Below are 72,089 nucleotides of genomic sequence, written 5' to 3'. Positions count from 1 at the left end.
TTATAATAAAGTAATAGATAACTTTGCTAGAATGAACCTTAGACGAAAGAGGCTGTTGTAGTTGCTTCATAGATTATCATATTGTTTTGATCTTATCTTTGAAGTGTAAAATAAGTAAATAACACGAGTTTTATTATGTTTTGATTTTATATACAGTATAAATAATGTCATACTGTTAAACTTTTTTTATATTTTAAATGCAAAATAACACACGTACTTGTAAAACAATATCATTCTTGTGTTTTTATTTTAAGTACAAAATAAAAATGTATAACGAATTTAAAAGCATGTAATTAGTAATTTGATATGTCAGGTGGCGCCTTTTTTTATGTGTTCGCTCCCCCTGATGTTAGAACCTGGATAGGCCACTGGGAGAAGGGGGTGGGCGGCATGGATGGGAAGAGGGAGTGGCCTGGGGGGGAAAAAATGGCAGGGGTTGTATCAATGTGGAGACGTGGCTCTTGTATATGTTCTACTTTTGCCTTTGGAAAAGGTGGTCACCCTACACTGAATGGGCTGGCTGGGAGAGGAGCTAGCCATGCCTGTGATGGGGAGCGGATTCCCTTTTCCAAACCTTTGCATTGCTAGGGCAGCACAAACAGAGGGAGGAGGAGGGAATCTGGGCCTGAGTCTCTTGACAGGACACTTGTGTGTCAGACCCTCACTCACACACACAGCTCTGCTCTGCCTCAGTGAGGAGGGGGCTCAGCAGGTGTTCGGTGTACAGAGCCATCAGCAGGGGGGTGAGGACATACTGCCTAGATGGCTTCCCCTGGGGCTCCTACATTAATCATGTCTCTGACACGGCTCAGTCACAAGCACCTGGCTGAGGGCGTAGGGGAAGGGTGGGTGTCCATGCCCCTTGAACAGCCCCTGAACACAGTTACTGCAGCACCCATGGATCACACAGCACCCAGAGCGCTCAGGAAGAAGCAGGACTGTGAGTGCAGAACACCTCTGCAGCTTTCCTCATGGCCTGTGGATGTTTAAGCAGTCAGGACGGTGTGACAGGCCAGGTGCAATGGGAAACAACATCCACCTCCATTCTCTTTATTGACTGTATAGCCAGGAATTCTGAGGTTGGAGCAGCTACCAATACAGCTGTTTATACACCAATATCCCACCAGTCCCCTGGCTCTCCACGAACACAGTCACTTTGTAAATGCTGCTACCTGCCTTGGTCTCCTTCCCCCAGTGGCCTGTCCTCTCTCACCAGCCCCTCTCCCATTGCTCCAGGCCTTAGACCCCGTCTCAAACTCTCTCTATAGAGTGGAGATGAGTAGCTCATCTTGTCTAAGATATAAAGGTCCAGGATGGAATAAGTGTCCATGTCCCATGTTTTTCATCTCCTGTGTCACCAGCGCTGGAGCCTGGTGATGAACTGAACCTTCATTTGATGAACACCCTGATTATCCTCGCACGAAGGTGTTTGCTTTTCACGCTGTACACAATTGGGTTCAACAGGGGCGGGACCAGCAGGTAGATGTAGCCCAGGAGAATCGGAAGCAAGTGAGAAGAGCTATTCCCGAATCTGTGTATCACAGTCAAGCTTATCTCTGGTGTATAGAAGATCAGGACAACACAGAGGTGGGAGACACAGGTGTTCAGGGCCCTGAGGCACTCTGCGGGAGATGCGACGCTCAGCACTGTTTTGATGATCATCACATAAGAGAGGAAGATGAGCAGCGAGTCCAACCCATTAATTAAGAGTGAACCAGACAAGCCGTAGATGCTGTTGACTGTGATGTCTGAACAAGCCAGCTTCATGATGTCCTGGTGCAGGCAGTAGGAATAGGACAGCACATTGGCTCGACAATATCGGAACCGTTTCAGGAGAAGGGGGAGTGGGATTATTACGGCTACTCCTCTTAGCACACACACCAGTCCCATCTTGGCTATTCTCAGCAGGGTTAAGATGGAAGCATATCAGTGGGTTACAGATTGCGACAAAGCGGTCAAAGGCCATCAACAAGAGCACGGAGGATTCAATACATTGAAGCAAGTGGATAAAGAACAACTGGGCTAAACAGGCATCAAAGCTGATCTCCCTAGAGTTAAACAAGAATATGCCCAGTATCGTCGGTATGGTGGCTATTGATATGCCAATATCTGTGACTGCCAACATGGAAAGAAAAATGTACATGGGCTCATGGAGGCTTGGATCTGTTTTTATAATGAACAGAATGACTGAATTTCCTACTATTGAAATAACATACATTAGGCAGATGGGGATAGAGATCCAGAGATGGACGTCTTCCTGCCCAGGTATCCCGGTGAGAAGGAACACTGCAGAGTTGAATTTGGTGTCATTGACAGCTGACATAATGTCCTGGGCAGGTCAGAGGAGTTTTGAACTTTTCTTCCTGAAAGGAGAAATAACAGGAGAGTGGATGACATTTAATGAGACATCTTTCTGCTCTGAGTGCAAGTCTAGAGACTCCCAGGAGCTCAAGGAAGATCATCAAAAACATAGTCTTGAATTTACACCGTTGATAGGAAGATAGGCACTGCCAGACTGGATCAGACCTGCAGTCCATCTAGCTCAGTATCCAGTGGCCAGGTCCAGCTGCTGCAGAGGAAGGTGGAAGAAACCCTGCACTAGACAGCTGTTCCCTGTGAGATAACCTACTCCCAGGGAAAGTTTCCCCCTGACACCCACTTAGGGCCCTTCCAAGACTTTTTTTAAAGAAACCCTTACAACTATAATTGGATTTACCTGTTACCTATATAAACATTTTGTAGCCTTCTCAGCTCTCGCCTCATAGATAACTTTTGGCAGGGAGTACCACAGCCTATTGTGCACTGTGTGATTTTACAGTTGTGACCTTCCCAGAGACACCCTTTCTGGCCCTCCACTTCTGATTGTGGCCCATTCTATCATAACATGTGTGCAAACTCATGGCAAGTGCATGATGAAAGTGGTCATTGTATTTATCTGTCGTGGATTGAAGCTATTTATAAATGTGTCCGCCTCTTTCCAGCACATGGGATAAATTCTTAGGGCCAGGTTCTGAATTCAATATCATTGACTTTAGTGGTATTACTCCAGATTTACATGTGTAAATTTGATCAGAACCGGGCTCTATTAACTTTCCCTTACCAAATGTTCCCGGTGATACACTTTGACCCCCAAGAATTTCTCCAGGAGGAGCTGAACTGCTTTGACTGGCCAAAGTTGACTGAATTCAGAGAGTTCGATCTGACTGGCCAAAGTTGACTGAATTCAGAGAGTTCGATCTGACTGGCCAAAGTTGACTGAATTCAGAGAGTTTGATCATCCTACAGCCTTCTCTTCATCCTCACAGGACCTCCATCCTCTCCCAATGCAGTGGTCTGTAGATACTTGCATGATTACAAGCTAACGCAGACAGTTACTTCAGCTGGGTGGGGGAGGGGTTGGCATCACACATGGGTGAATAGTGCAAACACTAGGTTTACATTAATATCCACTTGAGTGTGCAAGTTACTTTAGCCATGCATGTGTAAGAGGTGATGGGCAAAAATTACATAGAATAACTATTACACTCCCCTTTCCTGCACCTCATCACAACTCTCTCCTGAAACACGGACCAGTGGTGGTCTCTCATGACTTTTTGGAAAGATTTGCAGAGGGAAAATGTTCATGACCCCTAATGCAAGTGTTAGAGACAGCTTCAGGTCATTTCCCAGGAAACAGTATCATTCAACTATTCACTGAACAAAGAGTTAATAGCTGAAATCCATTGCAAACACTATTTGGAGTACTACTGAAATACCTTCTAAAGCAAAAGCCATTAAGCAGTACAGGTACCACTTCTCCTTCCTGTAGAGATTCCAACAACTCTACTTCTGGCTTTTTATATACATGCATGTCATGAAAGTTTGGTTTGTAATATCTGTATTACAATGAAACGTTTTGGCATAACATTTACACTTCTGTACTTTAGTACAAACGTATCAATCCAGTCTTTTCCCTCTGATCTGCTTTCAGAGATGATTTCTCAGGTTACAGGGGGACTTAAAATGTAGCGTCTGTCATCTGGATTTCCTCAGAACCTGAAAAGATCACAGGGTCTCAGCCCTCAGTCTGTTACTTTTCAGCAAACAAAAGTCTAGTAGCTCCCCTGTCCCTGGGTTAATAGCTGACTGGATCTCCTCAGATTCTGTTCTGTGAGTCTGTAGCTTGTAGCTGGAGTGGTAACAGGCATTGGGATCAGTATAGAAAATATTCATTCCCTGAGCTCTCACTCTCTAGTACATAGTAACCCCAGCACCTGTTATTCAGCCACGCTGAGGGTTTGCAGGAAGTGGATTTCAAAGTCAAATGCATGAGTATTCATGGAAATGGAACTTCATTTCACACATGAAAGTTGTCTATTGTTCTCTCTCTCCGTCTCTCTCTCTCTCTGACTGTCTCTGTCCTACTCTTCAGATTAAACAGTATTTTGGGTCTAGAAGGCTGGCTGGTCACTTGTACTAGACAGAGGCTCCCGAAGGGAAGAACCACATGAGCTGAACCCTCTCAGATCTGTTCGGCAAGCAAGGTCATCAAGCAGTGTGCAGTAGCCCAGGGCCCCGTCTCAGGGTGGGAAGATTCCTGGATTGCACCTCATGACAGGGAAGGCTACAACATGGTCATCTGGCACTCAGAGACCAGAGGGGGGCAGGGATGCTGGTTGCCCTATTACTCTGAGGGGTCTAAACAGGGCAGAGAGTCTAGAGCCTTCAGCCAGTCAGGAAACAGAAATATGCCTTATTGGACCTGTTACCATAGAGCAACAGAGCTCTGAATTCCTGCCTTCACAATCGAGCCAGAGAACAAATCATTGAAAATGCATTTGCTGATTAAATTTCCAGGAGCAAATAAATCTGAGGTAATTTGGGAACTAGTCACTGATATTCTGTGGGGTCTCCTCTCCCTCAGCCCCTGGCAGGATCAGGGCCAGAGCACACGGCAGTTCTAGAAACAGGACCCCTTGTGAAATCCTGACTCGGGGAATAGGGGTTTTAACACTCCGCACTCACTTTCAACATCACATTTCTGTACAGATTGAATAACACACCATAGACCATGGGCAGATGTAGGGGAGGGGTTGCCAAGCGACCTAGCACTGTCTGCCCTGCAGGCCTGTCGCTGAGTCACCCCAACAGCCCAGTTGAGTTTGCTGTCGCAGCACAGAACATCTGTAAATGGAAACAGTTCACAGCCTTTCCCCTTCACTTCACATTTTAAAGACAGTGAAACCTGACAACGTACCCAATTCCTGCTAGATGAGGAGCTGCTGACATCAGACGGCTTCACCCTAAAGGACAATCAGTCATCAGAGAGGCTGACTGGGCAGCAGGCAGTATCTGTTCAAATAGGGAGGCAGGTGTCTTTATGAAGCATGTCTGCACTTTCCCTTGGGGGCCACTTGGCCATCAGGGAACCTCAGCTGCTTGGCTCAGTGCGCACCAGCTTTACCCCACGTCACGGCCAATGATAAACTGCCGGAGGCCAGTTCACAGGGGATGTGTGGTGATGCTGCCCAACTGGACTGCAGTCCCAAGTCCTGCTGCAGACTGTATTCCTGGAATCTGGGCTTGTCATTGCTGTTCGTATGGTTCTGATTAGTCACATGGCTACATCGGGAATGGATGAGGGATAACGATGATACTGTCACAGCTGTGATCTTGCTGAAATTAAATAAATCATAATAATGATAATAGGAATAGGAATAATAATAATAGTAATAATAATTATATAGGACCATATTTCTCCCCAGCAGCTCCTTTCCTGCAAGGCTGCAGGGCAGGGAAGGGAGATTCCACAAGGCTCCGTACATGTAAATTTCCCTCAGATCATTCCAGGAGGGGAAGTCCCTTCCCTTCTCTCTGAGAAATGAAAATGGGGACCCAGGATCCAGGGATCCCCAAAGTTAGGCACAGATCTCAGTGATCCCCTGGTAGCTAGGCCCACCCACCAACAATCTCTGGGCCTCCACAACTGCTCTTGGAACCTCTCCACCTCCCAGCTAGCACAGGTTCATCAGAGATGTGCTACCAGGGTCTGTCACCATAGCTGCTTACCGCAGGATCTGACGAAGGGGCGTTGTACAGGGTGGAGGGGGCTGCACAGAGAAGGGACGGCTGGTTAGAGTAGCTGATGTTCAACCTTCATTTACTTTATAAGGAAGAGACAGATGAAAAGCCTCCAATTTCTCTTGGGGATCCAGGCAGTTTCAGTTTGGCAGAATCACTGGGTCAAAAGTGTGTGTGTGTAGCACAGCCCTGGCTCAAACCATGCGCCTCTGTCCCTTGTGCTACAGGATCACACCCCTAGGTGGCAGCACTACTCTCCCCATTAACCTCCCACACTGAGCAGTCCATTGGGGTGACCATATTTCCCAAAGAGAAAACAGGAGGCTCCCAGATTCTCGCCCAAGGCTCCCTGCCCCTGTGCGAGGCTGTTGCCCATTACTGGAATGTTGTAGGGCCCCCCTCAGGTTTCAGGAGTCCGTCACCTGTGGTTACAACACTGCCTGCCCCCTCCCAGCTCTGCCTCACCCCCGTCTTGGGGCTCGTATCTCCACTTGCCTGCCCCAAACGTTCCTCCGCTCTCCACTGCCCCACTTTTATGATAGAAGTGGGCATTTGTCCTGTTTTCTGTTGCCAACTGATCAAGCCTGCAAGAGCAAATGGGAGAAATGCCTCCTTTTGAAAAAAAAAATCGGTTCAGCTGGGACAGGGTTTAAAAAGGGACTGTCCCGGCCAAAATGGGATATATGATCAACCTACCACAGACATCTGCTAGGGTGGCTACAACAGCCCTATAATAGAGGGAAACCCTGGAAAGACCTTCTCTGGAGCAGCCCATCCATCAGAGGAACAATTTAAGAACATAAGAATGGCCATACTGGGTCAGACCAATGGTACATCTAGCTCAATGCCCTGTCTTCTGACCGTGGCCACTTCAGATACTTCAGAGGGAAAGAAAAGAAGGGGGCAATTATCGTGTGATCCATCCTCCCTTGTCTACTTCCATCTTCTGACAGTCAGAGGTTTACAGACATCCAGAGTATGGGGTTGCGTCCCTGACGAACAGGGGCTGCTAACAGGGAGTTTCGCAAGGGAGTTCTCCAGGTGAAGGAGGAGCAATACAGCACCCTTTTGGGGTAAGTGACTGTCTGTAGTGTGTGTTTGTTTGTGTTTGAGGGTTACTTGCTGTGTGCTGAGCTTGTGTTTGTCAGTCTGTTTGTTTGTTTTGGTTGTTTGAAGGACCGTGTGCTGTGGCTGGCAGTTGGAAGCTGTGAGCTTCAAAGGAAGGTTTGAAAGCTAGAAGCCTCTGGTAAGTGGCTGAGCCTTAATCAGTGGGCGGGGCATTCATACAGGCCAGGGCTTTATAAAGCAGCGCACAAGCGACCAGGGAGCTTTGCGACCAGGGGCTGCTAACAGGGAGTTTCGCAAGGGAGTTTGGAAGGGGAGCAGGAAGGGGGCGAGGGTCCCTTGCCGGTTCCATCTGTTTTCTCTTGATTTCCCCTTAATACCTATAAAGCAACTACATTCTAACTGTTTGCTTAAACAACCCTTTCAGCTGACAGGGGGCTGCAGACAGGAGTTTGACAGAGGGAGGCTTACGATGGTTAGGAAGACCCGCAACACCTGTGCCAGCACTGCTGCTGTCTCCTCCACCTGTGCCTGTAGCCAGACAGAGTGCCTAAGCATGGATGCCTCTACCCAGATCCTGGTGTGGTTTTGCAAAGACTGTAACTTGCAATTTCCACTTACTGATATCCAGGCTGGGGGGACCATCCAATGTGAAAGGTGCCTGCTGGTGGAATCTCTCAGGCAGCAGGTGGGAGAGCTACAGGAGGAGGTGGCTAGGTTGAGGAGCATCCGTATCCACGAGCAATTCCTCGACAGTGTCCATGTGGAGACAGCTGAGGTAGCTGTCCCAGTACACAGGACTGCTGATACACCACTGGTGGAGGAGGAGATGGCTCAGGGTGGACGCTGGCAGCTGGTTACTTCTGGCAGCGGGCAGTGCTCCACCCTTGCTCCGAACCCTCCTGCCGTGGTTATAGGTAACCGTTATGCTCTTCTTGATACAGGAAAGAAGGCATCACTCCCTACAGTAAAGGAGGAGAAGCCTCGTACCCCTAAGGCTGGAGAGTCTGCTGCCACCACTGCGAATAGGAAACGTAGGGTAGTGGTGGTCGGAGACTCTCTGCTGAGGGGGACGGAGGCGCCCATCTGTCGCCCTGACATTTCATCTCGGGAGGTATGCTGCCTGCCGGGGGCCCGTATCCGAGACGTTACGGAGGCATTGTCGAGGATTATCCGGCCCTCTGACTACTACCCCATGCTACTCATCCATGTGGGCACAAATGATACTGCGCGGTGTGACACTGAGCGGATCAAGAGTGACTACAGGGCTCTGGGAGCACGGGTGAAGGAGTTTGGAGCGCAGGTGGTATTCTCTTCAATTCTTCCTGTCAAAGGTAGGGGCCCGGGCAGAGACAGATGCATCATGGAGGTGAATGCCTGGCTGCGAAGATGGTGTCGCCAGGAGGGCTTTGGCTTCCTAGACCACGGGATGCTATTCGAGGAAGGACTGCTAGGCAGAGATGGCGTTCACCTTTCGAGGAGAGGGAAGACCCTATTCGGACACAGACTGGCTAACCTAGTGAGGAGGGCTTTAAACTAGGTTCGACGGGGACAGGTGAGCAAAGCCCACAGGTAAGTGGGGAACATGGAGACCGGGGAAATGAGTCGGAAACTAGAGGGAGTGTGGGCTATATTGGCAGAGAGAAAGGAGAGTCAGGAAAAAACTGGGAGGAAAGATCAAACCAGTATCTTAGATGCCTATATACAAATGCGAGAAGTATGGGGAATAAGCAGGAAGAACTGGAAGTGCTAATAAATAAATACAACTATGACATTGTTGGCATCACTGAAACTTGGTGGGATAATACACATGATTGGAATGTTGGTGTGGATGGGTACAGCTTGCTCAGGAAGGATAGACAGGGGAAAAAGGGAGGGGGTGTTGCCTTATATATTAAAAATGTACACACTTGGACTGAGGTAGAGATGGACATAGGAGACGGAAGTGTTGAGAGTCTCTGGGTTAGGCTTAAAGGGGCAAAAAACAAGGGAGATGTCATGCTAGGCGTCTACTACAGGCCACCTAACCAGGTGGAAGAGGTGGATGAGGCTTTTTTCAAGCAACTAACAAAATCATCCAAAGCCCAAGATTTGGTGGTGATGGGGGACTTCAACTATCCGGATATATGTTGGGAAAATAACACAGCGGGGAACAGACTAGCCAACAAATTCTTGGACTGCATTGGAGACAACTTTTTATTTCAGAAGGTTGAAAAAGCTACTAGGGGGGAAGCTGTTCTAGACTTGATTTTAACAAATAGGGAGGAACTCGTTGAGAATGTGAAAGTAGAAGGCAGCCTGGGTGAAAGTGATCATGAAATCATAGACTTTGCAATTCTAAGGAAGGGTAGAAGGGAGAACAGCAAAATAGAGACAATGGATTTCAGGAAGGCGGATTTTGGGAAGCTCAGAGAGCTGATAGGTAAGGTCCCATGGGAATCAAGACTGAGGGGAAAAACAACTGAGGAGAGTTGGCAGTTTTTCAAAGGGACACTATTAAGGGCCCAAAAGCAAGCTATTCCGCTGGTTAGGAAAGATAGAAAATGTGGCAAAAGACCACCTTGGCTTAACCACGAGATCTTGCACGATCTAAAAAATAAAAAGGAGTCATATAAAAAATGGAAACTAGGACAGATTACAAAGGATGAATATAGGCAAACAACACAGGAATGCAGGGGCAAGATTAGAAAGGCAAAGGCACAAAATGAGCTCAAACTAGCTACGGGAATAAAAGGAAACAAGAAGACTTTTTATCAATACATTAGAAGCAAGAGGAAGACCAAAGACAGGGTAGGCCCACTGCTTAGTGAAGAGGGAGAAACAGTAACAGGAAACTTGGAAATGGCAGAGATGCTTAATGACTTCTTTGTTTCGGTCTTCACCGAGAAGTCTGAAGGAATGCCTACCATAGTGAATACTAATGGGAAGGGGGTAGGTTTAGCAGATAAAATAAAAAAAGAACAAGTTAAACATCACTTAGAAAAGTTAGATGCCTGCAAGTCACCCGGGCCTGATGAAATGCATCCTAGAATACTCAAGGAGCTAATAGAGGAGGTATCTGAGCCTCTAGCTATTATCTTTGGAAAATCATGGGAGACGGGAGAGATTCCAGAAGACTGGAAAAGGGCAAATATAGTGCCCATCTATAAAAAGGGAAATAAAAACAACCCAGGTAACTACAGACCAGTTAGTTTAACTTCTGTGCCAGGGAAGATAATGGAGCAAGTAATTAAGGAAATCATCTGCAAACACTTGGAAAGTGGTAAGGTGATAGGGAATAGCCAGCATGGATTTGTGAAGAACAAATCATGTCAAACCAATCTGATAGCTTTCTTTGATAGGATAACGAGCCTTGTGGATAAGGGTGAAGCGGTGGATGTGGTATACCTAGACTTTAGTAAGGCATTTGATACGGTCTCGCATGATATTCTTATCGATAAACTAGGCAAATACAAATTAGATGGGGCTACTATAAGGTGGGTGCATAACTGGCTGGATAACCGTACTCAGAGAGTTGTTATTAATGGTTCCCAATCCTGCTGGAAAGGCGTAACGAGTGGGGTACCGCAGGGGTCTGTTTTGGGACCGGCTCTGTTCAATATCTTCATCAACGACTTAGATATTGGCATAGAAAGTACGCTTATTAAGTTTGCGGATGATACCAAACTGGGAGGGATTGCAACTACTTTGGAGGACAGGGTCATAATTCAAAATGATCTGGACAAATTGGAGAAATGGTCTGAGTTAAACAGGATGAAGTTTAACAAAGACAAATGCAAAGTGCTCCACTTAGGAAGGAAAAATCAATTTCACACATACAGAATGGGAAAAGACTGTCTAGGAAGGAGTACGGCAGAAAGGGATCTAGGGGTTATAGTGGACCACAAGCTAAATATGAGTCAACAGTGTGATGCTGTTGCAAAAAAAGCAAACATGATTCTGGGATGCATTAACAGGTGTGTTGTGAGCAAGACACGAGAAGTCATTCTTCCGCTCTACTCTGCTCTGGTTAGGCCTCAGCTGGAGTATTGTGTCCAGTTCTGGGCGCCGCATTTTAAAAAAGATGTGGAGAAATTGGAAAGGGTCCAAAGAAGAGCAACAAGAATGATTAAAGGTCTTGAGAACATGACCTATGAAGGAAGGCTGAAAGAATTGGGTTTGTTTAGTTTGGAAAAGAGAAGACTGAGAGGGGACATGATAGCAGTTTTCAGGTATATAAAAGGGTGTCATAAGGAGGAGGGAGAGAACTTGTTCACCTTAGCCTCTAAGGATAGAACCAGAAACAATGGGTTTAAACTGCAGCAAGGGAGGTCTAGATTGGACATTAGGAAAAAGTTCCTAACTGTCAGGGTGGTTAAACACTGGAACAAATTGCCTAGGGAGGTTGTGGAATCTCCGTCTCTGGAGATATTTAAGAGTAGGTTAGATAAATGTCTATTAGGGATGGTCTAGGCAGTATTTGGTCCTGCCATGCGGGCAGGGGACTGGACTCGATGACCTCTCGAGGTCCCTTCCAGTCCTATAATCTATGAATCTATGAATCTATGACCATCTTGGCTTATAGGTACTGATGAGCCTCTCCTCCATGAACTTAATTATTTCTTTTTTTGGACCCAATTTTACTTTTGGCCTTCACAACATCCACTGGCAATGAGTTCCACAGGCTGACTGTGTATTGTGTGAAGAAATATTTCCTTTGGTTTGTTTTAAACCTGATGCATATTAACTTCACGGGTGACCCCTGGTTGTTGTGTTATGTGAAGGGGTAAATAACACTTCCTGATTCCCTTTCTCGACACCACTCATGATTTTAGGGACCTCTATCAAATCCCCATTTACTCATCTCTTTTCCAAGATAAAAAGTCCCAGTATTCTTAATCTCTCATCATATGGAAGCTGTTCCATACACCTAAATGTTTTTGTCACCCTTCTCTGTATTTTTCCAACTCTAACATATCTTTCTTGAGATGGGGTGACCATAACTGCACAAACTATTCAAGGTGTGAGTATACCATGGATTTATATGGAGACATATATTTCTGTCTCATTATCTATCCATTTCCAAATGGTTTCCAAATGGGTGGCGGGTGGAGCCCCTTTTTGGGGAGGCTACCCTTCTGGCCCCATGCTTTCTGCCTGACCCCCCCTAACAGCCAGAGTGGTGACCCCCAACCCCTCCTGGAGAAGCCCAGAGTCTCTACACCCCCCGTGGCTGGAGCCCTGAGCCCCACCCACTCTTCTGTGGTTGGAATCCCCCCAGCCATGCCACGCCGCGCCGCGCCGCGCCTCCTGCCATGCTGGCAGGGGACTGGACTCGATGACCTCTCGAGATCCCTTCCAGTCCTATAATCTATGAATCTATGAAAAAATCCTCTCCTGAGACCCTGAGCCACCCGGGGAAAAGCCTGTCTCTTCCCAAAGAACCTGAGCTTTTTATATTGGCCATGCAGGTTCCAGGGCAGGTGAAGAGGTAGTTGTGACATTGTCCCCCATACTCATCATAGTGGTATCATTATGATACGATTATGACATAGTTATACTAGATCTTGTACAAAAAAAATCTTGTGAGATGTCTATGGAAAAGTTATGATTTCCAGAATATGATTATCCTATTTTGTGCACGTATGATTTTTATATCTGACGTTATGAATATTAACTATGTATCTGTATTTCAAATGTAGAGGGTCTCCTCCTCATGTTCAGGCATGAGACATGCACACACCGGCTAAGCAAGGCCATGCACATTCTTAAAAGAAAGGGGTGTGACTCAAGCCCAGCTCCAAAAGCCTGCTGCTAGCTTCCTATTGGACCCAAACAACCCGTCCCAATGATCCTGATATCCCCAAACTTGGTGACATTATTAATTTGGATGCAGGGTGTGAGATCTATCTCCAGCGTTAGAGTGACTCTCAGTGTTCATGGAGCGGGTGGGGTGAAGATCACACCATGAAGCAGCCCAACAGGGCTCTGTTCGGCCAGGCAATGGACTCCAGATCCTTCGCTCTCTGAAAGCACGTCCTGATTCCCTCTTGTATTGCCAAGCCGCAGGAGGGGCACAGAGCTCTCATGTTCAAGGGGGCTGTGCTAATGACAGGTCTCATTGCCAAGGAGTGTTGGGAAGAGTTCAGGTTCTCCACCCAGTGCCTCAAATTGTCCTTATAAGGCAAACAGAGCTGAAATCTCCCTAAGGCACTTAGCTCTGGCTCCAATTATTGTAGCATCCGAGCGCCTCGCAATCTGCAACATATTTATCAGTACAACACCCCATGCAGTAGGTCAGTGCTATTAACACCACTTAGCAAAGGAGAAAGGCAGGAATAACAGCATGATGGATAGAGATGTTTTGATCAAACCAACATGTACAATGTAACGGGCGGCCCTTGGATACATCAATGGGTGGCACCCTAAAAGGTTAGAGGGTGGTACGTCAGGGGCAATATGTAACTTGTTTGTATCTGTGTATAAAGATGTATCTCTGATGCCATGTCTTTGTCTGGCTGAGGGGAGAATGGAAAGTCCCACCATTCACTGAGCCAGTTCTCTGTCGTCGGCATATATGTCTTAGTGTTCCTGCAACCATGGAGCCGGGGCATTAGCACCGTGCTTCATTGGCAATAAACGTGACCAAGTGCCTTTGCTGAAAACCGAGTCTGTGGATTTATTGGGTGGTTCGCTCGAGGTCCGCTGTGCCATCTGTCTGCACAGAGCTGTGACAGCACACAGGGAGAACACACATTCATAGCGGAACAACACTGGCGATCCCCGACCGCTGATCTGGCAAGTAAGCTAGCTGTCCTCTGTAGGAATCGTGAGCTAACATGGCAGAAAACTATGTGTTAGTCAATCCCCTTCACCTCTCCCTACAATTCCCCAGAGAGTTTAATAAAGTATGGACGTGCCGAGTGGCTAGCAAAAGATGTCTATAGGAATTTAAAGAAATATAGTAGGGAAGAAACATGTAATTCAGTTTGTAAGGCTAGGGCAGAGACTGTAGTCTTGAAATATAGAATATTGCAAACTATAAACACGGCTATTAAATGGTTAAGACAACACATCACAAAATTGGCAGGGCAAGTAACACAAACAAAAAAAAGAGTTAAAACAAGCAGGAGAATCCACTGAGCCCTGGAGTGCTCCCGCTCCCCTTGCAGGGTGGCAAGCGGTACAGAGAGAGCAAGCACAGGAACAAAATTAAACATTGGAAAGAGCTGTAAGGAGCCTACAAAAAAACCCCAGAAATTAATCTGGCGGTACTCAGCACCTAACACAGCACCAATAAATGCACAGACTCGGTTTTCAGCAAGGGAACGTGTTCAGGTTTATTGTCACATCTGCCACAGACACCAAGATACTGGAGTCACGGGGCTTCCCAGAAGCCAGCTGTCACAGGAGGCTGTGGTAAGAAATGTCAGTGGCTTTGCTCGGTGGAACCCTGACATAGCCCCGATCTTAGGGTCTGAGCACCTTGAATGTATTTATCCTTCTGCTACAGCTGTGAGGCAGGGCAGGGCAGGGCTACTATCCACCTGTGCAGAGGCTCAGACACAAGCAATAGCTTGCCCATGGTCACACGGCACAGGAATCAAACCTAACTCGTTTGAGTCACAGAGCAGTGCCAAGGCCACAGGACCACACTTACAGCCATCTGAGCATTGACAGGTCCAGCTGGCATCTCTTGTGCACTGCAGAAAGCAGGAACTCTCTACAGTACTCCCGGGGTACGTCCTGGGTGAGGGACCCAAGCTGGGGGCTGATCTTAGGCCACCTGCCCAGGGCAGGAGGAGGGTCTTGGGCTCCGCACAGTGGCTCTGGCTCCCTGGGGAGCTCTTACCATGCTCTGGCGCTGGCTTCGGGCCTGGAGAGGGGGTGGAACCTCAGATAAAGAGGAGGAGCAGTGGGTGGGGCTTGGGGGAAGGGATAGGGCAGAGGGAGTGGCCTGGGGGGAAGAAGAGGGGCAGGGGCTGGGTCAATGTGGAGACGTTGCTCTTGTACATCTTCTGCTTTTGCGAGAGGAGCTAGCCGTGCCTGTGATGGGGAGCGGATTTCCTTTTCCACCCCTTTGCATTGCTAGGGCAGCACAAACAGAGGGAGGAGGAGGGAATCTGGGCCTGAGTCTCTTGCCAGGACACCTGTGGGTCAGACCCTCACTCACACACGCAGCTCTGTTCTGCCTCGGAGGGGAGAGGGCTGAGCAGGTGTGCGGTCTACAGAGCCATCAGCGGGGTGGGCAAGGATGTACTGCCTGCATGGCTTCCCCTGGGGCTCCTGCGTTAATTATGTCTCTGACACGGCTCAGTCACAAGCACCTGGCTGAGGGTGTGGGGGAAGGGTGGGTGTCCGTGTCCCTGGAATAGCCTCTATCCTCAGCTGGTGCAGCCCCCATGGGTCATGCTGCACCCAGAGCGCTCAGGAAGGTCCAGGACTGTGACTGCAGCTTTTTTCATGGCCTGTGGATGTTTTACCAGAAACGGGTCAGTGACAGTCCAGGTGTAATGGGAAACAAGATCCATGTCCCTTCTCTTTATTGACTGTATAGCCAGGAATTCTGAGGTCGGAGCAGCTACCGATACGGATCTTTATGGTCCAACATTCCACCGGTCCCCTGGCGATCCATGAACACAGTCACTTTGTAAATGCTGCTGCCTGCCTTGGTCTCCTTCCCCCAGTGAGCGCTGTCCTCCCTCACCAGCAGGTGGCGGCAGTCCCTATCCCATTGCTTCAAGCCTTAGACCCCATCTCAACTTCTCTCTATAGACAGGAGATGAGTACCTCATCTCGTCTCAGATGTAAGGGTCCAGGGTGGAATAAGTGTCCGTGTCTCATGTTTTTGGTCTCCCATGTCACCAGCGCTGGAGCCGGGTGATGAACTGACCCTTCACTTGATGAACACCCTGATTATTCTCGCACGAAGGTGTTTGCTTTTCACACTGTACACGACTGGGTTCATCAGAGGCGGGACGAGAAGGTAGACGTAGCTCAGGAGAATCTGAAGCAAGTGAGAAGTGTTTCCGAATCTGTGTATCACAGTCAAGCTTATCTCTGGTGTGTAGAAGAGCAGGACAACGCAGAGGTGGGAGACACAGGTGTTCAGGGCCCTGAGGCACTCCGCAGGGGACGCAACACTCAGCACAGTTTTGAGGATCATCACATAAGAGAGGAAGATGAGCAGCGAATCCAACCCCATAATTAAGAGTGAACCAGACAAGCCATAGATGCTGTTGACTGTGATGTCTGAACAAGCCAGCTTCATGATGTCCTGGTGCAGGCAGTAGGAATGGGACAGGATATTGGCTCGACAATATCGGAACCGTTTCAGGAGAAGGGGGAGTGGGATTATTACGGTTACTCCTCTTAGCACACACACCAGTCCCATCTTGGCTATTCTTTGCAGTGTTAAGATGGAAGCATATCTCAGTGGGTTACAGATCGCTACGTAGCGGTCAAAGGCCATCAACAAGAGCACGGAGGATTCAATGCATTGAAGCGAGTGGATAAAAAACAACTGGGCAAAACAGGCATCAAAGCTGATCTCCCTAGCATTAAACAAGAATATGCCCAGTATCGTCGGTATGGTGGCTATCGATAAGCCAAGGTCTGTGAGGGCCAACATGGAAAGGAAAATGTACATGGGCTCATGGAGGCTTGGATCTGTTTTTATAATGAACAGAATGACTGAATTTCCTACTATCAAAATAACATACATTAGGCAGAAGGGGATAGAGATCCAGAGATGCACCTCTTCATACCCAGGTATCCCGGTGAGAAGGAACACTGCAGAGTTGAATTTGGTGTCATTGACAGCTGACATAATGTACGGGGCAGGTCCAAGGAGTTTTGAACTTTTCTTCCTGAAAGGAGAAATAACAGGATACTGCATGACATTTAGTGAGACATCTTTCTGCTCTCACTGCAAGTCTAGAGACTCCCAGGAGCTCAAGGAAGATGAGTAAAAACATAGTCTTGGATTTACACCACCAATAGGAAGATAGGCACTGCCAGACTGGATCAGACCTGTAGTCCATATAGCCCAGTATCCAATGGCCAGGTCCAGATTCTTCAGAGAACACATGGGAAGAGCACGGTGAAAGTGGTCATTGTATTTATCTGTCCTGGACTGAAGCTATTTATAAATGTGTCTGCCTCTTTCCAGCACATGGGATAAATTCTTAAGGCCAGGTTCTGAATTCAATATCATTGACTTCAATGGTATTACTCAAGATTTCCATGTGTAAATTCGGTCAGAAACGGGCTCTATTAACTTTCCCTTACAAAATCCTCCTGGTGATACACTTTGACTCCCAAGAATCCCCCCCAAGAGGAGCTGAAGTGCCTTGCCTGGGCAATCTGACTGAATCCAGAGAGTTCGATCATCCTATAGGCTTCTCTTCATTGTCACATGACCTGCATCCTCTCCCCATGCAATGGTCTTGTCATAAAAATTCCTGTCCGTTCCAGCTGAGGAATTAGGAGAGGCTGACACAGCTAATCAAGCAAGGAGCCCCGGGAGGGGCGATCCGTTTATTTCAGTTGCAATTGGGTTCGAGCTCATAAGTCAGCAAGAACAAAGAAAACACTTACAGCAAAGCATTATATGCAGTTGACTATGATAATCTATCGCTCCATAATTGACCAAAATTTGCTATCATTACCATACATAATTAGCAAGCTACATGCATCCGCCCCTCTTATGACCCCTTATTGTTCATCTACTTATCCCCCCGCCCCTTACGTTAATTTGCAAACCAAGCAGTTAGTTATCTACAGGATGCAGGCAAAGAAAGTTCCATTGTCTGCAGGTTTGGAGTTTGGCTACATTTCCTCTCGAAGGAACTTCCTGAGTTAAGATTATCAATAGCTGATGTTTCCCATGTGTATGTGACAAATTTGCCCCCTGGCAGTTAAGTAGAATAATCATATTTCAGTCTGTAGATATCTGGGAAGTTACAAGCTAACACCGACAGTTACTTCAGCTGGGTGAGGAAGGGGTTTTTTTCACACATGGGTGTGCAAGTTATTTCAGCCATGCATGTATAAGAGGTGATGGGTAATTTTCACTCCCCTTTTCTGCACCTCAGCTCTACTCTTTCCTGAAACACTGACCAGCGGTTCTGGTCTCTCATGACTTTTGGAAAGATTGCACAGGTAATGCAGAGGAATTGTGTTCGTGACCCCAATTGTAAGTGTTAGAAACAGCTTCTGGTCAGTTACTAGGAGACAGTATCATACAACTGTTCACTGAACAAAGAGTTAATAACTCAAACCCATTGCAAACAGTATTTGGAGTACTACTGAAATACTTTCGAAAGCAAAAGCCATTAAGCAGTAAAGTTACCACTGCTCCTTCCTGTAGAGATTCCAACAACACTGTTTCTGGCTGTCAATATACATGAATGTCATGGAAGTTTGGTTTTTAATATTTGTATTACAGTGAAAAGTTTTGGCATAATATTTACACATCTGTACTGTAATACACACGTATCAATCCATTCTTTCCCCTCTGATCTGCTTTCAGAGATGAGTTCTCGGGTCAGAGTGGGATTTAGAATGTAATGTCTGTTATTGGAATTTCTTCAGAACTTGAAAAGATCGCAGCATCTCAGCCCTCATTCAGTCGCTTGTCAGGAAGCAAAAGTCTAGTAGCTCCTCTGCCCCTGGGCTAATAGCAGGTTCTGTTCTGTCTCTCTGTAGCCAGTACCCAGGGTGGTAACAGGCATTGGGATCAGTATATGAAATATTCATTCCCTGAGCTCTCACTCTCTAGTACATAGTAACCCCAGCACCTGTTATTCAGGCACGATGAGGGTTTGCAGGAAGTGGATTTCAAAGTCAAATGCATGAGTATTCATGGAGCTGCTATAATGTTCTTGGGATGTTTGCTGTAGAGCTATATTGGGATGTTTATGTTACGGCTGTATTAGGTTAAACCAGTACCGCTTCTCTTAGTTTAACAGAGGCTGGTGGAGAACAAGCAGGAAGGGAAGCAACAGCTGAAGAAAAGGCATCGCTCAGTAAGGACTTAAGGGAAGCTGAGAGACAACGCCAGAGCTGCTAGCTGGAAAATGCCTAATTCCCAGCTCCAGCCACGTTACACAGCTTGTTTTGCCAGTGCTATGAGTCTGTTCAGAGGTGGGGCAGCTGTTGCTGAGAAGCTCTTCAGACTGACACGCACAGACACTGGTGGGGAAGACTCAAGGCCCTCGGCCTGCCAGGGTCCCCGTAAGAGAGGGAGGGCTTGGAGTCAAGCCTGCTGTTTGAGAACCCAACTTATTCTCCCATCTTACACTTTATTCCTACTGTTCATATTAAACAGTAGTTTGGTTCGGGAAGGCTGGCTGGTCACTTGTCTCACCACTAGTCACAGACTCCCAGAGGGAAGAATCACAGGTGCTGAACCCAGTTGGACCAGCTGGGCAGGCACAGACGCTGTAGCCCAGGGCTTCTGAGGGTGGGAGGGTTGTAGGATTCCACCCCATGAGAGGGAAATCTATGAGGACTCAGATCTGGCACTTGGAGACCAGAGAGGGGGCAGAGATGCCGGTACCCCTGTAACTCTGAGGGGTATTTATAGAAACACTGGAGCCCTCAGCCAGTCAGGAAACAGAAATATGCTCTATTGGACTTGTTACCACATAGTACCATAGCTCTGAATTCCTGCATTCACGGTCGAGCCAGAGAACAAAATCATTATCAATTCATTTGCTTATTAAATTTCCAGCAGCAAATAAACCTGAGGCAATTTGGGAACTAGTCACTGATATTCCATGGGGTCTCCTCTCCCTCAGCCCCTGTCAGGATCGGGCCCAGAGCACACGGCACCTCTAGAAAAGGGACCCCTTATGAAATCCTGACTCGAGGCATCGGGGTTTTAATACTCTGAGCTCTCTTTGAACATTGCATTTCTTTATAGCTTGAACAACCCACCGTGGACTATGGGCAGATGTCGGGGAGGGGTTGACAAGCGCCCTAGCACTGCCTGCCCATCACTGAGTCGCCATAACACCCCAGCTGAGTTTGTTGCTGTAGCACAGAACATCTGCAAATGCAAACAGCTCGCAGCCTTTTCCCTTCACTTCGCATTTTAAAGACACTGAAACATAGAATCATAGACTATCAGGGTTGGAAGTGACCTCCAGAGGTATCTAGTCCAACCCCCTGCTCAAAGCAGGACCAATTCCCAATTAAACCTTCCAACGTACCAATTCCTGCTAGACGAGGAGCCGCTGACACCAAAGGGCTTCACCCTAAAGGACAAGGAGTCATCAGAGAGGTTGCAGGGCAGCAGGCAGTATCTGTTCAGATAGGGAGGCAACTGTCTTTATGAAGCATGCCTGCACATTCCCTTGGGGGCCACTTGGCCATCAGGGAACCTCAGGTGCTTGGCTTAATGTGCACCAGCTGTAACCCCTGTCACAGCCAATGGAAAACTGGAGGAGGCCAAATCCACAGGGGCTGTGTGGTGATCCTATCCACATGGACTGCAGCGCCAAGTCTGCTGCAGGCTCTATTCCTGGAATCCGGGCTTGTCATCACTGTTCGTATGATTTTGATTAGTCACATGGCTACCTCGGGGGAGTCCGAGGGTTAACAATGATGCTGGCACAGCTGTAATCTTGCTGAAATAAAATAATAATAATAATAATATAGAACCAGCTTTCTCCGCCGCAGCCTCCTTTCCTGCATTAAACACCCAGGGTGCAGGCCAGGGAAGGGAGATTCCACAAGGCTCCGTACAGGGAAATTTCCCTCGGATCATTCTGTTAGGGGGATCCCGTCCCTTCTCTCTGAGGAATGAAAAGGGCGACCCAGGATCCAGGGATCCCCAAAGTTAGCACAGATTTCAGTGATCCCCTGGTAGCTAGGCCCACCCACCCACAATCTCTGGGCCTCCACTACTGCTCTAGGACCCTCTCCAGCTCCCTGCTAGCACAGGCTCATCAGAGATGTGCTACCAGGGCCTGTCACAGTAGCCACTGCCTGCAGGGTGTGCTGAAGGGGCGTTGTACAGGGTGGAGGTGGCTGCACAGAGATGGGAAGGCTGGTTAGAGTAGCTGATGGGCACAATACCCCAGCCGTAGACTGGGCAGGAGATTTCGACCTTTCCATTCCCAGAGTGCAGCCATAGACTCCATCAGCGCCACCTTCATTTATGTTACGAGGGAGAGGCAGATGAAAAGCCTGCTTCTCCAGGAAGCTGCAGGTAGGCAGCACCATGGCAGCTGAGCTTTCAGAGAAAAACGATCTGTTTTCTATGGCAACTCACCCCTAAAACTGGATGATAAAGAGACATTTTAGTTTGGGTCAAAATTTTTCATGGGGGTAAATGTGTCTGTTTTCCAGCCTAGTTCTAGCTCAAAACATGCACCTCTGTCCCTTGTGCTACAGGACCACACACCCAGGTAACAGCACTCACCACCCCTTCCCTTATTAGACTCCCTCCCTGAGCAGGCCCTGGACATCTGCTAGGTGGCTACGCCAGCTCTATAACAGAGGGAGCCCCTGGAAATGGCCTGTCTGCAGGAGCTCCGCAATGAGTGGAACAATTTAAGAACATAAGAGCAGCCTTATTGGGTCAGCCCAATGGTCCATCTACCCCAGTGTTCTGACAGTGACCCGTGCAGATACTTCAGAAGGAATGAACAGAACAGGGCAATTATCAAGTGATCCGTCCCCTGTCATCTGCTTCCAGCTTCTGACAGTCAGAGGTGTAGAGATACTCAGACAATCACCATTGTGGAGAGTCCTGGATACCCCATGTTGACAGCAGGGGGCGCTACTACCCCTGAAATGGATCTTTACTGGCTCCTGTTGGAGCAGATTATTGTCATACCAGTGAAAAAGGTCCCCAGTAATTATTTTCAATGTGCAGCAGTTTATTGAGAAGGAATACACAAGCGGTAAAGGGTTATATTAAGCACATAACTCCCATAGTAGACATTAAGAGCTATACAATAAGAGCTATACGTTCCCCTTATCAAGTCTCTTTTTCACAAACATACACAAACAGGCCCTGTGCTAGCCTTATGCAGTTCCTACTTGGCAAACAGAAAAGGTGGTTACCAACTTTATAGATGGCTTCTTCTCTCTTCGTCTGGTCTGTTAAGTAAGGCCTCAGTTGCCTTGAGACCTTCTGGTTCACAGTCCCACTCGAGCCTACAGAGCAGAGTTTTGTCTACTCTGTCTAACAATGTTGCTTCTTCAAGCGTCAATCAAGGAATCCCAACGGTAATTTAATTTGCTTGATTTTTATACTCTTTTTCCTCAAAGGAGTCACATGTCTTAAAAGCATGCCCAGTGGGCGTGTGGTTACTAATTTTTACCTACTTAATACTTTAGGAGGAGACTGCAGAGTGGTGGCATCTGAACATTATCCCACATTTACTCCCTTATCAATCATTCACTTCAGCCCCCTGCGTGATGTCCTTCAACAGGGTTGAGATGCCCCAGTCAGCCCATGCTCCACTCAGAATGTTCTACATGTGTTGTTTGTTTTCAAGTGAACATATTTGCTGACCCAAAGATCAGTATTGAGCATGCACGCAGCATGGAGCCAGTCGGTTTCACCTCTGGCATCTGCCTGATGCTAAGAAAAGGATTCTGCTCCTAGAATCCTCTTTCACAGTTCAGTCATGTCAAGCCATGTTCTCACAACATTCATTCAGTATGGCCACAACAATTCGGCACCATCCCAACACCCCACAGTGGCCTGGGCTCCCTAGGCAGCTCTTACCAGAGCCCAGCTCTGGCCTGGCTGGGGGGCAAAGCCTCAGGGGAACTGGAGGGGTAGGGGGTAGTGCCCACTGGGAAGAGATGGGGCACAAGACAGGGCCTCAGGGGAAGAGATGAGGCAGAGTGTGGGGCCTCAGGGTAAAAAGGGGAGCAGGGGGTGCGGCAAGCCTGAACCAACACCAACCACAGCTAGAAGGGCAGTGGGCTCCTGAGTAAAGGAGGAGGATGGAACCAGAGGATAGGAGAGCCTGTGTTTTATAGAAGACAGAATTAATGTGACCCCACAAAGGGGGCTCCTCTTTTATGTATTCCTGTCTGAGAGGAAGTCATTATAAGGAGCTTAGAGGCAAGGGCAGGGTGCCTTCAGGGCTACCTCAGGCCCCAAGGCGGCACTCTGGGGTGTAACCCATCCACAGGGACTTGGCCGGAGTGTGCTGTGCTCCTGGAAGCTGTAACTAATGGGCAGAGGTCAGCCCAGCCCTAAGCTGCTCTAAACTCTACTGAGGCAAGAGGAGAACAGGCCAGAGAATCAAACCCCTGGAACTGTCTCCTTGCCATCCCCACTCTCTGCCGCATATGGGGGAGCTCTGCTGGCACAGCAGAGCATCCAGCCAGGCCTGTCACCGCTCAGATAGCTGGAAGGCTGGGCCTGTGCTCTGAGCACTGCTCTGAGACTCAGGAGAGCTGGGATTGTTTCCCTTATTGTGTGTGACCATGAGCAAGCCATTGGCTGTCTCTGAGCCTTTGCACAGGTGGGTAATAGCCCTACCCTGCCTCACAGAGATGGCAGGAGGATAAATACATTCAAGGTGCTCAGATACTCTGAGACCCTAACATCAAGGCTATGTCAGGGTCCCACAGAGCAACACCTCTGACATTTGACTATAAAAGGTCTGTGACCACACCCTCAGCGATAGCTGCTTCTGGGAAACCCCATGACTCGAGCACTGTGGTGTCTTTGGCAGATGTGGGGGTGACAGTGAGGGGTAGGTAGTGGATTTCTGAGGGGAATGATGGAGTGTCATGGGGATGCTGAGCGGTTCAGCACAGTCACTGGACCGGTGTTTGCAAGCCATTGAGGCTGAATGGGTCAAACTGCCCAGCAATGGCCACGGGGCCCTCATTTTAGACATCTGGCTGGGAGAAAGCAGTCTGAGGGCAAAGGTCAGCTCCACACCTTGGCCTGGTAACATAGTCATGACACGGCTGAGCACTATGGTGATTGGGCCCAGGCTCATGCAGGGTTCAGCAAAGACTTCCACAGAAAGGTGCAAACAGATGGGAAGATGCTCTCCGAGACACAGGGAAACTAGGCTGGGTGACAAGAGCTCCTTGACTTCCCAAAAGAATGTAAGTTGGAACAGTTCTGGTTCTCTATCTCCAGAGGAAAGCCTTTCTAACTTAGCTTGTAGTGAGACTTCAGATAGATGACTGTAGATGTGTGACAGCTGCCTGGTATTTCAAAATCATTTTCTCTAATGCTTTGTGCTATTTGCTAGTGAACCTATCAATTTTAAGGAGGTTAGGGGTGACTGTATAGCTCTGGTCATAAGCACCAGAAGGAAAGAGACTGTGGTGTCCAGTCAGACCTGTTTGGTGATAAGCATTTAGCATAGATGGGATGTTGTTCCCAGCTCGAAGAGTGGGACAATTAAGAACATAAGAATGGCCATACTGAGTCAGACCAATGTTCCATATAAACCAGTATCCTTTATTCTGAAATTGGGCAATGCCAGGTGCCCCAGAGGGAAAGAATAGAACAGGCAATTATCAAGTGATCTATCCCATGTCACCCATTCCCAGCTTCTGGCAAACAGTGGTCAGGGACACCATCCCTGTCCATCTTGGCTAATAGCCATTGATTGACCTATCCTCCATGGATTTATCTAGTTCTTTTTTGAACCCTGTTATAGTCTTGGCCTTCACAACATCCTCTGGCAAAGAGTTCCACAGGTTGACTGTGAGTTGTGTGAAGAAATACTTCCTTTTCTTTCTTTAAACCTTCTGCCTATTAATTTCATTTGGTGATCCATAATTCTTATGCAAAGGAGTAAATAACACTTCCTTATTGACTTTCTCCACACCTGTCATGACTAAATTGTGAAATTCCACTCAAGGTTTTATTCTGACAATTCCAATTTTTCTTGGCCAGAGTCTATCCTTCTTGAGTGCCTATCACCATTCAGTTGCATCCAAGATAACGATCCACTCAAGAGAATGATTAATAGATTCACAGAATTTAAGGCTAGAAGGGACCATTAGATCATCTAGTCTGACCTCCTGCAGAATTTCACCCAATTACCCCTGTTTTGAGCCTAATGATGTGGGTTTGACTAGTGCATAACTTGTGTTCCTCAAAAGGGCATCCAGTCTTGGATTGGAGGTATCAGGAGAATCCATCACCTCTACTGGGAGGTTTTTTTTTTTTTTTTTGACTGGTTAAGCTCCATCGTTGTTAAAAATGTGTGCCTCATTCCCAAATTTAGTTAGTATGGCTTCAGTTTCCAGCCATTGGTTCTTGTTATACCTTTCCCTGATAGATTAAAGAGCCCATTATTACCCAGTATTTTGTCCCCATGAAAGTGCTTCTACACTGTCATCAACACACCTCTCAGTCTTCTCTACTTATTCTCACTACAGCCCAGTTTCTACAGCCAAGAGTAAGTTGCAAACGACAGAGAAGGAGAATGACCTGGGTATAATAGTCAGTCCCAGGATGACTGTGAGCCACTGATGTGATGTGGCAGTGAACAAGGTAAATGAGATCTTAGAATGTATCTTTTGAGATAGGAACATATTAATATCCTTATACTAGGCACTGGTGAGATCTTCTGTGGCAAACTGTGTAAAATTCTGGTCACTCCTATTCCAGAAAGAAGAATTCAGACTGGAAAAGGTGAATGATGGTCAGGCCAATGGAGGGCCTAGCTTTCGAGGAGACTGAAGGAGCTAGGCTGGTTTAGACTAAGATAAGGCAGGCTGTGCGGGGAGTGGATTGCTCTTTAAATAGATTGGGGGGGAGGGTGCGAAAACCAGGGAGGGAGCTCCTGAAGCTGAAGGACAATGTTGACAAAAGACCAAATGGGGAGAAACTGGCCAGGAGTAAACCGAGGCTGGAAAGCAGGAGTTTTCTGACCATGCCAAGTGGGAGGTTCTGGAACAGTCTTCCAACAGGAGCAGTGGGGGCAAACAACCCAGCTGGTTTTAAGAAGGAGCTTGGCAGGTTTATGCACCGGACGAGATACCGGGGTCACTTGCCACAGCAGGGGTCTGGGCTGATGGACCCAGGAGTTCCCTTCCAGGCCTATGTTCCTATGGGTCACATTAGCCAATTTTGAGAAACAACGGGAGCTAATGTGCAGTTGCTTGCCCATTATAACCCCTGCTCTGTGTCCTTGCTGATGGATTAGTCCCGCAATAGATCCAGGGGAAAGCATGGCTCGGTGTTGTCTGGAAAAGGAATTGTTCTTGGGTTCCTGTGTAGTGATGTCACAGGAGTTTAATTCCCTGAGTTTCTGGTAATCTCAGAATGCTGAGCTGTCAGCTGCCCCCTCCTCTGCCACTAGCCCCAGAGAGGAAGGATGGAACTCAGAGGAACTGTCTTCAGTTTGAGGCTCCTCCATAGACTTCTTCTGTGACCTTGGGCAACTCACTTAGTCCCGCTATGCCTCTTCACAATGTTTTTTATTATGTGTCAATGTAAAGGTGTACATGTAGGAACAAGGGATGCAGGCTATCCTTACTAAATGGGCAACACAATCCTGGGAAGGATAATCAGTTGAACATGAGCTCCCAAAGTGAGTCCCTGGCCAAAAAACATACTGCAATCCGGGATGTACAACCAGGGGAAACTCGATTAGCAACATAAAGGTTATTTTACATCTGTCTTTGGCACTGGTGAGACCACTGCTGGAATATTGTGTCCAGCTCTGGTGTCTACAGTTAAAGAAGGATGTTGATAAATTGGAGAAGGTTCAGAGAAGAGCCATGAGAATTATTAAAGGATTAGAAAATTTGCCTTATAATGATAAAGTAAAGGAGCTCAATCTATTTTGTTTAACAAAGGGAAGGCTAAGAGATGACTTGTTCACAATCTGAAAGTTACTGCATGAGGAACAAACATTGAACAATGGGTTCTTCGGTCTAGCAGAGAAAGTTATAACATGATCCAATGTCTGGAAGCTGAAGCTTGACAATTTCAGACTGGAACTTTAACAATGAGGGTAATTAACCATTGGACAATTTATCAAGTGCCGTGGTAGATTCTCCATCACTGGCAATTGTTAAATAAAGACAGGATGTTTTTCTAACAGCTCTGTTCTGGAACTTATTTGGGGGCAGGTTTCTGGCCTCTGCTATACAGGCTGTCAAACTAGGTGATCACAGTGGTGCCTTCTGGTCTTGGGTCTGCCCAGTGGTGTTAGTAGCACTGCCTTACCACATAGGGGTGTAGTACCGATAAATATGTTACAGATTGTGAGGTGCTTGGACGCTAGAATAATTGGGACCATAGCTAAGTGCCTTAGAGCTCTGTGAGCCTCATAAGGGCAATTTGGGACACTGTGTGGAGAACCTGAACTCTTCCCAACACCCCTTGGGGATGAGGCCTGTCATTAGCACAGCACCCTTTGACGAGGGAGTTCTGGGCCTCTCCTGCAGCTCGGCAGTAAGAAGGGGAATCAGGACATGGCTTCAGAGAGCGAAGGATCTGGATAGTGTTGTCTGGCCACATAGAGCCCTGTTGGGCTTCCCGTTGGTCCGATCCTGACTCCCACCTTCTCCATGAGCACTGAGAGCCGCTCTAGCACTGGAGATAGACCTCACACCCTGCATCCAAATTTCCATCATCACCGAGTTTGGGGACTGCTGGATCTGAGGGAGCGGATTTGTTTGTGTCCAATAGAGAGCTAGCAAGAGGCACTTGGAGCTTAGCTTGGGTCGCACTTGTGAGTGGGGAAGTATTGCCTCTCAGATGCTCCCAGGGGTGGGGTGTAATTTTCCCAGGTTACTGGGTGGGGTTCAAGCCACTTGTGTAATGTATTGTATTGTTGAAAAGGAACCCCTAGCGCAGTGGTTCTCAAACTTTTGTGCTGGTGACCCCTTTCACATAGCAAGCCTCTGAGTGTGACCATCGTTATAAATTAAAAACACTTTTAAATATATTTAACACCATCATAAATGATGGAGGCAAAGCGGGGCTTGGGATGGATGCTGACAGGTTGCGACCCCCCATGTAATAACCTTGCAACCCCCTGAGGAGGTCCCAACCCCCAGTTTGAGAACCACTGTCCTAGAGACTGAACCAAGCCCTGGTTGCTGCTGGCTCCACCTGGCCGAAGAGTGACACCTGTCAAGCTCCATTTTAAAATGAACTGGGTTGGTTGCCCCCCTAATGCTCCTCTTGGGAGACTGTTCAAGAACTTCCCTCCTCATTTGGTCAGAAACCTCCTTCTCCTCTCCAGCCTCGGTTTAGTCCTGGACAGTTTCTCCCCATTTATTCTTGTGCCAAAACTGTTCTTCAGCTTCAGGAGCTCGTCACCCTCCCTAGTGTTAACTTCCTTCCCCCCTCAATGTATTTATAGATCCGATCCCAGTGCAGCCTCTATTGTGTTAGGCTAAACCAGGCAAAAGCTCTTCCAGTCTCATCCTAAGACAGGCTGTGCATTAGCCTGACCTTCCAAGAAGCCCTACTCAGCTCCTTTCCCAGTCTGAAGTCTTCTTGATGGAATATGTATGACCAAAATTTTACAAAGTTTTCCAGAGGAGGTCTCACCAGTGCCTCGTATAAGGATATTAATACTTCCCTATCTCACCTGACACATTCTAGGATCTCATTTGCTTTGTTCACAGCCGCATCATATTGGTGGCTCACAGTCATCCTGGGATCGACTAATACACCCAGGTCTTTCTCCTCCTCTGTCGTTTCCAACTTACCTTTCATACATAAACTGGGGTGTAGTGAGTAGACGTAGGGAAGACTCAGAACTGACTTGATGACAGTGTACAAGCACTTTCACAGAAATGAAATACCAGCTACTAATGGGCTTTTCTATCTATAAGGGAAAGATATAACAAAGACCAATGGTAGGAAACTGAAGCCAGAAAAATTAAATTTGGGAATGAGGCACAAATTTTTAACAGCGAGGGTGCTTAAACAGTGGAACAAACTCCCAAGGGAGGTGGTGGATTCTCCTGATACCTCCAAACCAAGGCTGGATGCCTTCCTGGAAAATATGCTTTAGATCAGAGGTTTCCAAAGTGGGCGATACCGCCCCCTGGAGGGCGCTGGAACGATCCAGGGGGGCAGTAGTAGACTCGGGTGCAATTGGGGGGCATTGAATAAAAATAAGGGGGCGGTGGAAGCATAAAGAAAGAAGAGAATATAAGAAAATTTTGAAAAAAAACGTTAGTACATGTTTCATCTGTTGTGTAACATAGAGTTAAAGTTGTAGTGATTACTTTATTTTCCAAATAAATTCACAAATTATAACCGATCAGGTGTCAAGTCCGCCAACAGCTCTTAACAAGCAAGTGTTGGCAGGTGAGCGTGTCGCGCATTGTCGGGAAGTCCAGCATGCATCGGCAGGAATATGTGCGTGTAATGACTTGTTTACAATACGATACTATAAATAGGCGACGTGTATGAAATCTAATTTAGATTGTTTCTGAATTGTGTAAAAAGCAGAAAACAATCGTGCAATAAGTATTTAAAATTTTTTATTCATATTCGATACCTTCAATCTTTACGGATTACGGATCACATACAAAGCAAATTGTATTGTTTCAATAAAACAGCAATTTACATGTGAGTATTTTTATACATTTTCGTACATATCTACCATACATTTCTGTGTCTCTAGTGCTTACTAATAATAAAATCATAGCAGGCTTGTGTCAGTACAGTACTATTTGAAGTGTACAGTCAATATATTTGTCATATTTTTTATTACAATATTAATGAAAACAGGGGAATGAAATCGTAAAAAAACTGTTAACTATTAACATTTATTTATATCTATCGAATCATCTGTGTTAATTGGTAAATAAGGCGTGTGTTAATAAGGAACAATTATTTAAATAAGGGCAAACTAAATTAAAATTATTAACTGATTTTTAATTGCATATTGATTATTTTTTAAATTAATTATTTCTTGATAAATTTAGTTTGATAATATCAAATACATATATCTAATGCTGAGCAAAGAACAAAACCCAGTTTATTAGTTTCATTAGTATTTTAGTTTGGTTGTCTTTTGCCGTCTTACGCAAAAACCACTGTATACCTGATGTCGTGGGTGATATTCTAATAACACATCTTTCTTTACTATATTGTAGGACGTAGGTAGAAATATAGATACATAAAAGAATGCAAATTTGTCACTGCATCTTTCTGTTTGTTCGCTTAAAGAACGTAGATTTCCAGGGCGGCGCTGAGTAATTTTTTTTCTGAAAAGGGGATGGTAGGCCAAATAAGTTTGGGAACCTCTGCTTTAGATGAACACAAATTATGTGTTAATCAAACAGAAGTCAGTATGTGGTTAAATTGGTATCTTTCCCCCACTGCACTGTCCTCCTGCACCAGCTGTCTCATTCATTCCTCCAGGCCTTAGACCCCATCTGAACTTCTCTCTACAGAGTGGAGATCAGTAGCTCGTGTTGTATCAGATGTAAGGGTCTGCCATGGAATAGGTGGCTGGAGCTGGGTGATGAACTAACCCTTCACTTGACAAACATCCTGATTATTCTCGCACGAAGGTGTTTGCTTTTCACACAGTACACAATTGGGTTCAACAAGGGAGGGAGCAGCAGGGAGATGTAGCCCAGAAGAATCTGAAGTAAGGGAGAAGAGCTCTTTCCGAATCTGTATATCACAGACAGGAAGATGTCTGGTGTGTAGAAAATAAGGACGGCGCAGAGGTGGGAGACGCAGGTGTTCAGGGCCCTGAGGCACTCAGCGTTGGACGCAATGCTCAGCACTGTTTTGAGGATCATCACATAAGAGAGGAAGATGAGCAGCGAGTCCAACCCCATTGTTAAGAGTTTAGTAAACAAGCCATAGATGTTGTTGACACTGATATCCGAACAAGCCATCTTCATGACCTCCTGGTGCATGCAGTAAGAATGGGAGAGGACATTCATTCGACAGTATCGGAACCGTTTCAGAAGAATGGTGAGTGGGAGCATTACGGCCACCCCTCTTAGAACACACACCAGTCCCATCTTGGCTATTTTCGGCAGGGTTAAAATGGAGGCATATCTCAGTGGGTCACGGATAGCAATGAAGCGGTCAAAGGCCATCAACAAGAGCACGGAGGATTCAATGCATTGAAGCGAGTGGATGAAGAACAGCTGGGCAAAACAGGCATCGAAGCTGATCTCCCTAGAGTTAAACAAGTATATACCCAGTATCGTTGGTATGGTGGCTATCGATAAGCCAAGGTCTGTGATGCCCAACATGGAAAGGAAAATGTACATGGGCTCATGGAGGCTTGGATCTGTTTTTATAATGAACAGAATGATTGAATTTCCTACTATTGAAATACCATACGTTAAGCAGAAGGGAAGAGAAATCCAGACATTTTGGATATCTTCCTGCCCAGGTATCCCGGTGAGAAGGAACACTGCAGATTTGAATTTGGTTACATTGATAGCTGACATTATGTACTAGACAGATCCAAGGAGTTTCGAACTTTCCTTCCTGAAAGGAAAAAGAACAGGAAACGAGATGATATTTCACGAGACATCTTTCTGCTCTCAATACAAAGTCTAAAGACTCCCAGGAGCTAAAGGAAAATCAGCAAAAACACCACCAAGAGCAAGATAGGCATTACCAGATGGGATCAGACCTGTAGTGCATCTAGCTCAGTATCCTCTAGCCAGTTCCACATGCTTCAGAGCAGGGCCGGCTCTGGCTTTCCGGCCGCCCCAAGCAAAAAGAAAAAAAAACCCTGCGGCACGGCCGGAGCCAGGGTGCAGCGGGACTCCCTGCCCTGCAGATGTGCCCCAGCTAGCGGGGGGAGGGGGAGGGAGCGGGGGGAGAGAGAGAAGGGGGGCGGCCAGAGCTTCAGCGGGGCACTAACACGCGGCCCCTCCCTCCGTGCCCCCTGCCGAGAGGGCTCCGCACAGGTCCGGTCAGCAGGGAGGGAAGGACGTGGGCTGCCCTGCCTGGCTTGCTGCAGGGCGCTCCCGTCCTCCACACCGCTGCCCCCTACAGGGCGGCCAGAGCGGAACAACAACAACAACAACAACAAAAGCGGCCGTGCCGCCCTAGGATTGGGCAGATGACGCCTCCAACAAGCTGCCGCCCCAAGCACCAGCTTGCTCGGCTGGTGCCTGGAGCCGGCCCTGCTTCAGAGGAAGGTGGAAGAAGCCCTGCAATACGCAGCTATTACATAACCTGCCCCCAAAGTTTCCCCCCGACAACCACTAGTTCGAGATATTTTGTGGTATAAATCAGGAAGGTTTAGAGCCCTTCCAATAGTTTTTAAAACAGCCCTCACTAGTGTAATTGGATTTTCTGGTTACCCATATACACATCCAGTCCCTCTTTGAATCCTGCGAGGCTCTTAGCCCCGTTGCTATCTTGTGGCTTGGAGTTCTGCAGCCTGCTTTAGCACTGTGTGATTTTACAATTGTGACCTTCCCACAGACACTCTTTCTGGCCCTCCCCTTCTGAGTGTGGCCCATTGCATCATGACATGTGTACAAATACATGGCAAGTGCATGGTGAAAACGGTCATTAAATTTATCTGTGCTTCATTGAAGATATTTATAAACGTGTTTCATTGCCTCATTATATATATATAGTGGAAGCAGGGAAAGAAAGAGAGGGTTTAAGTGCAGCCGTTTAAGTGCAGCCATTTAAGTGTCAGAGACAGAGCAACTGTTCTGTCAAGTCTTAGCCTAATATCGCGAGACCTGTAGAAGCAGGGCTCACGTCAGAAGCGAGTGGAAAACAGCAGAATAGTCACTGTGACCTAGCCTTGAGATAACGATGTTTGAGACGAGAAAGTGAGAAAATACTGGACTAGCTAGCAAATAGACTAAATAAAATGCACATGTTTTTAATTAATGCATGTCACAAATAGGTATAAATCCTTGTGTGATTTTGCTTGTACTTTGGAGAAACTGAGGCAGGGATGCTCTGTGCCAGCTGTGTTCTTCCCCTGCAATTGCATGTCCTGAATAAAGCTGTCTCTGATTTTGTTGCTTCCAACCTGAGAGTGGAGTTCGTTTCTTCCACAATATATATTTCCTCCACTCCTGAGAGTCCAAATTATGCCGCTGCCTCTTTGCAGCACATGGGGTAAATTCCCAAGTCCACGTTCTGAATTCACTAACATTGACTTCAACTGCATCATTCCAGATTTACATATGTAAATTTGATAAGAACCAGCTCTATTCACGAATCCTAAACAAATGCTCCTAGTGATAGACTGTGACCCCCAAGAATCCCTCCAGGAGAAGCTGAAGTGCTTTACCTGGCCAATGTTGAGTGAATCCAGAGTCTGATCATCCTACAGGTTTCGCTTCATTCTCACAGGAACTCCTCCTTCTCCCCGTGTAAGGGTCTGTAACTATTTGCAAAGATACAAGCTGACGCGGACAGTTACATCATCTGGGTTGGGGAGGGGTTGGCATGACAAATGGGTGAATAGTGCAAACAGTAGGTTTGCACTAATATCCTCTTCAGTGTGCAAGTTATTTCAGGTATGCTCTTGTAACAGCTAATGGTGTAAATTACATACAACCACTATTACGCTCTCCTTTCCTGCACCTCTGCTTTACTTTTTGCTGAAACAAAAACCAGCGGACTTTTTCTCAGGACTTTTTGGAAAGTCGTGCACAGGTATTGCAGAGGTATTGTGTTCATGACCCTGATTAGAAACAGCTTCTGCTCAGTTACCAGGAGACAGTATAATACAACTATTCACTGAACAAGGAGTTCATAGCATAAAACCTTTCCAAATAGTATATGTAGTATTTCTGAAATACTTTCTAAAGCAAAAGCCAATAAGCAGTAATGTTATCACTGCTCCTTCCTGTAGAGATTCTAAAAACTCTGCTGCTGGCTTTTGATATATATGCATGTCAGCAAAGTTTGATGTGTACAATTTCCTTACAATGAAAAGTTTTGACATAACATTTACAGATCTGTAAAAAGCAACAGAGGGTCCTGTGGCACCTTTGAGACTAACAGAAGTATATACCTCCAGACCAGTGGCACCGCTATGGACACCCGCATGGCCCCACAATATGCCAACATTTTTATGGCTGACCTGGAACAACGCTTCCTCAGCTCTCGTCCACTCATGCCCCTTCTCTACCTATGCTATATTGATGACATCTTCATCATCTGGACCCATGGGAAGGAGACCCTGGAAGAATTCCATCATGATTTCAACAGCTTCCACCCCACCATCAACCTCAGCCTGGACCAATCTACACAGGAGGTCCACTTCCTAGACACCACCGTACAAATAAGCGATGGCCACATTAACACCCACCGACCGCTACGCCTACCTTCATGCCTCCAGCTTCCACCCCGGTCACACCACACGATCCATCGTCTACAGCACTGAGGTACAATCGAATCTGCTCCAACCCCTCAGACAGAGACCAACACCTACAAGATCTTCACCAGGCATTCTCAAAACTACGATACCCACACAAGGAAATAAAGAAACAAATCAACAGAGCCAGACGTGTACCCAGAAGCCTCCTGCTACAAGACAGGCCCAGAAGAGAAACCAACAGAACTCCACTGGCCATCACCTACAGTCCTCAGCTTAAAACTCTCCAACGCATCATCAGTGATCTACAACACATCCTGGACAATGATCCCTCACTTTCACAGACCTTGGGAGGCAGGCCAGTCCTCGCCCACAGACAACCTGCCAACCTTAAGCATATTCTCACCAGCAACCACGCACCGCACCATAACAACTCTAACTCAGGAACCAACCCATGCAACAAACCTCAATGCCAACTCTGCCCACATTTTACACCAGCAACACCATCACAGGACCTAACCAGATCAGCTACAACATCACCGGCTCATTCACCTGCATGTCCACCAATGTTATATATGCCATCATATGCCAGCAATGCCCCTCTGCTATGGACATTGGCCAAACTGGACAGTCACTACGCAAGAGGATGAATGGACATAAGTCAGATATCAGGAATGGCAATATACAAAAACCTGTAGGAGAACACTTCAACCTCCCTGGCCACACAATAGCAGATGTAAAGGTAGCCATCTTACAGCAAAAAAACTTCAGGACCAGACTCCAAAGAGAAACTGCTGAGCTCCAGTTCATTTGCAAATTTGACACCATCAGATCAGGATTAAACAAAGACTGTGAATGGCTATCCAACTACAAAAGCAGTTTCTCCTCCCTTGGTGTTCACACCTCAACTGCTAGCAGAGCACCTCACCCTCCCTGATTGAACCATCCTCGTTATCTCCACACTGATTTATACCTGCCTCTGGAGATTTCCATTACTTGTATCTGAAGAAGTGAGGTTCTTACCCACGAAAGCTTATGCTCCCAATACTTCTGTTAGTCTTAAAGGTGCCACAGGACCCTCTGTTGCTTTTTACAGATTCAGACTAACATGGCTACCCCTCTGATAATTTACAGATCTGTACTTCAACACACACGTCAACCCAGTCTTTTCCCTTTGATCTTCTCTCAGAGATGATTTCTCAGGTTAGAGTTGGACTTAAAATGTAGTGTCTGTCATTTGGATTTCTTCAGAACCTGAAAAGATCACAGTGTCTCCTCTCTCATTCAGTCACTTGTCAGCGAACAAAAGTCTATTAGCTCCTCTGTCCCTGGGTTAATAGCTGACTGGTTCTCCTCAGGTTCTCTTCTGTCAGTCTGTAACCTGTATCCGGAGTGGTAACAGGCACTGGGGTCAATATAGAAAATATGAATTCCCTGAGCTCTCACTCTCTGGTACATAGTAACCCCAGCACCTGTTATTCAGCCACGATGAGGTTTTTCAGAAAGTGGATTTCAAAGCATTCATGGAAATGGAACTTCATTTCACACAGGAAAGTAGTCTATTGCTCTCTCTCCCTCTGACTGTCTCTGTCCTGTATTCACAGAATACGTAGCACCCGGGAAAGACATGGGGACAGACATGGAGCTGAGCTGCCATAGTGAATATGTCTGTTAAACCCAGTTGTTGGGATGTTTGCTGTATAACTGTATAGGGTTAACTTTTGGGATGTTTATGTTATGGCTTTATTGGGTGAAACCAGTTTGGCTCTTCATAATTTAATAGCAGGCTGCTGGAAAACAAACAGGATGGGAAGGCACAGATCAAGAAAAGCCATCACTCACTCAGCACTTCAGGGAGGTTGAGAGACAACACTGGAGCTACAAGCTGGGAAGAGCCTATTTCCAGGCTCCAGCCATGTTACACACCTTGTTTTTCCAGTGCTGGGAGCTTGTCCAGAGATGGGGCAGCTTTTGCTGAGAAGCATTTCAGACTGCAAGGACAGACATTGCTGTGGAAATCTGAAGGCCCTTGGCCTACCTGTGTCTACATCAGTGTGGGAGGACTTGGGGTCAGAGACGTGTACAGACTGTTCTTGCAAAATCCTCTTCTTCTCCCATGTTATGCTTTATTCCTACTGCTCAGATTAAAGAGTGTCTGGTTCAAGAAGGCTGACTGATCACTCGTCTCAGCATTAGTCACACGCTCACAAAGGGAAGAACCACAGGTGCCGAACCCACTGGGACCTGCTCGGCAAGCACAGTCCCCCCACAGTGTGCTGTAGCCCAGGGCCCAGTCTGAGAGTGGGAGGATCACGGGATTCCATCGTATGAGAGGGAAGGTTACGAGGCCTGACATGTGGCATTCACAGATCAGAGAGTGGGCAAAGATGCCCAGTAACTCCCAGGGTTATCTACAGGACAGAGATTCTAGAGGTATCAGCCAGTCAGGAAATAGAAATATGCCTTATCGGACCTTTTACCGCAGAGCAACACAGCTCTGAATTCCTGTATTTACAATTGACCTGGACGATAAAACCTTTCAAAATGTATTTGCTGATTACATTTCCAGGAGCAAATAAACCTGAGGCAATTTGGGAACTAGTCACTGAAATCCCGTGCGGTTTCCTCTCACTCACACCCTGGCAGGATCGGGCCCAGAGCATACAGTACCTCTAGAAATGGGACCCCTTGAGATATCCTGACTCAGGGCTTTGGGGTTTTAACACTCTGAGCTCATTCTGAATCTTAGATTTCTGTGTAGCTTGAATAACCCACTGTGGAGCATGGGCAGATGTCGGGGAGGGATTCCCAAGCTACCTAGCACTGCCTGTCCTCCAGCCCCATCACTGAGTGACCCCGACAGCCCAGCTGAGTCCTCTGCTGCTGCACAGAACATCTGCAAATGGAAACAGCTTGCAGCCTTTCCCCTTCACTGCACATTTTAAAGATAGTGAAACCTGCCAACGTACCCAATTCCTGCTAGAAGGGGAGCCACTGACACCAAAGGGCTTCACCCTAAAGGACAAGGAGTCATCAGAGAGGTTGCACGGGCAGCAGACAGTATCTGTTCAGATAGGGAGGCAACTGTCTTTATGAAGCATGTCTGCACATTCCCTTGGGGGCCACTTGGCCATCAGGGAAGCGCAGCTGCTCGGCTCAGCATGCAGCAGCTTTATCCCCTGTCACAGCCAATGGCAAACTGCAGGAGGCCAAATCACAGGGGTCGTGGGGTGATGCTACCCACCTGGACTGCAGCGCCAGCCCTGCTGCAGGCTCTGTTCCTGGAATCCGGGCTTGTCATAACTGTTCGAATGATTTTGATTAGGCACATGGCTACCTCGGGGTAGCAAGTGATAATGGTGATGCTGTCACAGCTGTGATCTTGCTGAAAGAAAATAAAATATAATAAAATAAAATAATAATAATAATATAGGACCAGATTTCTCCCCGGCAGAACCCTTTCCTGCATTACAAACCCAGGGTGCAGACCAGAGAAGGGAGATTCCACAAGGCTCCGTACATGGAAATTTCCCACGGGTTGTTCCAGGAGGGGAGGTCCCTTCCCTTTTCCCTGAGGAATGAAAGGTGGGACCCAGGATCTAGGGATCCCCAATGTTATGCACAGATCCACTGGTAGCTAGGCCCACTCACACACAATCTCTGTGCCTTCACAACTGCTCTAGGACCCTCTCCAGCTCCCTGCTATCACAGGCTAATCAGAGATATGCAACCAGGGCCTGTCACAATAGCCACTGCCCACAGGATGCGCTGAAGGGTGAGTTGTACAGGGTGGAAGGACCTGCACAGAGATGGGAAGGCTGCTTAGAGTAGCTGATGGACACAATACCCCAGCCATAGACAGGGCAGGAGGTTTTGACCTTTCCATACCCTGAGTCCAGCCACAGACTCAGTCAGTGCAAACTTCATTTCTGTTGTGAGGAAGCAGCCGATGAAAAGCCTCCAATTTCTGTTGTGGAGCCAAAAAGCTGCAGCTGGGCAATATCATGGCAGCTGAGTAAAATGATCTATTTTGTATGAAAACTCCCCCTAAAATATGGATGAAAAGGAAACATTTCAGTTCGTGTCTGTCAGGGTTGATTCCCCACTCTGTCACTCCAAGTGCAGAAGATGGGGGCCTGCAAGAATTCTAAAATTAATACTAGCCACTCCAGGCTGGGATTACACTCCCAAGGTTACAGCTTTTCTCTGACCTTGGCTTGGTAAACTCTGCCACCACCCAAATGCAAAAGAACCCCTTGGACCCTGGAAGGAGCACTTGGTAATTCCTCCCTATGGGGTACCCTCAATCCCTTTCACATATCCGCTCCGGGGAAGAGCTGAGAAAGAAAACAAAGGAAATTAGCTGTTGTCACCAGCTCAAAGAGCATATGCACAAACCTCTTAGGACACAAAAATCCAAATCCTGTTCTTAAAAAGGGTAAATTTTATTAAAAACAACAAGAAAGAAAATACATCTGGAACCTAGGCTTTTGCTTCATTTTAAAAGAGCAATTCTAAAATTAAGCACCTGAAATAGCTTTCTTGGGGGTTCAGCTTAAAGGTTACAAGCAAACGAAAGCATCTGGGCTTAGCACAGAGGAGATCCACACACCAAAATAAAGAAATAAACCTGATTGCGTCTGTGTAAACATTCCCTATCCCTATGGTTCCTTCTAGGTATGGAAAATAATGTTTCATACGTGGTTCAAACATTACACAGCATTCCTGCTTATACCACTGCTGCTCCATGTCCCTGCAGCCCAGAGAGAACAACAGACAAAGGGAAAGTTTCTTTTGCAATTTTAAAAAGTTCTAACCTTCCCATTGGCTCTTTTGGTCAGGTGCCCACTTTTTTTTTCTTTTATCTGGAGGATTTTTTAACGCTTTACAGGTAAAGCAAATAGAGAACAGCTAACAACAGGGATTTTACAGCTAATTGGCTGGCTGTGTGTCCATCGAAGGCAGCTACCCTCCTCCCCCCTTCATTTATCACAGGGTCAAAAATTTTAATGTCGGAAAAACTCTCTTTTCCAGCCCAGTTCTAGCCTCTGTCACTCATGAGGACCACAACCCTAGGTGGCAGCACTATACCCCATCAGCATCCCACACTGAACAGCCCCTGGACGTTGGCTAGGGTGGCTTTGCCAGCTCTGTAACACAGGCAGCCCCTGGAAATGGCCGGTCTCTAGCAGCCCATTGATAAGTGGAACAATTTAAGAACATAAAAATGGCCTTATTGGGACATATCAATGGCCCATCTAGCCCAATGTCCTGTCTTCTGACAATGGTTAGTGCTGATACTTCAGAGGGAACTGACAGATGAGTGTAACTATCGAGTGATCTATCCCCTGTGTCTGCTCCCAGCTTCTGACTATCAGAGGTTTAGAGACACCCAGAGCATGGAGCTTCATCCCTGATCATCTTGGCTAATAGCTATTGATGGACATATGCTAAGTCAATTTATCTAATTCTGTACTGGACCAGTTATTCTTTTGGCTTTCAGAACATCCCCTGGCAATGAGTTCCACAGCTGACTGTACTTGTGTAAAAAGTACTTTCTTTCATTTGTTTTAAACCTGCTGCCTACTAATTTCCTTGGGTGACCCCTGGTTCGTGTGAAGGGGTAAATAACCCTTTCTGATTCACTTTCTCCACTGCATTCATGATTTTATAGGCCTGTATTTTATCCCCGCTTTGACTTCTCTTTTTCCAAGCTGAAAAGTTCCAGGCTTTTTAATGTCTTCTAATATGGAAGCGGTTCCATACCCCTAAACATTTTTGTCACCTTTCTCAGTACTTTTTCCAATTCTAATATATCTTTTTCAAGATGGGATGAACAGAACTGAACAAAGGATTCAAGGTGTGGGTATACCACAGATTTATATAGAGACATCATGATATTTTCTGTCTTATTACCTATCCCTTTCCTTATGATTTCCAACATGAGCAGGGGGTGAAGCCCCCTGGCCGTACTCCTTCTGCCGCCTCCTCCCCCCTGCAGCCAGAGTGCCTCCCCCTCCCCCCCCCGCTCCTAGAGAAATCCAGAGTTTCCACAGACCCCATGGCTGGAGCAATGAGCCTCTCCACCCCAGATGTTGGAGGATTCCCGGGCTGGCCGGATCCCCCTCAGCCACGCTAAGCCTACTCTCTTGAGACCCCAAGTCGCCCCATGGGAAAAGCTTGTCTCTTCCCAAAGAACCTCCGCTTTTTATATGCCCAATGCACGTTCCACGGTAGCTGAGAAGGTGGTTGTGAAACTGTTCCCGATATTAATCATAGTGGTATGCTTATGATATGATTAAGACATAGTAGTTATATGCATCTTGTAAACAAAATGTCTTATGAGGTGTCTATGGAAAAATTATGATTGGCAGAATATAATGATCCTATTTGTATGCCTGTATCATTTTTGCATCTGAAGTTATTAATATTGACTATGTATCTGTATTTCAAATCTAGTTACACCTGGGTGACAGCCACTAGGCAAAATTCTTATAGTCCAGACAGTCTGTTGAGAAGGCCCTGTTCCAGGTAATGGGACATTAGGGGAAACAAGAGTCTCTAGGAGAAGGTTATACCCCATCTGATAAACCCTCCTGAGAACACTTCCTATGACTCAGCAAGGCATTCAAGGGCATGGAACCAGATCACATGACACTAAACTCCATTTTGGTTTATTAACTAGAGAAAGATAGACGTGATATAAATTATCAATTTCTCACTGTGGCTGGTGATAGAAGCAGACCACCATGTTTTCATACACAGGCTAGAAATTCCTTTAGCCTGGGATCAGCACTTCCCCCTGTTCAGATTTTTTTCTTCAGTTGTTTCCAGGCGATCTCTTGTGTGGGGAGTGAGGGCAAGAGAGGATGTCACTCCTCACCTTGTATAGTTTTTCAATACGGTGAGAACCCTTTGTTTCAAGCCAAGTTCCCAGCCCAGTTGGTGGAAAAATACAGGTACCAAAATGAAGTTCAGTGGCATATGGTCTGGTCCCATGACCTTGCATGCCCTGCTGTGTCATAGCAACCATCACTCATAGGCTGGCTGGAACGACAGAGGGAGGCTCGGCTCTTGCATGGTCCATAGTCTGTGTTGATGAGCCATCAGCACTGGCTAGCTTCTTCCTTGTTGTCCTCGAAAGACTACTTGAGTGTGTTACCCGGAGTAAGCACATTTGAAATACAGATGTATAGTTACTATTCATAACTTAAGATACAAAAATGATACATGCGCACAAATACGATAATCATAATTTGATAATCAGAACTTTTCCAATGACACCTCTCAAGACATACCTTGAACCAGATGCAAGAACACCACTAGCTGTCACCTTCAGCCCCCAACTAAAACCTCTCCAGCGCATCATCAAAGATCTACAACCTATCCTGAGAGATGATCCCTCACTCTCACAGATCTTGAGAGACAGACCTGTCCTCGCTTCCAGACAACCCCCCAACCTAAAGCAAATACTCACCAGCAACCACACATCACTGAACAAAAACACTAAGCCAGGAACCTATCCTTGTAACAAAGCCCAATGCCAACTCCCTGTCCACATATCTATTGAAGTGACATCATCATAGGACCTAATCACGTCAGCCATATCATCAGGGGCTCGTTCACCTGCACATCTACCAATGTGATATATGCCATCATGTGCCAGCAATGCCCCTCTGCCATGTACATTGGCCAAACTGGACAGTATCTATGCAAAAGAATTAATGGACACAAATCTGACATCAGGAAGCATAATACTCAAAAACCAGTGGGAGAACACTTTAACCTGTCTGGTCATTCAATGTCAGACCTGCGGGTGGCTATCTTACAACAGAAAAAACTTCAAAAACAGACTCCAACGAGAGACTGCTGAGCTGGAATTGATATGCAAACTAGATACAATCAACTCAGGATTGAATAAGGACTGGGAATGGCTGAGCCATTACAACCATTGAATCTATCTCCCCTTGTAAGTATTCTCACACTTCTTATCAAACTGTCTGTACTGGGCTAGCTTGATTATGACTTTAAATGTTTTTTTTCTCTTACTTAATTGGCCTCTCAGAGTTGGTAAGACAACTCCCACCTGTTTATGCTCTCTGTATGTGTGTATATATATCTCCTCAATATATGTTCCATTCTATATGCATCCGAAGAAGTGAGCTGTAGCCCACTAAAGCTTATGCTCTAATAAATGTGTTAGTCCCTAAGGTGCCACAAGTACTCCTGTTCTTTTTGCGGATACAGACTAACACGGCTGCTACTCTGAAACCTGTCATTATGTCATAGTCATTCATAATCATACCACTATGATGAATATGGGTGCAGCATCACAACCTCCTCTACTGACATCTCAATGTGGGGAGTTCCTCAGATTTGTAACCTGAAAAGAATGGCTCAGGTGTGGGAATCTCCCTCTCATCCTCTGCACTGAAGACTAAGGCAAAACATATCCTCTGCACAACAGCCTGATATTTCTAGAAAGATCCTTTAGCACCTCAATTTTCCTTAGCCCCACTCATTGTTTGGCTGGCTTACCGCTTCTGATGTACATTAAAAAATTGCTTAGTTTTTGTGTCATTTGCTCATTGCTTTTTAGATTTCTTACACTAGGTACTCAGAATCACTAAGCCCCTTCAATAAGTGTGAGTCACGCTGCCAAAAAATCATGAGATTGGTTTAGAAATAATGAGAATTTAAAATACGCTAATGTTGGGTTCGTTTCTGACTTTGGATTCTGAGCCATTGGGGCCACCTGCTTCAGGTTTTCTAGCTTTTCTGCAGATCACTTGTTTAAATAAACTTTTTAAAGAAAACCAAAAGCTCAGAATCCTGTGCAGTGTCTGCATTGCAGAAGTTGGGGCTTTAAGAATGACAGGAAATAGTGTAAAAAACCAACAGGTTGCATTGCTGGCCATATCTCAAAACCAAAGGTACTGAGAGTTGGTTAATTTCTTGTCACAGTCCATCAGAGGCAGAGACAGTGTGTCCTTCTGAACTAGATTAAAGAGCCCCCGGTTATAAGGAACAAGGTTAAGCTACAGACACCCAGACATAACAGCGATGGGTTCACAAAGTCACTGGGTACGTGAGACACAGCTCAGACGATCTCCTCTTCTTGCTCAGGCATGACAAAAGCACACACCGGGTAAGCAAGGCCAATCAGATTGTTAATAGATAGGGTCGTAACCCAAGCCCAGCTCCACATGCCTTTGCTAACTCCCTATTGGATACAAAAACCCTGATCCAGCTACCCCCAAACTTGGTGATATTGGAAATTTGTGTGCAGGGTGTGAGGTCCATCTCTAATGCTCATTGCTCACGGAGCAGATGGGGGTCAGGATCAGACCGAGGGGCAGCCCAACAGGACTCTGTTTGGCCAGGCAATACTCTAACGCTCTCTGGAAGCACATCCTTATTCCCCCCTCTAAGCCGAGCTGCAGGAGTGGCCCAGAACTCCAACGTCAAAGGGGGCTGTGCTATTGACAGACCTTATCATGAAGGGTTGTTGGGAAGAGTTCAGGTTCTCCGCTCAGTACCAGAAATCTCCTAATGAGCCAAAAAGAGCGGAAATCTCTCTGATGAACACAAGCTGTGCACAGACATGTCATTGGGCTCAATATGGGGGTAACTGGGTGAAATTCTGCAGGAGGTCAGACTAGATGATCGCATGGAGTGAAGGGAGCCATGCCCTGCCCTACAAGGCCCTTGTCCCAGGCCCTTAAAAAAACAGTAGCCTGGGATTTCCCAAAATTTTATTTCCCGGGACCATCTTCCTCCCTCCCACTAGCAGGCTCTACAAAGCTTCTGTCAGCTCCAAATATCACAGGAATCTTAAAAGGTCACACCCTGGATCAATGGTTCACTGACCCCACTAATCTCTCCTACCTATAAAGGGGACAGTACCCAAGATGCCACCTCTAATGGCCACTGAATTAGAGTGGACCAAACATCCTGAATTGGGCAGGAGAGTCCCAAAATGCAGTGTTCAAGTCCTAGTGTGGGCTGAGAGACTCCGGAACAGCATTTGTCCCGAATTCCCTGTGGTGCCAAACCACACTTGCTCTTGGACAGAGCCCCACTTTTCACTTTTGGGGGAGTGAGAGCTTTAGCCCCCCCCTTGCTATGAGGCCCCACCCTTCTCCTCTTCCCCCCGAGGCCACATACCCTGAACAGGACACGTGGAGGGTCTGGGGTTCCCCAGAGTGGCACTTGCTCCCTGGACTTCTTTTACCAGAGCCTGGCTCTGAAATCCAGCCTGGTCACTGGGTGGAGCTTGGGGGAAGAGAAGGAGCAGGAGGTGGGAGTTCAGGGGGGGAAAAGAGGGCTAGGGGTGAAGCCATGGAGTGGGCAGGGCTACTGCATGTGTCTTGCTTTTTCCTTTTGAGAAGGTGGTCACCCTACACTGAATGGGCTGGACAGCGACAGGAGATTGCCATGACTCTGTTGGGGAGCAGAGGCCCTTTTCCACCCCTTTGAATTGCTGGGGTAGCAGAAACAGAGGGACATATAAGCCTGAGTCTCTTGCCAGGACACCTGAGGGTCAGAGCCTCACTCACACAGCCAGCTCTGCCCTGCTTCCATGTGGAGTGAGCTCATCAGGTGTGCACCAGCGGTGGTGATGAGGAGGGGGTTGCCTGGATGGCTTCTCTTGCAGCTCCTACATTAATGATGTCTCTGACATGACTCATCACAAGCACCAGGCTGAGGGCACAGGAGAAGGGTGCATGTCTGTGCCCCTTGAATAGCCCCTGTCCCCAGCTGGCGCTGCCCTCAAGGATCATGCAGCACCCAGGGCGATCAGGAAGGGCCAGAAATGTGACCGCGAAACAGCTCTGCAGCTTTTTTCATGGCCCAAGGATGTTTAACCAGAGACAGGACAGTGACAGACCAGGTGTAATGGGAAACACCATCCACGTCCTTTCTCTTTATTAAGAGTATTGACAGGAATTCTGAAGTTGGAGCAGCCACCGATATGGCTTTTTATGGGCCAACATCCTACTGGTTCCCTGGCTCTCCATGAACACAGTCACATGGTAAATGCTGCTGCCTGCCTTGGTCTCCTTCCCCCAGTTCACTGCCCTCCCTCAACAGTGGGTAGAGACAACCCCTATACCATTGCTTCAGGCCTTAGACCCCATCTGAACCTGTCTGGACAGAGTGGAGATCAGTAGCTCATGTCATCACAGATAGAAGGGTCTAGGATGGAATAAGTCGCCGTGTCCTGTGTTTCTTGTTTCCTATGCCACCAGCACTGGGGCCGAGTGATAAACTGACCCTTCACTTCACGAACACCCTGATTATCCTCGAACGAAGGTGTTTGCTTTTCATGCTGTACACGATTGGGTTAATCAGAGGAGGAACCAGCAGGTTGACATTGCCCAGGACAATTGGAAGCAAGGGAGAAGAGCCCTTCCAGAATCTGTGTATCAAAGTCAAGCTGAACTCTGGTGTGTTGAAGAGCAGGACGGCGCAGAGGTGGGCGACGCAGGTGTTCAGGGCCCTGAGGAACTCCTTGTGGGATGAGATGCTCAACACAGTTTTGAGGATCATCACATAAGAGAGGAAGATGAGCAGCAAGTCGAACACCAAAATTATGACTGTAATAAACAAGCCATAGATACTGTTGACACTGATATCTGAACAAGCCAACATCATGACCTCCTGGTCCATGCAGTAAGAATGGGAGAGGACATTCGCTTGACAGTATTGGAATCGTTTCAGGAGAAAGGGGAATGGGAGTATTACGGCCACCCCTCTTAGAACACACACCAGTCCCATCTTGGCTATTCTAGGCAGGGTTAAGATGGAGGCATATCTCAGTGGGTCACGGATTGCAATGAAGCGGTCAAAGGCCATCAACAAGAGCACAGAGGATTCAATGCANTTGAAGTCTTTAAATCATGATTTGGGGACTTCAACAGCTGAGTCAAGGGAGAGAATTCTTCCAGGAGTGGGTGGGTCAGGTTTTGTGGCCCTCATCATGCGGGAGGTCAGACTAAATGATCATAATGGTCCCTTCTGAACTTAGAGTCTATGAGTCTATGAGCTGGGAAGAGCCTATTCCCGGGCTCCAGCCACATCACATAGCTTGTTTTGCCAGTGCTGGGAGCCTGTCCTGAGATGGGGCAGCTTTTGCTGAGAAGCTCTTTAGTCTGCAGGGACAGACACCGCTGGGGAAATCTGAAGGACTTGGGCCTCCCTCTGTCTGCATCAGAGTATGAGGATTTGGGGTCAGAGACTTATACAGACTCTTCCTGGAAAACCCTCTTATTCTCCCATGTTACGCTTCATTCCTACTGTTCAGATTAAACAGTATTTTGTTCAAGAAGGCTGGTTTGTCATTGTCTCATTATTAGTCACAGACTCGCAAAGGGAAGAACCACATTTGGAGACCAGAGATGGGGCAGACATGCAAGTAGTCCTGTAACTCTGAGGGGTATCTATAGGGCAGAAGTGCTGGAGGCCTCAGCCATCAGGAATCAGAAATATGCCCTATCAGAACTGTTACCGCAGAGCAACACAGCTCTGAATTCCTGCCTTCACAATCGAGCCAGAGAATAAAACCTTTGAAAATGTATTTGCTGGTTCTCTATCAAGAAGTAAATAAACCAGAGGTGAGTTGGGAACTAGTCACAGATATTCCGTGGGGTCTCCTCTCGCTCAGCCCCTGGCAGGATCGGGCCCAGAGCACACGGCACCTCTAGAAATGGGACCCCTGGAGAAATCCTGACTCGGGGTTTTGGGGTTTAACACTCGGAGCTCACTTTGAATGTCAGGTTTCTATGTAGCTTGAACAACTGAATGTGGACCATGGGCATATGTAGGGGAGGGGTTCCCAAGCTACCCAGTGCTTCCTGCCCTCCAGCCCTGTCACTGAGTCACCCCGACAGCCCAGCTGAGTCCTCTGCCGCTGCACAGAACATCTGCAAATGGAAACAGCTTGCAGCCTTTACACATCACTTTGCATTTTAAAACTAGTGAAACCTGCCAACGTACCCAATTCCTGCTAGAAGGGGAGCCGCTGACAGCAGAGGTCTTCACCCCAAAGGACAAGGAATCAGAGGAGAGGTTGCATGGGAAGCAGGCAGTATCTGTTCAGATAGGGAGGCAACTGTGTTTATGAAGCATGTCTGCACATTCCCTTGGGGGCACCTTGACCATCAGGGAACTTCAGCTGCTTGGCTTAGTGTGCACCAGCTTTAACCCCTGTCACAGCCAATGGCAAACTGCAGGAGGCCAATCACAGGGGATGTGGGGTGATGCTGCCCAGGTGGACTGCAGCACCAGCCCTGCTGCAGGCTCTATTCCTGGAATCCGGGCTTGTCATCACTGTTCGTATTGCTCAGATGAGTCACATGGCTCCCTCGCGGGTGGTGAGCGGTAACGATGATGCTGTCACAGCTGTGATCTTGCTGAAACAAATAAATAAATAAATACAATTCATAATAATAATCATATAGGACCAGATTTCTCACTGAACTCCCTATCCATTCAGCTCAGTGCGCCTCTCCACACTGCTCTTCTGCTGACACAACCAGATGCTCCAGGCCCTGTTATCATCCGACATGACAGTAGTTGGTGCTGAAAACCAACTGAGCTACCTGAGTGCTTTACCTAAGCCACTCCAGGACAAACAGGAGACAACAGACAATTTCCCATCTCCGCAGCCTTGCACCCTTGCTGAAGTATAAACCCAGAATTATGCCATCTTCTACTGCACAGGGATCTGCAGAATGCATACTCATTAATATAGGTGGCTTTCCCCTCGACATGGGAAAGATATGCAAAAAACTTCATTTACAGAGCTGAGATTTTCCAAAACTCTTCACACAAAACACACTGGTTATGATAAAACATAAAACAAGTTTATTAACTAGAGAAAGATTTTAAGTGTTTATCAGTGATAGCAGGCAGATCCAAACAGAATACATAGCAAATAAATAAAAATGCAAAATAAGCGTAAAGTAATAGATGGACATGATATGAATTATCAATTTTTCACCCTGCCTGGTGACAGAAGGAAACCACCAAGTTTTCATACACATGCTGGAAATCCCTTTAGCCTGGGAACAGCACTTCCCCCTGTTCAGACTTTTGTCTTCAGTCGTTTTTAGGAGATCTCTTGTGTGGGGAGTGAGGGCAAGAGAGGATGTCACTCCCCACCTTGTATAGTTTTTCAATACGGTGAGAACCCTTTGTTTCAAGCCAAGTTCCCAGCCCATTTGGTGGAAAAATATAGGTACCAAAATAGAATTCAGTGTCATACGGTCTTGTCCCATGACCTGGCATGCCCTGCTGAGTCATAGTAACCATCACTCATAGGCTGGCTGAAATGTCACAGGAAGGCTAAGCTTTTTCATGGTCCCTAATCTTTGTTGATGAGCCATCAGCACTGGCTAGCTTCTTCCTTGTTGTACTTAAAAGGCTACTTGAGGGTGTTACCCAGAGTAAGCCCATTTAAAATACAGATTCATCATTACTATTCATAACTTCAGGTACAAAAATGATACATGCGCACAAATAGGATAATCATAATCTGCTAATCAGAACTTTTCCAGTGACATCTCTCAAGACATATCTTGTACCAGATGCATCATGGTTATGTCATAATTATCTCATAATCATACCACTATGATGAATCTGGGGTGCAGCATCACAACCTCCTCCACTGACACCTCGATGTGGGGAGTTCCTCAGATTTGTAAGCTGAAAAGAATCTCTCATCCTCTGCAGTGAAGACTAAGGCAAAACATTCATCTATCCTCTGCACAACAGCCTCGTCTCTCTTGAGTGCTCCTTTAGCACCTCAATTTTCCAGTAGCCCACTCATTGTTTGGCTGGCTTACCGTTTATAACATATGTTAAAAATTTGCTCATAGTTTTTGTGTCTTTTTCTCATTGCTTTTCAGATCCCTTACATTAGGTATCGCTAAGCATCTTCATTAACTGCGAGTCCCACCACCAAAAAAACATGGGATTCATTTAGAAATCATGAGATTTAAATATACACGAATGTGGGGTTCATTTTCACTTGGCTTTGGTTTCTGAGCCATTGGGGTCACCTGCCTCAGGTTTTCTAGATTTTCTGCAGGTCATTTGTTTAAATAAACTTTCTAAAGAAAACCAAGAGCTGAGAATCCTGCACAGTGTCTTGATTGCACAGGCTGGGGCTTTCAGAAATACAGGAAATACCTGTGAGACTCCCAATAAAATCCCAAGAGGTGGCACTGCTGGCCATATCTCAATTGGAGCACCCCAAAAAGAAGGCACTAAGAGTTGCTTAATTCACATTTCTTGTCACACAGTCCACCAGTGGCAGAGACGGTATGTCCCTCTGCTCTGGACTACAGAGCCCCCGGTTATAAGGAACAGGGTTATGCCACAGACAGCCGGACATAACAGTGACAGGCTCATAGAGTCACTGGGTACCTGAGACACAGCTCAGAGGCAAATGAGGCCAATCAGATTGTTAATAGATAGGGTGGTGACCCAAGCCCAGTCTGCCTCTAACTCCCTGAAAGCATCTTCCCATCTGTTTGCCCCTTCCTTGTGGAAGCAGCCTTTGCTGAAACCTGTGTGAGCCTGGGCCCAGTCACTGTAGTGCTCAGCTGTGTCTGTGTTACAGGGCCAAGGGGTGAAGCTGACCTTTGCCCTCTGACTGCTTTCTCCCAGCAGACGTCTAAGATGAGGCCCCCGTGGCTATGGATCCATTGCTTGTCAGTTAGACCCATTCAGCCTCAAGGGCTCGCAAACGCCGGTCCAGTGACTGCTGAAACTCCCGGCATAACTGTGACACTCCAACACTCCCCTCAGAAATCCACTATCTACTCCTCACTGTCATTCCTGAGCACCCCTACATCTGCCACAGACACCACAGTACTGGAGTCACGGGGCTTCCCAGAAGCAGCTGTCACAGGGGCTGTGGTAAGAAGCCTTTTATATACAAATGTCACAGGTGTTGCCCTGGTAAACCCTGACATAGTCCTGATCTTAGGGTCTGAGAGTATCTGAGCACCTTGAATGTCTTTATCCTCCTGCCACCACTGTGAGGCAGGGCAGGGCTATTATCCACCTGTGCAGAGGCTCGGAGACAGCCAATGGCTTGCCCACAGTTGCGCAAAGCAAGGGACTCAAACCCTGTTGTCCTGAGTCACAGAGCAGTGCCAGACCACAGGAACAGCCTTCCAGCCATCTGAGCGGTGACAGGCCTGGCTCAGTTCTCTGCTGTGCCAGCAGAGCTCCCACCTCAGCTGTAGAGAGCCGGGAGGGCCAGGAGACTGTTACAGGGGTTTGATTCACTGGCCTGTTCTCCACCTGCCTCAGCGGAGTTTAGAGCAGCCTGGGGGCTGGGCTGATCTGCGCCCAGTGGTAATGGCTTGCAAGAGCACAGCCCACTCTGGCCAAGACCCTGTAGACAGGGGCCACACCAGAGTGCCTCTTGGAGCCTGAGGTAGCATAGCAGATACCCTGCCCTTCCCTGTAAGGTCCTTGCAATGACATACTCTCAGCCTGGGATACTTAAAACAAGAGCCCCTTTTGTGGGGTCACATTAATTCAGTCGTCTACAAAACACAGGCTTTCCTACCCTCCGTTTCCATCCTCCACCTTTATTCAGGAGCCCCTCTTCCCCCCTCCCCCACCCCGCTTGCTGGGGTCAGTCTTGTTTGAGGTTTGCTGCAACTTCACTGGCTTCTCCCCAGCTGGTACCCATGATATCTCAGTCCCTTTCCCCTGGGCTGAGCGAGGGCAGCTGTCCGTCCCCTGCTGGGGTCGCCCATGCTTCGAGAGAGGATGCAGCCCGCCTGCCCTCCTAAGGCTCCTCCCATTTCGCATGGAGTGAAGGAAGCCATGCCCTGCCCTACAAGGCCCTTGTCCTAGGCCCTTAAGAAATCAGTAGCCTGGGATTTCCCAAAGCGCTACCTATTCCCCGGGACCATCTTCCTCCCTCCCACTAGCTGGCTCTACAAAGCTTCTGTCAGCTCCAAATCTTACAGGAATCTTATATCCGAGGGGGAGCCGTGTTAGTCTGAATCTGTAAAAAGCAACAGAGGGTCCTGGGCTTATGCTCCCAATACTTCTGTTAGTCTTAAAGGTGCCACAGGACCCTCTGTTGCTTTTTAAGGAATCTTATAGGGTCACACCCTGGATCAACGGTTCACTGACCCCTCTAATATCTCCTACCATAAAGGGGATAGTCCCCAACACGCCATCTCTAATGGCAACTGAATTAAGGTGGACCACACATCCTGAATTGGGCAGGAGAGTCCCAAAATGCACTGTTCAAGTCCTAATGTGGACTGAAAAACTCCAGAACAGCATTTGTCCATATTTCCTGCAGTGCCGATCCACACCTGCTCATGGACAGAGCCCATTTTTCTCTGTTAGGAGGCTGAGGTCTTTATCCCCCCTTGCTATGAGGCCCACCCTGCTCTTTTTCCCCTCGAGGCAGGTCCCCTGAATGGGGCAGGTGGAGAGTCTGGGGTTCCCGAGAGAGGCACTTGCTCCCTAGGCTTCTTTTACCACTGCCTGGCTCTGACATCCGGCCTGGCCAGTGGTTCGGGCTTGGGGAAGAGAAGGAGCAGGAGATGGCAGTTCAGAGGGAAGAAGAAGGGCAGGGGTGAGGCCATGGAGAGGCCAGGACTCTTGCATGTTGTCACGGAGTCCCTGGGCGATGCTCTGGAACTGCTCCCCACAAAGCCAGTCAGGACTTTGGGGAGCCTCCTCTCCCTTGGAGCAGACTGTGTGGAGGGCAAGAAGCTCACACGTCTTCACGTCCTGGGTCTGACCTTGGAGCATTCAGCATATGCCCCTCCGTGCGCTTCCCACAGCGAGTCCGCCCAGGTGGGGTCCTGGGGAAGCCAGAGGGTCCTGCACCCCCCACTTGGCAGTCAGACGTGACTCTCAGCCAGCCAGTAAAACAGAGGTTTATTAGATGACAGGAACACGGTCTAAAACAGAGCCTGTAGGTACAGAGAACGGGACCACTCAGCCGAGTCCATTCTGGGGCCCAGCGAGCCAGGCACCCCCGTCTGCACTCCCTTCCCTGTTCCCAGTGAGAACCCAACTGAAACCCCTTCCATCCCCTCGTTCTCTGGGCTTTTATCTCTTTCCCAGGCCAGGAGGTCACCTGATCTCTTTGTTCACCTTTAGCTCTTCCCTTGCAGAGGGGAAGAGCCCTGGCCATTGGTTGCCAGGGAGACAGAGTGTCAGTGATTCATGCACACTGGCCTTTATCCCTCCACCTAGAGACTTACGAAATGCATAGGGGAAACTGAGGCACACACACAGTATTCAGAGAAAACATTAAGAACAGTCCTACTTCGTCACACATGTGTCTTGCTCTTTCCTTTTGAAAAGGTGGTCACCCTACACTGAATGGGCTGGGCTGGGACAGAAGATAGCTGTGACTCTGTTGGGGAGCTGAGGCCCTTTTCTACCCCTTTGCATTGCTGGAGCACCAGAGATGGAGGGGAGGGGGAATATGGGCCTGAGTCTCTTCCCAGGACTCCTGTGTGTCAGACCCTCACTCACATACATAGCTCTGCTCTGCTTCCATGTGGAGTGGGCTCAGTAGGTGTGCTGTGTGCAGAGCCACCAACAGTGGTGTTGGCTTATCCTGGGGTTCCTGCGTTAATCACGACTCTGACATGACTCAGTCGAAAGCACCTGGCTGAGGGTGTGGGGGAAGGGTGGGTGTCCATGTCCCTTCAATAACCCTGTCCACAGCTAGCGCAGCCCACATGGATCACACAGCACCCAGAGCGCTCAGGAAGGGCCAGCATCGTGACCGCAAAACAGCTCGGTAGCTTTTCTCATGGCCCAAGGATGTTTAACCAGAGACAAGACAGTGAAAGACCAGGTGTAATGGGAAACAACATTCACGTCCCTTCTCTTTATTGAGAGTATTGAAAGGAAATCTGAGGTCGGAGCAGCCACCGATATGGCTCTTTATGGGCCAACATCCTACTGGTACCCTGGCTCTCCATGAACACAGTCACATTGTAAATGCTGCTGCCTGCCTTGGTCTCCATCCCCCAGTGCCCTGCCCTCCCTCAACAGTGGGTGGAGACAACCCCTATACCATTGCTTCAGGCCTTAGACCCCATCTGAACCTGTCTGGACAGAATAGAGATCAGTAGCTCATGTCATCACAGATAGAAGGGTCTAGGATGGAATAAGTCACCGTGCACTTTGTTTCTTGTTTCCTATGCCACCAGCACTGGGGCCGAGTAATAAACTGACCCTTCACTTCACGAACACCCTGATTATCCTCGAACGAAGGTGTTCGTTTTTCACGCTGTACACGATTGGGTTAATCAGAGGAGGAAGAAGAAGGTAGATGTAGCCCAGGACAATTGGAAGCAAGAGAGAAGAGCCATTCCAGAATCTGTGTATCAAAGTCAGGCTGAACTCTGGCGTGTAGAAGAGCAGGACGGCGCAGAGGTGGGCGACGCAGGTGTTCAGGGCCCTGAGGAACTCCTTGTGGGATGCGATGCTCAGCACAGTTTTGAGGATCATCACATAAGAGAGGAAGATGAGCAGCGAGTCCAACACCAAAATTACGACTGTAATAAACAAGCCATAGATATTGTTGACACTGATATCCGAACAAGCCAACATCATGACCTCCTGGTCCATGCAGTAAGAATGGGAGAGAACATTCACTCGACAATATTGGAACTGTTTCAGGAGAAGGGGGAGTGGGAGCATTATGGCCACTCCTCTTAGCACACACACCAGTCCCATCTTGGCTATTCTCGGCAGGGTTAAGATGGAGGCATATCTCAGTGGGTCACGGATTGCGATGAAGCGGTCAAAGGCCATCAACAAGAGCACAGAGGATTCAATGCATTGAAATGACTGGATAAAGAACAACTGGGCAAAACAGGCATCAAAGCTGATCTCCCTAGAATTAAACAAGAATATGCCCAGTACAGTGGGTATGGTGGCTATCAATAATCCAAGGTCTGTGATGCTCAACATGGAAAGGAAAATGTACATGGGCTCATGGAGGCTTGGATCTGTTTTTATAATGAACAGAATGACTGCATTTCCTAATATTGAAATAACATATATTAAGCACAAGGGGAGAGAGATCCAGAGATTGTGGATGTGTTCCTGCCCAGGTATCCCAGTGAGAAGGAAAACTGCAGATTTGAATTTGGTGTCATTGACAGCTGCCATTATGTACAGGGCAGATCCAAGAAGTTTTGAACTTTCCTTCCTGAAAGGAAAAAGAACAGAAAACTAGATGTTATTTAACGAGACATCTTCCTGCTCTCAGTGCAAGTCTGGAGACTCCCAGGAGCTAAAGAAAAATTAGCAAAAACAAAGTCTTGGATTTACACCACCGATAGCATGATAGATATTCCCAGACTGGATCAGACCTGTAGTCCATCTACCCCAGTAACCACTCGCCAGTTCCACATTCTTCAGAGGAAGGTAGAAGGAGCCCCGCAATAGGAAGTTATGAGATAACCTGTTCTCAAAGTTTCCCCCTGACACCTACTAGTTAGAGATATTTTGTGGTGTAAATCAGGAAGGCTTAGAGGAATTCGAAATGGTTTTCAAATCAGTCCTTACTAGTGTATTTGGATTTTCTGGTTACCCATATAAATATCCAGTCCCTCTATGAATCCTGCTAAGCTCTTTGCTCCATTCATATCCTGTGTCTGGGAGTTCCGCAGCCTACTTGAGCACTGTGTGATTTTACAATTGTGACCTTCCCACAGACACCCTTTCTGGCCCTCCTCTTCTGAGTGTGGCCCATTGTATCATGACATGTGTACAAACAAGAGCATTGAAGATATTTATAAATGTGTTTCATTGCCTCATTATAGATAGATAGATAGATAGATAGATAGATAGATAGATAGATAGATAGATAGATAGATAGATATAATTATTTGCTCCACTCCTGAGAGTCCAAATGATGCCACTGCCTCTTTGCAGCACATGGGATAAATTGCCAGGGCCACGTTCTGAATTTACTAGCTTTGACTTCAACTGCATGACTCCAGATTTACATGTGTAAATTCAATAAGAACCAGGCTCTATTCATTTTCCCTAAAAAAATGCTCCCAGTGGTACACTCTGACCCCCAAGAATCCCTCCAGGAGAAGCTGAAGTGCTTTGCCTGGCCAATGTTGACTGAATCCAGAAAGTTCAATCATCCTACAGGTTTCTCTTCATTCTCACAGGAACTTCTCCCTCTCCCCATGGAAGGGTCTGTAGCTATCTACAAAGATCCAAGGTGACACGGACAGTTACTTCATCTGGGTGGGGGAGGGGTTGGCATCACAAATGTATGAATAGTGCAAACAGTAGGTTTGCCCTAATATCCCCTTCAGTGTACAAGTGACTTCAGCCATGTTCGTGTAACAGCTAATGGTGAAAATTACATACAACCACTATTACACTCCCTTTCCTGAACCTCTGCTCTGCTCTTTGCTGAAACACAGATCAGTGGTCTTTTTCTCAGAACTTTTTTGAGAAGTCTTGCACAGGTATTGCAGAGGTATTGTGTTCATGCCCCTGATTAGAAACAGCTTCTTGTTAGTTACCAGGAGACAGTATCATACAACTATTCAACATCTTTATTAATGATCTGGATGAAGGGATGGATTGCACCCTCAGATGACTGTAATCTGGGGGGAGAGGTAGATACACTGGAGGATAGGGATACCGTCCAGAGTGACCTAGACAAATTGGAGGATTGGGTCAAAAGAAATCTGATGAGCTTCAACAAGGACAAGTGAAGAGTCCTGCGCTTAGGAATGAAGAATCCCAGGCACCGCTACAGGCTGTGGACCGACAGGCTAAGCAGCAGTTCTACAGAAAAGGACTTGGGGATTACAATGGACGAGAAGCTGGATATGAGTCAGCAGTGTGCCCTTTTGACAAAAGGCCAATGGCATATTGGGCTGCATTAGTAGGAGCATTGCCAGTAGATCAAGGGAAGTGATTATTCCCCTCTATTCAGCACTGGTGAGACCACACCTGGAATATTGCATCCAGTTTTGGGTCCCACAGTACAGAAAGGATGTGGATAAATTGGAGCGAGTCCAGTGCAGGGTAACGAAAATGTTCAGGGGGTTAGGGCACAGGACTTATGAGGAGAGGCTGAGGGAACTGGGGTTATTTAGTCTGAAGAAGAGAAGAGTGAGGGGGGGTTTGATAGGAGCCTTCAACAACTACCTGAAGGGGGTTCCAAAGAGGATGGAGCTCGGCTGTTCTCAGTGGTGGCAAATGAAAAAATAAGGAGCAATGGTCTCAGGTTGCAGTGGGGGAGGTCTAGGTTGGATATTAGGAAATACTATTTCACTAGGAGGTGGTGAAGCACTGGAATGGGTTCCCCTAGGGAGGTGGTGGAATCTCCATCCATAGAGGTTTTTAAGGCCCGGCTTGACAAAATCCAGGCTGGGATGAATTAGTTGCTCTTGATCCTGCTTTGAGCGGGGGTTGGACTAGATGACCTCCTGAGGTCTCTTCCAATCCTAATCTTCTATGATTTTATGATTCACTCAAAAAGGAGTTCATAGCATAAACTCTTTACAAACAGCATGTGAAGTACTTCTGATGTACTTTCGAAAGCAAAAGCCATTAAGCAGTGAAGTCACCACTGCTCCTTCCTGTAGAGATTCCAACAACTCTACTGATGGCTTTCAACATACAATCATGTCTTGAAAGTTTGGTTTCTCATGTTTCTATTACAATGAAAAATTTTGGCATAACATTTCCACATCTGTACTTTAGTCCACACTTGTCAACCCATTCTTTCCCCTCTGATCTTCTTTCAGAGATGATTTCTTTGGTTATTGTGGGATTTAAAATGTAGCGTCTGTCATCTGGATTTCTTCAGAACCTGAAAAGATCACAGTGTCTCAGCCCTCATTCAGTGGCTTGTCAGCAAAGAAAAGTCTAGTAGCTCCTCTGTCCCCGGGTTAATAGTTGACTGGTTCTCCTCAGGTTCTGTTCTGTCAGTCTGTAGCCTGTACCCGGAGTGGTAACAGGCATTGGATCAGTATAGAAAATATCCATTCCCTGAGCGCTCACTCTCTAGTACATAGTAACTGCATCAGCAGTTATTCAGCCAGAATGAAGGTTTGCAGGAAGTGGATTTGAAAGTCAAATGCATGAGTAGTCATGGAAGTGCAACTTCGTTTCACACAGAGAAATAGTCTATTGCTCTCTCTCTCTCTCTCTCTCTCTGTCCTGTATTCATAATATCCAGAGGACCCGGAAAAGTCATTGGGACAGACATGGTACTCACCTGCCATAATGAATGTGTGTGTTAAACCCAGTTCTTGGGAAGTTTTCTGTATAATTATATTGAGTTAAGTTTTGGGATATTTATGTTAAGACTTTATTGGGTGTAAACAGTTTGGCCCTTCGTAGTTTAAATGCAGGCTGCGGGAAAACAAACAGGATGGGAGGCACAGATTAAGAAAAGTCATCGCTCACTCAGCACTTTAGGGAGGCTGAGAGACAACACCGGAGCTACAAGCTGGGAAGAGCCTATTTCCGGGCTCCAGCCACATTACACAGCTTGTTTTGCCAGTGCTGGGAGTCTGTCCAGAGATGGGGCAGCTTTTGCTGAGAAGCTCTTCAGACTGACAGGCACAGACACCGCTGGGGAAGTCTGAAGGCCCTGGGCCTGCCTCTGTCTGCATCAGATGGGGAGGACTTGGGGTCAGAGACATGTACACACTGTTCTTGGAAAACCATCTTATTCTCCCATGTTATGCTTTATTACTACTGTTCAGATTAAAGAGTGTCTGGTTCAAGAAGGCTGACTGATCACTCGTCTCAGCACTAGTCACATGCTCACAAAGGGAAGAACCACAGGTCTGGAACCCACTGGGACCTGCTGGACAAGCACAGTCCCCCGCAGTGTGTTGTAACCCAGGGCCTAGTCTGAGGTTGGGAGGATCGTGGGATTCCACCGCATGAAAGGAAAGGTTACGAGGCCTGACATCTGGCATTTGGAGACCAGAGAGTGGACAGAGATTCAGGTAGTCCTGTAACTCTGAGGGTTATCCACAGGGCAGAAGTGCTGGAACCCTCAGCCAGTGAAGAATCAGAAATATGCCCTATTGGACCAGTTACCACCAGAGCAACACAGCTCCGAATTCCTGCCTTCACAATCGAGCCAGAGAATAAAAACTTTGAAAATGAATTTTCAGGTTCAATTTCCAGGAGCAAATAAACCTGAGGCGACTGGGAACTAGACACTGATATTCCGTGGGGTCTCCTCTCGCTCAGCCCCTGGCAGGATCTGGCCCAGAGCACACGGCACCTCGAGAAATGAGACCCCTTGAGAAATCCTGACTTGGGCATCGGGGTTTTAACACTTTGAGGTAGCTTTGAATGTCAGATTTCTGTGCAGCGTGAACACCGCACTGTGGACCATGGGCAGATATAGGGGACGGGTTCCCAAGCTACCCAGTGCTGCCTGTCCTCCAGTCCCGTCACTGAGTCACCCCGACAGCCCAGCTAAGTGCTCTGCTACTGCACAGAACATGTGCCAATGGAAGCAGCTTGCAGCCTTTACACATCACTTTGCATTTTAAAAGTAGTGAAACCTGCCAACGTACCCAATTCCTGCTAGAAGGGGAGCCGCTGAGATCAGAGGTCTTCACCCTAAAGGACAAGGAGTCATCGGAGAGGTTGCAAGGGCAGCAGGCAGTATCTGTTCAGATAGGGAGGCAAGTGTCTTTATGAAGCATGCCTGCACATTCCCTTGGGGGCCACTTGGCCATCAGGGAACCTCAGCTGCTTGGCTTTCTGTGCACCAGTTTAAACCTCTGTTGTGGCCAAAGGGAAACGGCAAGAGGCCAAGTCACAGGGGATGTGTGGTGATGCTACACAACTGGACTGCAGTGGAAACCCTGCTGCAGATTATATTTCTGGAATCTGGTCTTGTCATCACTGTCCGTATGGTGATGATTAGTCACATGGCTACCTCGAGGGTGGCCAAATGGTAACGATAATGCTGTCACAGCTGTAATCTTGCTGAAATAAAATAGAATGAATAAAGTAATAAAAATAATTAATAAAATAGTACTAGATTTATCTCCGGCAGCCCCCTTTCCTACATTACAAACCCAGAGTGCAAGCCAGGAAAGGGCGATGTCACAAGGCTCCGTACGTGGAAATTTCAGATTCCAGGGGGATTCCAGGAGTCAATGTCCCTTCCCTTCTCCCTGAGGAAAGAAAGACGGGACCCAGGATATAAGGATCCCCAAAGTTATGCACAGATCTCAGTGTTCTACTGGTAGCTAGGCCCACCCACCCACAATCTCTGGGCCTTCACAACTGCTCTAGGACCTTCTCCAGCTCCCTCCTACCACAGGTTCATCAGAGATGTGCTACCAGGGCCTGTCACAGTAGCCACTGTCCGCAGGATCTGCTGAAGGGGCATTGTACAGGGTGGAGGGGGCTGCACAGAGATGGGAGGGCTGGTTAGTGTAGCTGATGGGCACAGTACCCCAGCCATAGACTGGGCAGGAGATTTTGATCTTTCCATACCTTGAGTCCAGCCACAGTCTCAGTCAGTGCAAATTTCATTTATGTTGCGAGGAAGTATAAGATGAAAAGCCTCCAAGTTCTGTTGTGGAGCCAAGAACCTGGGGTTGGACTTTCTGAAAAAAATGATCTATTTTGCATGAAAACTCCCCCTAAAATATGGATGAAAAGGAAACATTTCAGTTCAGGTCAATAATTCAAATGTGGGGAAAACCTCTCTGTTATCCAGACCTGCTCTAGCCTCTGTCAGTACTAAACTCCATCAGCATCCCACACTGAACTGCCCCTGGACGTTGGCTAGGGTGGCTTTGCCAGCTCTGTAACACAGGCAGCCCCCGGAAATGGCCAGTCTCTAGCAGCCCATTGATCAGTGGAACAATTTAAGAACATAAGAACGGCCTTATTGGGTCATATCAATGGCCCATCTAGCCCAGTGTCCTGTCTTCTGACAATGGTTAGTGCTGATACTTCAGAGGGAACTAACAGATGAGTGTCATTATTATAGAGTGATCTATCCCCTGTGTCTTCTCCCAGCTTCTCACTATCAAAGGTTTAGAGACACTCAGAACATGGAGCTTTTCATCCCTGATCATCTTGGCTAATAGCTATTGATGGAAATATCCTCGGTCAACTTATCTAGTTCTTTATTGGACCAGTTATTCCTTTGGCTTTCAGAACATCCCCTGGCAATGAGTTCCACAGCTGACTCTACTTTGTGTAAAAAGGGCTTTCTTTTGTTTCTTTTAAACCCGCTGCCCATTTATTTACTTGGGTGACCCCTGGTTCTTATGAAGGGGTAAAGAACACTTCCTGATTCACTTTCTCCACAGCACTCATGATTATATAAACCTCTATTTTATCCCCGCTTAGTCTTCTCTTTTTCCAAGCTGAAATGTTCCAGGCTTTTAAATGTCTCCTCATATGGAAACGGTTCCATACCCCTAAACATTTTTATCACCTTTCCCTGTACTTTTTCAAATTCTAATATATCTTTTTTGAGATGGGATGAACAGAACTACAAAAAGTAATCAAGGTGTGGGTATACCACAGATTTATATAGAGGCATCAATTATCTATCCCTTTTCTTACCATTTGCAACAAGAATGGTGGGTAGAGCCCCCCCAGCCCCAGTCCTTCTTCCCCATCCCCACAGCCGGACTGTTGACACCCCCCTCCCCTGATTCCGGAGAAGCCCAGAGCTTCCACAGACCCGAATGGCTGGAGCAATGAGACCCTCCACCATGGATGTTGGAGGATACCTGGGCTGGCTGCAGCCCCCTCAACCACGCTGAGCCTACTCTCCTGAGACCCCGAGTCACCCCATAGGAAAAGCTTGTTTCTTCCCAAAGAACCTCAGCCTTTAATATGTCCATTGCAGGTTCCAGGGTAGCTGAGGAGGTGGTTGTGAAACTGTCCCCGATANGGGATGAAGCTCCATACTCCGGACAGTCAGAAGCTGGGAGAAGACACAGGATAGATCACTCTATACTTACAGTCATCTGTTAGTTCCCCATGAATTATTGGCACTAACCACTGTCAAAAGGCAGGATATTGAGCTAGATGGACCATTTATATGACCCAATAAGGCCGTTCTTATGTGTAAAAAGTACTTTCTTTTGTTTGTTTTAAACCTTGTGCCTACTTACTTCCTTGGGTGACCTCTGGTTCCTATGAAGGGGTAAAGAACGCTTCCTGATTCACTTTCTCCACAGCACTCATGATTTCATAGACCTCTATTATATCCCCACTTAGTCTTCTCTTTTTCCAAGCTGAAAAGTTCCAGGCTTTTTAATGTCTCCTCATATGAAAGCTGTTCCATGCCCCTAAACATATCTGTCACCCTTCTCTGTACTGTTTCAAATTCAAATATATCTTTTTTGAGATAAGATGAACAGAACTACAAAAAGTAATCAAGGTGTGGGTATACCACGGATTTAGATAGAGGCATCATGATATTTTCTGTCTTTTTATCTCTTGCTTTCCTTACTATTTGCAACAAGAGTGGTATGTGGAGCCACCCACCCACAGTCCTTCTGCCCCTTCCCCAGAGCCAAAGTGTTGACACCCCCCTCCCCCACTTCCGGAGAAGCCCAGAGCTTCCACAGGACCCCATGGCTGGAGCAATGAGTCCCTCCACCACGGATGTTGGAGGATACCTGGGCTGGCTGGAGCCCCCTCAGCCACGCTGAGCATACTCTCCTGAGACCTCGAGTTGCCCCACAGGAAAAGCTTGTCTCTTCCCCAAAAGCCTCAGCTTTATTTATGCCCAATGCAGGTTCCAGGGTAGCTGAGGAGGTGGTTGTGAAATTGTCACCAATATTAATCATAGTGGTATGCTTATCATATGATTATGACATAGTTATATGCATCTTGTAAAAAAAGTCTTATGAGGTTTCTATGGAAAAATTATGATTTTCAGAATATAACGATCCTATTTGTATGCCTGTTTCATTTTTGCATCTGAAGTTATTAATATTGACTATGTATCTGTATTTCAAATCTAGTTACACCTGGGTGACAGCCACTAGGCAAAATTCTTACAGTCCAGACAGTCGGTTGAGAAGGCCCTGTTCCAGGTAATGGGACATTAGGGGAAACAAGAGTCTCTAGGAGAAGGTTATACCCCATCTGATAAACCCTCCTGAGAATGCTTCCTATGACTCAGCAAGGCATTCAAGGGCATGGAACCAGATCACATGACACTAAACTCCATTTTGGTACCTGTATTTTTCTGCTATTTAATGTGGGGAGTGACATCATCTCTTGGCCTCACTCCCCACACAAGAGAAATTCTGGAAACACCTGAGGAACACAGACTGAACAGGGAGAAGTGCTAGTCCCAGGCTAAAGGTCACTTTACACCGAATGGGCTGGGCTGCGACAGAAGATAGTTGTGACTCTGTTCTACCCCTTGGTATTGCTGGGGCAGCAGAAATGGAGGGGAGGGGAATATGGGCCAGAGTCTGTTCCCAGGACGTCTGATTATCAGACTCTGACTCATACAGCCAGCTCTGCTCTGCTCTGCTTCCATGTGGCGTGGGATCAGCAGGTGTCCTATGCTCAGAGCCACCAGTGGTGTGATGGGGTGGAGCTCCCTGAATGGCTTCTCTTGTGGTTCCTGCAATAATGATGTCTCTGACATGACTCAGTCACCAACACCTGGCTGAGGGTGTGGGGGGAGGGTGGGTGTCCATGCCCCTTGAATAGCCCCTGTCCACAGCTGGCGCAGCCCTCATGGATTACACAGCACCCAGAGTGCTCGGAAAGGGCCAGAACTGTGACTGCACAACAGCTCTGCAGCTGTTTTCATGGCCCAAGGATGTTTAAACAGAGACGAGACAGTGACAGGCCAGGTGCAAGGGGAAACAACATCCACGTCCCTTCCCTTTATTGACAGTATTGACAGGATTTCTGAGGGTGGAGCACCCAGCAATTTGGCTCTTTATGGGCCAACATCCTACCGGTCCCCTGGCTCTCCATGAACACAGTCACATTGTAAATGCTGCGGCCTGCCTTGGTCTCCATCCCCCAGTGCACTGTCTGTCCTCAACAGTGGGTGGAAACACTCCCTATACCCTTGCTTCAGGCCTTAGACCCCATCTGAACCTGTCTGGACAGAGTGAAGATCAGTAGCTCATGTCATCACAGATAAAAGGGTCCAGGATGGAATAAGTCGCCGTTTCCTGTGCTTCTTGTTTCCTATGCCACCAGAACTGGGGCCGGGTGATAATCTGACCCTTCACTTCACGAACACCCTGATTATCCTCGAACGAAGGTGTTTGCTTTTCACGCTGTACACAATTGGGTTAATCAGAGGAGGAACCAGAAGGTAGACGTAGCCCAGGACAATTTGAAGCAAGGGAGAAGAGCCATTCCAGAATCTGTGTATCAAAGTCAGGCTGAACTCTGGAGTGTAGAAAAGCAGGACGGCGCAGAGGTGGGCGACGCAGGTGTTCAGGGCCCTGAGGAACTCCTTGTGGGATGCGATGCTCAGCACTGTTTTGAGAATCATCACATACGAGAGGAAGATGAGCAGCAAGTCCAACACCACCGTTAGGACTGTAATAAACAAGCCATAGATGTTGTTGACTCTGATATCTGAACAAGCCATCATCATAACCTCTTGGTCCATGCAGTACGCATGGGAGAGGACATTAGCTTGACAGAATTGGAACCGTTTCAGGAGAAGGAGGAGTGGGGGCATTATGGCCACCCCTCTTAGCACACACACCAGTCCCATCTTGGCTATTCTCGGCAGGATTAACATGGAGTCATATCTCAGTGGGTCACGGATTGCGATGAAGCGGCCAAAGGCCATCAACAAGAGCACGGAGGATTCAATGCATTGAAATGACTGGATAAAGAACAATTGGGCAAAACAGGCATTGAAACTGATCTCCCTAGAGTTAAACAAGAATATGCCCAGTACAGTGGGTATGGTGGCTATCAATAACCCAAGGTCTGTGATGGCCAACATGGAAAGGAAAATGTACATGGGCTCATGGAGGCTTGGATCTGTTTTTATAATGAACAGAATGACTGCATTTCCTAATATTGAAATAACATATATTAAGCACAGGGGGAGAGAGATCCAGAGATTGTGGATGTGTTCTTGCCCAGGTATCCCGGTGAGAAGGAACACTGTGAATTTGAATTTGGTGTCATTGACAGCTGACATAATGTACTGGGCAGATCCAAAAAGTTTTGAACTTTCCTTCCTGAAAGGAAAAAGAACAGGAAACTAGATGATTTTTAATGAGACATCTTTCTGCTCTTAGTACAAGTCTGGAAACTCCCAGGAGCCAAAGAAAAAATAAAAAAAACAAAGTATTGGATTTACACCACTTATAGCAAGATAGGCACTGCCAGACTGAATCAGACCTTCAGTCCATCTGTCCCAGTATCCACTGGCCAGTTCCACGTGCTTCAGAGGAAGGAGCCCTGCAATAGGTACCCATGAGATAACCCTACTCCCAAAGTTTCCCCCTGACATCCATTAGTTAGAGATATTTTGTCGTCTAAATCAGGAAGGCTTAGAGCCATTCGAAGGGTTTTCAAATCAGTCCTTACTAGTGTATTTGGATTTTCTGGTTACCCATATAAACATCCAGTCCCTCTATGAATCCTGCTAAGCTCTTTGCCCCATTCATATCCTGTGGCTGGGAGTTCCGCAGCCTATTTGAGCACTGTGTGATTTTACAATTGTGACCTTCCCACCGACACCCTTTCTGGTCCTCCACTTCTAAGTGTGGCCCATTGCATCATGACTTCTGTACAAACACATGGCAAGTGCATGGTGAAAACAGTCATGATATTTGTCTATGCTGCATTGAAGATATTTATAAATGTGTTTCATTGCCTCATATATATATATATATATATACACACACACGTCTTCCTCGATATAATGCTGTGCTCGGGAGCCAAAAAATCTTACCGTGTTTTAGGTGAAACCGCGTTATATCGAACTTGCTTTGATCAACCGGAGCGTGCAGCCCCGGTCCTCCAGAGCGCTGCTTTACCGTGTTATATCCGAATTCGTGTTATATTGGGTCACGGTATATCAGGGTAGAGATGTAAATTATTTTTTCGACTCCTCAGAGTCCAAATGATGCCACTGCCTCTTTGCCGCACATGGGATAAATTCCCAAGGGCACGTTCTGAATTTACTAACTGATTTCAACGGCATCACTCCAGATTTACATATGTAAATTCAATAAGAACCAGGCTCTATTCATTTTCCCTAAACAAATGCTCCCGGTGATACACTCTGACCCCCAAGAATCCCTTCAGGAGACGCTGAAGTGCTTTGCCTGGCCAATGTTCACTGAATCCAGAAAGTTTGATCATCTTACAGGTTTCTCTTCATTCTCACTGGAACTGCTCCCTCTCCCCATGAAAGGGTCTATAGCTATCTGCAAAGATCCAAGGTGACACGGACAGTTACTTCATCTGGGTGGGGGAGGGGTTGGCATCACAAATGTGTGAATAGTGCAAACTGTAGGTTTGCACTAATATCCTCTTCAGTGTGCAAGTGACTTCAGACATGCTCATGTAACAGCTAATCGTGAAAATTACATACAACCACTATTACACTCCCCTTTCCTGCATCTCTGCTCTACTCTTTGCTGAAACACAGATCAGTGGTCTTTTTCTCAGAACTTTTTGGAAAGTCTATCACAGATATTGCAGAGGTATTGTGTTCAGGACCCTGATTAGAAACAGCTCCTTGTCAGTTAACAGGAGAAAATATCATACAACTATTCAAAATCTTTATTAATGATCTGGATGAAGGGATGGATTGCACTCTCAGATGACACTAATCTGTGGGGAGAGGTAGATACACTGGAGGGTAGTGATAGGATCCAGAGTGACCTAGACAAATTGGAGGATTGGGCCAAAAGAAACCTGATGAGGTTCAACAAGGACAAGTCCAGAGTCCTGCACTTAGGATGGAAGAATCCCATTCACTATTACAGCCTAGGGACCAAATGGCTAGGAAGCAGTTCTGCAGAAAAGGACCTAGGGGTTACAGTGGATGAGAAGCTGGATATGAGTCAATAGTGTGCCCTTGTTGCCAAGAAGGCTAACGGCATTTTGAGCTGTAAAAGTAGGGGCATTGCCAGCAGATCGAGGGACGTGATCATTCCCCTCTATTCAACATTGGTGAGGCCTCATCTGCAGTACTGTGTCCAGTTTTGGGCCCCACACTACAAGAAGGATGTGGAAAAATTGGAAAGATTCCAGCGAAGGGCAACACAAATGATTAGGGGGCTGGAGCACATGACTTTTGAGGAGAGGATGAGGGAACCGGGATTGTTTATTCTGAAGAAGAGAAGAATGAGATGGGGGGATTTGATAGCTGCTTTTAACTACCTGAAAGGGGGTTCCAAAGAGGATGGATCTATACTGTTCTCAGTGGTACCTGATGACAGACCAAGGAGTAATGGTATCAAGTTTCAGTGGAGGAGGTTTAGGTTGGATATTAGAAAACACTATTTCACTAGGAGGGTTGTGAAACACTGGAATGGGTTACCTAGGAAGGTGGTGGAGTCTTCATCCATAGAGGTTTTTAAGGCATGGCTTGACAAAGTCCTGTCTGGGATGATTTAGTTGCTGTTGGTCCTGCTTTTTTTTGGGGGGGGGGGAATTGAACTAGATGACCTCCTGAGGTCTCCCAACCCTAATCTTCTATGATTCTATGATTCACTCAACAAGGAGTTCATAGCATAAAACATTTCCAAATAATATGTGGAGTATTTCTGAAATACTTTCTAAAGCAAAAGCCATTGAGCAGTAAAGTTACCACTGCTCCTTCTGGTAGAGATTCCAACAACTCTGCTGCTGGCTTTCGATATACCTGCATGTCATGAAAGTTTGATGTGTAAAATTTGTATTACAATTAAAATTTTTGACATAACATTTACATATCTGTATTTTAGCACACACGTCAACCCATTCTTTCCTCTCTCCGCTTCTTTCAGAGATGATTTCTCAGGTTAGAGTGGGGCTTAAATTGTAGCGTCTGTCATCTGGATTTCTTCAGAACCTGAAAAGATCACGGGTTCTCAGACCTCATTCAGTCACCTGTCAGAAAACAAAAGTCTATTAGCTCCTCTGTCCCTGGGTTAATAGCTGACTGGTTCTCCTCAGGTTCTGTACTGTCAGTCTGCAGCCTGTATCTGGATTGTCTGAGTTGGCAGCAACAAGGGCCAGGTTCAGTATCTAGGAGTTCCGTTTTAATAACACAACGCAGAACCTGCTCGAGCCCCCACCCAGTGACCTGGCACAATTACATATCACCCCCGGGCGCCTCTATGAGGCAATACTTCCCCTCTCGCAAGCACAGAGTCTGAGTGTAGCAAAATCCTTTTAATAAAGGAGGGAAACAATGCGGCATTATGTTGGGGAAAAAAACCACAAGCAGGATTCATAACACAAACCATGAGCAAAGACCCACCCCCAAGTAAGTTTGGCAGTGACCTTTTCCCCTCAGGTCTTAAGTCCAGCAACCCAAAAATCCCCCAAAGTCCCAAGAGTCCAACAACCCAAAAGTCTCCGTCCCTGGTCAGTGCAGCCCTAGCGTTCAAAAGTTTATCTGCAGAGTTTTACCTCCCAGCCTGGGTGGAAATGGAAGGGGCGGGGTTGTTAAGGTTCACCTTACCTGGAAAATATACAGTCTCTGAGCTCTCCATCTCTAGTAACCCCAGCAGCTGTTATTTAGCCAGGATGATGGTTTGCAGGAAGTGGATTTGAAAGTCAAATGCAGGAGCATTCATGGAAATGGAAATTTGTTTTCCACAGTAAAGTAGTCTATTGCTCGCTCTCTCTCTCTCTCTGACTGTCTCTGTCCTGTATTCATAAAATCTGTAGCACCCAGGAAAGGTATTGGGACAGACATGGAGCTGAGCTGCCATAATGAATATCTATGTTAAACCCAGTTGTTGGGATGTTTGCTGTAGAGCTATATTGGGTTAACTTTGGGGATTTTTATGTTAAGGCTTTATTGGGTGTAACTAGTATGGCTCTTCTAAGCCCAGGTCTACGTTGGCAGGGGTGTCGACCTAAGATATGCAACTCCAGCTATGCAAATAGTGTAGCTGAAGTCGGCGTATCTTAGGTCGACTTACCTGGCCGTGAGGACGGCAGAGAGTCAACCGCTGCTGCTCCCTTATCGACTCCGCTTCCGCCTCTCGCGAGCTGGAGTTCCGGAGTCGATGGAGAGTGCGATCGAGGATCCATTTTATCACATCTACACTAGACGTGATAACTCGACCCCCGACAGATCAATGAATACCCACCGATCTGGCAGGTAGTGAAGACCTGCCCTTAGTTTAATAGCAGGCTGCAGCCAAGTCCTTCTCTCTCTGAACACAGAGAGAGACTGTTGAGCTCCTGGCTCCCAGCCTTTTTATACAGGCCAGCTGGGGTCTGATTGGGGCGTGGCCCAGCTGTGGCTGCTTGCGCAATCAGGCCAGCTTTTAGAGCTGCAGCCCTCTGCCAGCGCTGTTTTAAGCCCTTCCAGGCAGGAGCGGGGGACCACCCCGCTACACACCTATTTCCACAGAGCAACACAGCTCTGAATTCCTGCCTTCACAATCGAGCCAGAGAATAAAACCTTCGAAAATGCATTTGCTGGTTCAATTTCCAGGAGCAAATAAACCTGAGGTGACTGGAAACTAGTCACGGATATTCCGTGGGGTCTCCTCTCGCTCAGCCCCTGGCAGGATCGGGCCCAGAGGACACGGCACCTCTAGAAATGGGACTGCTGGAGAAATCCTGACTCGGGGTTTTGGGGTTTTAACACTCCGAGCTCACTTTGAATGTCAGATTTCTATGTAGCTTGAACAACCTAATGTGGAGCATGGGTAGATGTAGGGGAGAGGTTCCCAAGTTACCTAGCGCTGCCTGCCCTCCAGCCCTGTCACTGAGTCACCCCGACACCCCAGCTGAGTCCTCTGCTGTTGCACAGAACATCTGCCAATGGAAACAGCTTGCAGCCTTTACACATCACTTTGCATTGTAAAGATAGTGAAACCTGCCAATCTCTGTGCCTTCACAATTGCTTTAGGACCCTCCCCAGCACCCTGGTAGCACAGGTTCATCAGAGATGTGCTACCAGGGCCTGTGACAGTAGCCACTTCCCACAGGATCTGCCGAAGGGGCGTTGTACAGGGTGGAGGGGGCTGCACAGAGATGGGAAGGCTGCTCAGAGTAGCTGATGAACACAATACCTTAGCCATAGACAGGGCAGGACATTTTGACCTTTCCATACCCTGAGTCCAGCCACAGACTCGGTCAGTGCAAAGTTCATGTCTGTTGCGAGGTAGCAGCAGAAGAAAACCCTCCAATTTCTGTTGTGGATCCAAGGAGCTGCAGCTGGGCAATATCATGGGAGCTGAGCTTTCAGGTTAAAATGATCTATTTTGTATGAAACTTATCTAGTTCTGTATTGGACCAGTTATTCTTTGGGCTTTCAGAACATCCCCTGGCAATGAGTTCCACAGCTGACTTTACTTTGTGTAAAAAGGACTTTCTTTTGTTTGTTTTAAACCTGCTGACCATTAATTTCCTTGGATGACCCCTGGTTCTTATGAAGGGGTAAAGAACACTTCCTGATTCACTTTCTCCATAGCACTCATGATTTTATAGACCTCTATTATATCCCTGTTTAGTCTTCTCTTTTTCCAAACTGAAAAGTTCCAGGCTTTTTAATGTCTCCTCATATGGAAACTGTTCCATACCCTAAACATTTTTATCACCTTTCTCTGTACTTTTTCAAATTCTAATATATCTTTTTTGACATGGGAATGAACAGAACTAGAAAAAGTAATCAAGGTGTGGGTATACCACGGATTTATATAGAGGCATCATGATATTTTCTCTTATTATCTAACCCTTTCCTTACCATTTGCAACAAGAGTGGTGGGTGGAGCCCCCAAGCCCCAGTCCTTCTTCCCCATCCCCACAGCCGGACTGTTGACACCCCCCTCCTCTGCTTCCGGAGAAGCCCAGAGCTTCCACAGACCCCATTGGCTGGTGCAATGAGCCCCTCCACCATGGATGTTGGAGGATACCTGGGCTGGCTGCAGCCCCCTCAGCCACACTGAGCCTACTCTCCTGAGACCCCGAGTCACCCCATGGGAAAAGCTTGTCTCTTCCCAAAGAACCTCAGCATTTAATATGTCCAATCCAGGTTCCAGGGTAGCTGAGGAGGTGGTTGTGAAACTGTCCCCAATATTAATCATAGTGGTATGCTTATGATATGATTATGACACAGTTATAAATATCTTGTAAAAAAAAGACTTATGAGGTTTCTATGGAAAAAGTATGATCTGCAGAATACGATTATCCTATTTGTATGTCTGTATCATTTTTGCATCTGATGTTATTAATATTGACTATGTATCTGTATTTCATATGGAGTTGCACCTGGGTTACACCCAATAGGCAAAATTCTTACAGTCTAGACAGCCGGTTGAGAAGGCCCTGTTCCAGGTAATGGGACATTAGGGGAAACAAGAGTCTCTAGGAGCAGGTTATATCCCATCGGGTGAGTCTTCCTGAGAACGCTCGGGACCATCTATGGATAATGCCTGCTATGACTCAGCAGGGCATTCAAGGGCATGGAGCCAGACCCCATGACACTAAACTCCATTTTGGTACCTGTATTTTCCTGCTATATAATGTGGGAAGTGACATCATCTCTGGGTGTCATTCCCCACACAAAAGAACTCCTAGAAAAACCTGAGGAACAAAGACTGAACTGGGGGAACTGCTAGTCCCAGGCTAAAGGGATTTCTAGCCTGCGTATGGAAACTTGGTAGACTGCTTGTATCATCAGTCAGGGTGAGAAATTTCTAATTCATATCCAGTCTATCTAGCATGTTAGACTTAGTTTGCGGTTTTTGTTTATTTGCTAGGTAATCTGCTTTGATTGGATTTCTATCCCTTTTAATCACTTAAATCACTTAAAATCCATACTTTTTAAATTAATAAACAAGTTTTATGCTTTATCTTTATCTTTACCAGTGTGTTTCGAGTAAAGTGTCTGGGGAAAATCTCAGCTCTGTGTAAAAAAGCTGTTACATATATTTCCCACACCAAGGAGAAAGCGACCAATATTAATGAGTTTATGCTGTACAGACTCCTGTACAGTGCAAGGTGGTATAATTCCTATACGCGAGCAAGGGTGCAAGGCTGGATAGCTGGGAAATTGGCTCTTGTCTCCTGCCTGTCTTTGAGTGGCTTCGGTAAAGCACTCAGGAGGCTCGGTTGGGTGTGTGGTGCCACCTGCTGACATGTTGGGTGATAACAGGACTTGAAGAGGCTGACTGTGTCACCAACAAAGGTGTTTAAGTTTGGGCAGCCCAACTGGAGGGTTAAGGGGCACAGCGGTTCCCAAAGCTCCCAGATTGCACCCTGGGGATGACAACCTGTCACTTGTGTTACTCAGGTTCCTGGTTTCATCAGTAATCTACATGGACTGCAGCAAGATTACTGAAGAAGCTGAGTAGCACATATCACCTCCTCACCTACCCTGGAACCTGCATGGCACATTATAATAAAAAGTTCCTTGTGCGAACCCTGCAACTGCTCAGCAGTTGACACAGATGCACCCAGGGAGGCTTAGCCTGTCTTGGCCTATTATATGCACCACCTCTGGTTCCTAACATTCTGTTTGCATTTTTGACT

At 47.0% G+C, this 72,089-nt stretch overlaps 3 protein-coding genes and 3 pseudogenes across 3 annotated transcripts; all 6 read right to left on the bottom strand.

Moving 5' to 3' along the window:
• Positions 1–1,389: 1,389 nt before the first annotated feature.
• On the bottom strand, positions 1,390–3,297 carry LOC117872216 (annotated as a pseudogene).
• A 12,703-nt stretch (positions 3,298–16,000) lies between these two features.
• Positions 16,001–17,515, bottom strand: LOC117872208 (annotated as a pseudogene).
• A 13,055-nt stretch (positions 17,516–30,570) lies between these two features.
• On the bottom strand, positions 30,571–33,386 carry LOC117872202 (annotated as a pseudogene).
• A 12,258-nt stretch (positions 33,387–45,644) lies between these two features.
• On the bottom strand, positions 45,645–49,605 carry LOC117883608 (olfactory receptor 51G2-like). The gene is made up of 2 exons (XM_034783110.1): positions 49,560–49,605; positions 45,645–46,258 (listed from the first exon to the last, which is right to left on the bottom strand). Exons 1-2 carry the CDS (start codon positions 49,603–49,605, stop codon positions 45,645–45,647), a joined length of 660 nt encoding a protein of 219 aa, XP_034639001.1.
• A 4,007-nt stretch (positions 49,606–53,612) lies between these two features.
• On the bottom strand, positions 53,613–54,191 carry LOC117883558 (olfactory receptor 51G1-like). Its single transcript, XM_034782981.1, has one exon. The coding sequence runs from the start codon at positions 54,189–54,191 to the stop codon at positions 53,613–53,615; it is 579 nt and encodes a 192-aa protein (XP_034638872.1).
• A 9,442-nt stretch (positions 54,192–63,633) lies between these two features.
• On the bottom strand, positions 63,634–64,212 carry LOC117883512 (olfactory receptor 51G1-like). Its single transcript, XM_034782849.1, has one exon. The coding sequence runs from the start codon at positions 64,210–64,212 to the stop codon at positions 63,634–63,636; it is 579 nt and encodes a 192-aa protein (XP_034638740.1).
• Positions 64,213–72,089: the final 7,877 nt, after the last annotated feature.

Source organism: Trachemys scripta, chromosome 1 (assembly GCF_013100865.1).
Source record: "Trachemys scripta elegans isolate TJP31775 chromosome 1, CAS_Tse_1.0, whole genome shotgun sequence".
In the NCBI taxonomy this organism is placed as follows: domain Eukaryota; kingdom Metazoa; phylum Chordata; order Testudines; family Emydidae; genus Trachemys; species Trachemys scripta.
This window is presented reverse-complemented; position numbering and strand designations above follow the sequence as displayed.

Excerpts from the sequence above, each read along its gene's own strand:
- LOC117883558 (XM_034782981.1), bottom strand. The coding sequence starts at position 54,191 with ATGGCCTTTGACCGCTTCATCGCAATCCGTGACCCACTGAGATATGCC.
- LOC117883512 (XM_034782849.1), bottom strand. The coding sequence starts at position 64,212 with ATGGCCTTTGGCCGCTTCATCGCAATCCGTGACCCACTGAGATATGAC.